This window comes from Amblyomma mixtum, chromosome 2, assembly GCF_055824585.1.
Source record: "Amblyomma mixtum isolate Tamu chromosome 2, ASM5582458v1, whole genome shotgun sequence".
NCBI classification, from domain to species: domain Eukaryota; kingdom Metazoa; phylum Arthropoda; class Arachnida; order Ixodida; family Ixodidae; genus Amblyomma; species Amblyomma mixtum.
Genome location: NC_143013.1, coordinates 52,241,549 through 52,313,637, shown reverse-complemented (window position 1 = coordinate 52,313,637; position 72,089 = coordinate 52,241,549). Strand labels below are relative to the sequence as shown.

Sequence of the window (72,089 nt, the reverse complement as noted above, 5' to 3'; positions counted from 1 at the left end):
ACGAAGAAGGCAGAACACCGACCACAATAAAAATGAACACTTAAACGACGTTTGGGCTCGCACACGGGCGCCTTGTTCACAAACAAGTACGGACGTGAAAAGACTGGCTATTTAAGCCTGAAAATGTGCCTTAGGCAGCGGGCGATGCACTACGATTCATACGGTGCCTAGTGCATAGCCCGCTGCCTAGGGCCCATTTTCAAATTTAAATAGGCATCCTATTAACGTCCGTACCTGTCTGTGAACAAGGCTCCCGTGTGGGAGCCGAAGCGTCGTTTAAGTGTCCGTTTTTGTTTTGGTCGGTGTTCTGCCTTCTTCTACATTAAATACGCTGCGCAACTGCGGTGCACCTACCATGCCAATGCCAGTCAATCCGAGGATTCCCAGCTCTGGTCGCTGCTTCCGAAGACCCCAGAAGTGAGGTGTAGCTCGGCAGACGTGTCTGGGAGCTCCAGCGCTCGTATGATCCTATCACGCCGCAAGCGGCTGAGCTGCCTTTCACGGCAAACTGCACAGGCAGTAGCGCCGACAGCGAGGCGCTGGAAGAGCGCAGGCAGGTCGTCGGAGTGGTCCTCGAGGCTATCCCGAAAACTCGGAGACGTCTCCCTGCTTGACTGCAGCAACTCATAGGCAGAATGAACGCCTTCCGCATCACCAGCGCTTGACGGGAACTCCTCGGAATCATCCTCTGTTTCCCGACGGCAGCGGGAAACACATTGCCCAACGGAGATTTCCTTTGGCCCCGACGGCGGAGAGAGAAGGGATCCGGAACCGGAGCTGCTCACTGAGGCGTCGCAAGAGTAATTGGAAGGAAGAGCCGAAGACGCCCACGGACTGGACGAACCTGACTCCTCCTTGGAACCGTGGTGGCTTTTCGGCAGCGGCGTAGACACCCGTGGTGTGTCCTGGAGCATCAGGTCGTCGACGCCGCTCTCCCATTTGCTGTATTCACCTGGGTCCTCCATGCTGTCACCTGCGAATCAAGAACAAGAATTGAGGCTCACAGTTTTTCATACGTGCACCCGGGAAATCGTTCACAGCTACTCCGTATCAGCAACGAATATAGAACTGTTGTACTTACTGAAGTGCACGTCAAATGCCTCTCCGTGGGGAGCGCAGTCCAACAGCGATCTACGATGGCACTCAGAGGGAAGGCACTCCCAAGACTGGGGACTTCTCTCCAAGGCGAGCCCTTTTATACCTCTTCCTCTTCTCCCCTTTCCTGCTTACCCTCTCTCTCCTTTTGTGCTCGGATTTCTGGAACGCAAGGGGGCTCCACACGAGGGGGCACCACTAGCGCCGGCGCATGAAGGCACCAAGCTTTCTCTCACGAAGACAACTAACTCGCAACGCCAAATTGATAACTTGTTTATTTTATTTTATGATTTGTTTCCCGCAGACTTGATTGCAGAATTTAGTTTATTGCTCTAGCGGTCAGATTATTACAGCCAGCAGCTAGGACTTTCAGGGATACGAAAATCGTTTCCGCTTTTCAGTTTTCAATATAGATTTGGCCACAGGCATAAACACCGCTAATTCTTTCCTGTTCGGACTAAGCGTTTACTGTAGCACGGCCGCTCGCTATCCGCTAGCAGCTACCCGCCGAAAGCGCCACGCCACCAGTGTTCCAGTTTGTGCCGCCGCGGCAGTCATGGCGCTGGCTATCGGTGACGAAGTTTGAAGCGCTTGTCAGAGTAGCGACCGCATATCCAACCTAATTATCGGCTTTGATTTCGCAGTATACACAGCCATTCCAAACATCGTTTGTTCTAGTCCGCGAAATCTCTTCTGTAACCCTGCCAAATCGATGCAAGTGATTAACATAGTTGGTGTGATAAAATGAAAGTACATTTCTACGCGGAATCCACTGGCTTGCGTGGGTCGACCTGTGCCCTGCGATTTTGCAAATAAAAAGCATTTTGTAACAATTTTGAATACAATGCAAGCCGATCATTTCATACTGTTCTAAGTGAAACAAAAAAAAATGAACACGAATACGTTCGCGGTTGATATTGGCAAGGGGAGCTAATTTTTACAGCACAAGAAGTTATACTCGAGATGTAATTTGACGAATTGAATTATTTATTGACGCTGTTAAAGTACGTTCGCCAATGGTTAGTCTTTTGTTTACTTTTGCATAGTACGCACATTTTCGTCTTTCGTTCTTTTTTTTTTTCGGGGACAAAAGTGCCTTACCAAATAATCCGACGTAAAATTGTTGAATATTACCAATGTCTGTAAAAGGTGGTGAGTACTAATTCAGCTTTGCGGAAATAATTTCAGCCAGATAAGCGCCTTTGTTCGGAAACAAGATCAGGTTGTTCTAATGAGCAACCTGATCCACTTGGTTCCGAACAAAGGCAGGAGTGCTTTCTATATCTTTTATTCCTTTTCTGTCTTTAAGCCGGCATACTTCGATAACGAAACACTCGTACGCAGCATGGCTTTCCGATTCATCCGGCAGCATTATGCGATGATGTTGACGTTCCCCGTTTTTCACAGTCGGGACTGTATGTATACGTTTCTCGTCAGCCGTCAGTGCATTCGACACACCTTGTTCTGATGCACCGCTCACGTGAGATGTGAGGGTGTCAGATAAGCGTTCTCTGGCTCCTTGAATGCAGCGGTTGTTTGTATGTTGGGTACAAACTGATACGGTCGGAAACGGCTTTGGCTTCAGCACCTTGTGCTTCATTCCTTTCCTGCGGTCTTCCTCGTCGAAACGTATCGGGCACATAACACCACAGGAGCGTTGCAGCTATTACCTGGCCTTGTATCTGCCTTGCCGCGAAATTTTGCGCCGCCACAAATTCTGGAAGTTTTTGGTGGATGCCAGTTCATGGTAAAAAATTTTGGGCTTTCTTGGAGCATCATAATTGCAGCCCGTACGGCACGCAACGGTTTCCGGGCAGTCTAGAAAATCCGTGGAGGGCATGGTAGAAACGCAGTTTACAGTGCTACGTGGATGCGCTGACAGGAGAACTTATCGCAGGGACGTTTTTCGTCCTTGATGACAACCTACAACAGCGCAGTACAAGTCCGGCTCAAGGGTTGAAATGCGGGCCAGTTGGAACATTGTAAATTAAAAACAATTGAAAATACAATGTATTAACTGCAGTCGTTGTGGTGTGAACACTCCTTCTCTTGTCCCTCGTCTTTTGTGACTGGTTATTTTCAATTTACAAGTCCGGCTGTTCGCGAGAGTGGTGCCCGATAGCATAGAATAGCACCACAAATTAGATGAAATTCTTTTAAAATACCGTTTACCGAATATACGTGTCCATTAATGAATTAGGCATAGACAAGATGTAAAAAGATGGTAACTACAGTGGGATGCAACTAAAGAACGAAACGAAATGTGCCCCTCGAAAAAGTCCCCCGGAAAACGGCGCTGACCGATCTTCATGACATCGCAGTTAATCCTATTGAGCGGTGTTTAATCCCCTATCAACTCCCATTCCCTGGAATGTAATGCTTATAGCCCGTTGTCCTTTAAGCGGTGCGGGCAGGGCACTATTATTTTTATTTCTTTTAATTGCCCACACTAAAGTTTGTAGGCACATGGGATTACCCGCGGTACTTTAGTGGAGCGGGAGAGGTCACTTTCAACCTCAATCTACTTTCTGTAAGTACATGGGAATTAATTACACAATGATGAGAACCGGTTGATGGGATCGGCTGGACGTGCTCTGCTGCACCATTCACGAGTTATTGTTTGTACGGGGCTTAGTCTTCGTGAAGATATTTCCAGAGAAAATGCAACGTCTTTCCTAGAAGAGCTCCGCTGTCTTCGCACGGTTCGAGGCTGGAAAGCATGCGAGGTTTTTTCCAATTCCTTTGTGCTTTTCTGTACCTCCATTTCATTTTCCTTTCCGTGAATTTTAGAAACCAACGTCGAGCAAAAAAGGCTTCTGAGCTATTGTCTGCTTTTCCGGGTATAATGTTCTGTTCTGGCCATGTGGACGAGGGAAGTTTACCAAGAAAATGTGCGTTCAGCTCTGGCTAGGCGGCCCGTCAGTATACTTTTTTTTTGTACTGCTGAGTTCGTGCTAAGATGAGTTCAGTGTGGATGTGGCACCGTGCATAATGAGCCACGTATCGGCCTGGAAGCACTAGGATGCTACATTCACTTCGCGAAGTTCGCATATTCCCCCGACTATAAGAACACCAACATCGTGTTCCGCCATAGTGATAAGATGACGCGAGAAGTTATTGAAGCTTTTCTTATACGTGAGAAGGGCGCAACGTGCATTAGTTGCCCATCGGTCGCCCTTTCCGAAGGAGAGATTGGGTATCTGGCGTCCCATATGGCATGAGTTGACTTTAGTGGAGATTAATCTTTCCTAACTCTGTCTATATATTTGTGTTTTTTTTTTCAATAAACCCAGTTGTTAGCGCCTGCTTGTCTTTACCCCTCAGTTTCCACGTCCCGTCTTTGTTGCGCTGTTTCAAAAATGAATACGTACCAACTTGCCCAAATTTCTGCTTTACTCAATGCCCTGATATAGACCTATGCATCCGGTTCCCGCCTTTTTTTCCCGCCAAGAAGCAAGTCTGGTGGGAGCGACCCTTGGACAGGGTCGATGACGCATTTGCCCAGACAAAAGTTGAGAAGCTTCCTTTGCTTGGAATTATCCGGTCGGTTCCTGGAACAGTCTAGCTTCAGGAGTGCCAGAAGCACGCTGGCCAAGAAGCACGGTTCCTCGAAGCCTCGACTGAAGGAAGTTGGGTGTGACTCACGCCGCACATTGTTCATTACCACGTGCGCTGCTTCTTGGAAGGGCTGGTCTAGGTTGGGCTCTTTTGTCTGGGTTCTGGTGAAGTTCCGTAAAAGTAGAAATTCGTGACGTGTTTCTTAGAACCAGTCCTTGTGACTCGCCAGTTGATGATGAAGTGGTTTACTAGTCTTTTTGAGCACCAACGCGACCCGAATGCAAGTAGAAAGAGTTCACTGGTATTTGAAGGAAGAAACAGCGCGACGAAACACGGAAACACGTAGAAAAGACACACACGAGCGCTGACTCACAACTGAAAGTTTATTCTGGTGGAAAGACCCTTAAATAGAAAACATGAGGGGGTGGGTAACAGGGCTGCTAAGCGAAAACCGGTAATCAGTGTGGTCGCGTCACAGGATGCCACAAAAACACAACAGGGAACAAAAGAAAGTTATAAGCGATAAAAGACGGTGTAAAGGGCCGCGTAACAGTGGTCAGGTAGGTAACATTAACAAAAACTATGAAAAGGTAGCCAAAAGGGCGGGGAAAGGTAAAACCTATGAAGGAACAGATGAAAATTATACAGGTGAAACCATAAAAATACAAAAAATACAAAAAAATAAAAAATACAAAAAAAGAAGCTTTTAGGCAACTCAACAACCCTTGTCATTATAGGAAATTAGATTCAGATCCCATTTCAGAGTTCTGCAAATTGATTCTGAACAAACTGGCAAACTTATTATCAAGGGAACTAATCACGCAGTCCGACTACCACTTCTTAAATCCGCTAAACAAACAGGCAGGACGCTTTTACCTACTTCCCAAAATCCATAAGGTTTCCGCAGAAGACTTGTTTACCGCAGATATCCCCGGCAGACCTATCGTTTCAAACAATAACACGCCCACAGAGAACTTATCAATTTTCCTGAACAACTATCTTGCAGATATTCCCATCCACCTCCCTTCCTTTGTCGAGGATACACGGCACTTTCTCCGCATAATAGAGTCTCTGAATGACGCTTCCATTATCCCAGCAGATAGCATACTTGTCACACTTGACGTCGCCGCTTTGTACACAAATATTCCCATAAATGAAGGTATCGACGCACACGAAACTGAAGTGTACCTCACGCTACTTGAATTGGTACTAACACTCAACTACTTTGAATTCGATTCTTCTTACTACCTTCAAGTATTTGGAACAAGCATGGGCACTCCCTTCGCACCCACTTATGCGAACATTTTTATGGGGCTACTAGAATCTAAACTTCTAAATTCATTTGTAAAAAAACCACTTATATACCTTCGTTACATAGACGACATTTTCATGATATGGCAGCATGGGGCTGAGACCCTGAAGACATTCGTCACACATTTCAATTCATGCCACTCCAGCATTAAATTCACCTTCAACTCCTCGAAAACGCAAGTCAATTTCCTTGACACCACTGTCCGTTTAGAAAATAGCAAGCTCAAAACCACACTTTACAGGAAGCCCACTGACCGACAACAATACTTAGATTTCACTAGCCATCATCCAAGACACTGCAAACAAGGTATATTCGTAGGACAGGCAACGAGACTAAGAAGAATATGTAGCGACGACGACGACTACCTGAAACACCTACACTCGCTAAAAAACACACTAATCACCAGAAACCATCCACAGACAACCCTCAATAATGCGTTCCAACGAGCAACCACTTTGAAACGAGATGTAGTTCTTAAAAAACGAGCAAAAGCTAACAGTCAACGACCTCCTGCACTTATAACGAAATACTCAAACGCGCTTCCAAACATAAACAATATCCTCCGGAAATACCACCCCATTTTAACTGGTAACGACCGTCTCAAGAAAATATTTCCCGACGCACCAAGGGTAACATACAGACGCAACACAAACCTGAAGGACATCCTGGTGCATGCTAGGCTCGGTAAGAAACCACCACCGACAGTAACTTCATGCTCTCGACCTAGATGCAAGACATGCAAACATTTACAAAGGGACACTACGGTTAAAAGTACGGCAAGCGATTTCAGTTTCGATATAAAGACTAGTTTTGACTGCACATCGTCCAATACTATCTACATGCTCCAGTGCTCCTTCTGCCAGAAACAATATATCGGAGAAACCGGGCAAACAATGAGTGCCAGATTAAACGGGCACCGGGCTGACACAACACTGAATGAACAGAAGGCAGTGTCGACCCATTTTAATCAACGCCATCACAAATTCGACGAACTCAAATTGTTCATTCTTCAGTCAGGCTTCAAATCGACTAGGGACAGAAAATACAGAGAAGCATTCCTAATCCACAAATTGAAAACACTGCAACCAACAGGGATTAACATGTCTAGAGGAAACCTGGAATCTCTCAGGTACATTCCAGGGTTAGCATAATTTTAAATTAACAAATGTCTTGCACGTGCTCAGACCATTTCCTAGAACCTCGCATAAGTATATTATCTTTTCGGGAGGACACTGGGGCGGGATGGGGGGCGCGGGCGTGGAGGTAGGCAGGGACAGGGGCTTGTCCCTGTCTGCTTCTATGTCCGTGTCTTTTGTTGCGCCCCTGTATCCTCCCGAAAAGTTATGAACCAACACGCCCAAATACAAGTACTTCTGAGTATACTATCGCTCTTGCACCCTCCCCACGTCATATCTTCCACCACATTTCCGGCCATCTCACCGTCTCCCTTTGACTCACCTTTTTTTTTTCTCCTACTCCCCTACTATCAGTTCTTGGAAACCATGACATTCCTGTTACCCCCTCCGCCCCACCTTTTTGGCTTTCTCTGAACTCGAGCCATTCCCCCCCCCCCCTGCCTTGTCCTCCCTTGGAAATGCCCCTCCTTCCGGAGCCAGCCTATGTTGTTTGCCTTCTTCTCATTTCCCTGTACCAAGCTGACTAAACCTCTTATCTGAGTTTTATGCGAAGCATACTAAAATAGCCCGACCCAGCTCCTCGAGCGCGGCGGTGTCGTTACCATTGACCTTTCGTGACCTCCATGTCATACCACGTGGTGCGTGACGTCACAGCAGATGAGAAACGGGGGCCCAGCTCGCGCCGTCGCGCGAGGCGTCGCGACCAAGGAGGACCACGTGATGCGTGACGTAACGACATAGGAGAAACGGGGCCCCAGCTCGCGCCGTCGCGCGAGGCGTCGCGACCAATGTGTTTCCTGCTTCTGCCGCTAGGTGCGCTGTAGTGAACACGTGATGCTGGAGCGGCGGTATACAAGAGGGTGCGCCTGCCTCTGCTAGGCGTACACGGGATAGAGATGCCTCCTGGAGACAGGGCTGCTCGTTGGAATGAGAAGCAAAAGTTGCGGCGTGCTACAGAGACAGCCAGACAGCCTCTACAAGCTAAAGTTGTGACGTCACCAGTGCCGATGGAACGAGGAGAATCTATGTGTGTGGAGATTTCAGCTTTGGACTTAGTTGTGTCTGGTGTATATATCGCGCCTCAGACGAACAATGAAGACGCAATCAACATCTTGGCAGACGGACTGCCACAACGAACTGATAAAAGGATGTTGGTCTGCACGGGAGACTTTAATAAGGACCCATTGAGGGATATAACATTTGTGGAGGCAGTGAGAGGAAGATATAACCTCAACCTGTGTGAACTACAGCCAAAGTCTACAACCCAATGGGGTAACAGTTTGGACTTGATTCTGTGTAGGAATGTCGGAAAAAAATATCGAATAAGTGATGTACAAACGAAGAGTCATAGCTTTACGGATCACAAGAGTGTGTTCATTGGTTTGCAAAAAATAAACGATGATGTACAGTGATGTTCTCAATCTTTGCCATGGTGTAATCCCGTATATAGTTGCTACAGCACTCCTTGCTACACTTCTAGTGGTTGCATGCAAATGACCAAGCATTGCCAAGTTTAACCAAGGAAAAAATCGTGCATTGCCAAGCCTAGCCATCAAATATGCTTCGCATCTGACTAGGCTTAACCTAAGCTAAGCCTCAGCCGTTTTTTTCAGGTCCTACAGCGCCTCCCCCCGTCGCAGCACCTTCAAAGCCTTTGTTCATTACACACCCCCCGGATATAAGTTTTTCCACTATTGCAGCTTAACGAATCAAGGTTCACCTCCCTCCCCTTCCTGACACGCATCCCCTCTCACACCACTTTCCTTCCCCACCCCCGGGGCCTTCCTCCTCGGAGCGAAGGCCCTATTTAATCCCTGCCAATGATGAACGCTTTGCCCAGACGAAGACAAGTCCCCTTGTCGAAACGTTGGCTCAAGCAACCTGAGGTTTTCCCCTCCCTTGTTCATTTTGTGATCGCAAAGGACCATCTACCACACCCTCTCTCTACCATAAAAATATAACAAATGTAAAAACGTGAGGAAGGTAAAAGTTTTAAAAAACGTGCCCAAAAAGGGGCACGCCCAAGGTTCTGGTGCGCCACACACAACTGATTAATTCACGGAATCCTTGTTGCTCCGCTTTTATCTTGCTTTTAGTTCCACACCCCCTTTTTGGGCACGTTTTTTTAAACTTTTACCTTCCTCACGTTTTTACATTTGTTATATTTTTTATGGTTTCATCTGTTTCCTTCATAGGTTTTACCTTTCCCCACCCTTTTGGCTACTTTTTCATAGTTTTTGTTAATGTTACCTACCTGACCACTGTTACGCGGCCCTTTACACCGTATTTTATCGCTTATAACTTTCTTTTGTTCCCTGTTGTGTTTTTGTGTCATCCTGTGACGCGACCACACTGATTACCGGTTATCGCTGAGCATCCCTGTTAACCACCCCCTCATGTTTTCTATTTAAGGGTCTTTCCACCAGAATAAACTTTCAGTTGTGAGTCAGCGCTCGTGTGTGCGTCTTTTCTACGTGTGTCCGTGTTTCGTCGCGCTGTTTCTTCCGTCAAATGCGTTACCAACTAGCCCGGAACCTTGCTCTTCTGATCTTCTTCACTGGTAATTGCTGTAATTGCAGGTCCATGCTCTTTCATAACAGCGTAGACGGCATCGTATACAGTCTCGCAGGATGCTAGCCACTCGTACAGTGCATGTCACCGCCAGCATCTTTTCGTCGTCCTACTGTGACCTGCAATGCCCGCAAGCACCAAAGAAAGCCAAGGTATACGCGCAAAAGTACCTTGAAAAGTGGGAAAAGGATAACGAGTACAGTGGCTGGCTGACGAAGAGCAAGAAATGACCGCCGCATTTCTACTGCAAGTCGTTTTGTGCTGACTATAAAGGTGGAAAATCTGAATTGGTCAAGCACGCAGCAAGCAAGTAGCACCAGGCAAGCTTCGCTGGCATGGTAAAGGCGTAAACGTTTTTTGGCATGCCCTGTTTGAGCGGAAACTCAAAAGTGGGAAACAAAGTCAAGGAAGGGAAATAAGGTTGGCTGCTTTCGCTGTTCAGCACACCTTTCCGCGTGCCATGAAGGACCCCTCGTACCGCTAATAAAAGCGGTGTGCTCAGATTCCGACATCGCGAAAAAAGTATTGTGGCAAAACCAAGTGCCCTCCGACAATCAAGGGAGTGCTCGGAACAGACGGCAGCGAAAATCTCATCGCTTTTGCTCAGAACATCATCGTTTTCAGTTATCGCAGACTAGTCTACGGACAGGGCCGGTATGAAGCAACTTTCTCTCGTGACAAGAGTTGCTAAGGAAGAAAGGCCGCGACTGACGCCTTCTAGCCTTGCTTCCTGTCCAGGACGGTACTGGTTTTGGTCAGCACAGGTTAGTGTGCGATTTCTTCACATTAGCAATGGTTGACTACGGCAAGAACGTGATTTGGTTTGCAACCGACGACGCTAACGTTATTTATTTATTTACCCTAAAGACCCAGAAGAGGGCGTTACATAGGGGGGGGGGGATGATTAAAAGAAAGCACACATAACAAATCAACTCATAACAAATGATAGTCAATATACAGAAGGCAGAGTTTGGGTAACATTTGGTTAAGTGCAGTATAACATATAAACAGCAAACTTCAGCACGTTCAGACAAGTGAGTAATAATTAGGGCAAAATAAGTAACTACAAATACAATGGCGCACAAAAGAGGCTCCAGAGCTGTTCAGTAGACAAGAAATGGCAAAGCAAAAAAAGGACCGCCAAAAAGTTGCGGTCGTCATAACACGGTAAGTCATCTAGCACTCTATGACGCATTTTCCGTGTTCAGAAATGTTAGTAAAGCTGTTTGAAAAGATGATAATTCAGTATGGCTGACAATGTTTTATGGCAATGAGTTCCATTCACTTATTGACAAAACCAGCGGTGACTGCTGGTATTTTAGTGTGCGAGCGAAAATTGGACGTACCTTATGCGCATGATCCAGGCGAGCTGAACAATGAGGTGCAGGAAAGATAAGATTTCGGGAAAATGGCGTTTCGTTATAGTATAAGATGTGAAATAATGACAACCGGGCAAACTTTCTACGTGTAGCTAGAGCTTGAAGATTCATGGCTTGCTTCAGTGCTGATACGCTTTGATGACTTGAGTAAGTTGACAGTATGAATCTGACGGCTTTATTTTGCACTGCTTCTAGAGCATTTGTAAGAATCGCGTGGGAGGGGTTCCATATAGCAGAAGCGTATTCAACAGATGACCTGATAAGCGTGGTATAAGCCCTGTGCCGTGTTTCAGCGTTCGCAAGGGGTAAACGTCGTTTCAAGAGACCAATTTTTTTTAAAGGCTTCATTAGTTTTGTATTCAATGTGAGCATCCCAGGTTAAGTTCTGACTGAAAAACACTCCCAGATATTTTATACACGACACGGAATCAATTCCACTATTATTTAACCGGTAATTATTCTGTGTAATTATGTAATAATTACCTATGATGGGGGCTAGGAGCTCCCTGGCTTCGCTCTTCCAGTGTGACATCCAAGGACTGTTTATAAAGAAGTGCGTGTGCCGTTCCTTTCGCCTGTGTGCATCTTATGCATGTCAGACGCTCCTCAGTGGCATCGAAGACTTGGCCAGAGACCTTTATACCTATTTCCTGTCGTATAAGTAAATGGTGGCTTATCAGCATGTCCAGGAGGTGATCCTAGCTGTGCAGCCTCACAAGCGCTTTTGCACCCCTAGCTCTCAGACACGTGGCTCTCCCTCCACGGTGTTGTGAAACGGCTTCTCGAGCAATACCCTGCTCTTGTCGCGTTTTTTAGAGCCGCAACAGTGAGGAGAGACATCTAGCTGCTGACTCCATCATGAACAAGCTGAAGGGCCCCTCGACAAAGCTGTGTCTCCAATTTCTCGACTATGCTCTTCCGCTCTACACCACACTAAACAAGGAAATGCAAGCCGAAGAGGCAAGACAGCACAAGCTTCATGGCTCCATATCAGCGGTATTGAAGACCATTCTCGAGGCGTACATAAAGCCGAACTGTTTGCGGGATGTACCGTTGGAGCGTGTACCGTACAGAGACCCAACGAACATTATACCCCTTGAGGAGATATACCTCGGCGGAAAAGTGATATCGGCACTGGCGGCGCCTCACGCCATAGACCGAACCATTACTCATAACCTCCGGCTCAGATGTTTGGAATTTTATATTGAATGGCAACCCAGGTATTAACCATATTCCCGTTGGACAACATCCAGATGACGAGACTGGAGGCAATCGACCCGCAAGTTGTCATCGAAAAGCGGACTTCTTCAATGGCCCCACCTGCCACCTCATTCTCTTCTCTGATGCCAGGAAGTGAAATGAACAAAATTGACGCCGAAGGGAGACTGCTCCGCAATACGAAAATGGAAGTGCCGGAAGATGTGAGCGTTCAACGCTTTTGGAAACGAGTGAGAGACGCCAGGCAAGAGGACGGAAGCCCAATGTTCCCTCTTTCTTGAGCGACTTTGCCTACAAGCTTCTCTGTTTACCGCACTCGAGTGCAACAGTGGAGAGAGTTTTCTCTCAGATCAACCTGATGGAAACAAAGCCTCGGAACAGCTTGGTGACGCAAACCCTGGCAGCTACTATTTACGCCAAGCGGGTTCTAGGAGGAGCCAACTGTTATCGCTTTGCAGGGAAGGAACGCATAATTGGCCTCATGGAAAAAGGACTTGTATATGCATGAGTAAAACACAGCCGGAATTCCACCCGAATGACTTGTCTTCTGTTTTAGCGTTTGTTGGTTCAAGCCCACATTCGTGCACAGAGTGGGTTTCCCTCGCTCTTTGACTGCAGTCGGTGAGCGTAAGTGTTCGCTGCGAGATTTTCATTCATTTCAGGGCTTACCCAGGATTTGTTAGCTTTTGATAACTCGAATGTTTTTCTTACTCGTGATCCTGGTACGCGAGTTTGCGTGGGAAATTAATGTGTTATTCTATTCAAAGTTGCTACCAAAGGTGGTAAAAAGGTCTCTGCGAAATAAAAGAGGTGGCAATTGCAAAGAGGTTGACCCTTTATTCCAGCATATATTTAGCGCACCTTTTCCCCCAGTCGCTTGAACACGCCACAATGCCGGCTGAATGGAAGGTAGCGAGGGTGGGTCCACTCTTCAAGCAGGGTAATCCGAATTCTCCCCTTAACTACAGACCAATTTCATTAACAAGCATTTCTTGCAAACTTCTAGAGCACATTATATATACTAACCTCGCTTCTTTTTTGGAAAGTAACTCTTTCTTGGGCTCCTGTCAGCACGGGTTCCGAAAAAATTTTTCTTGCGTGACTCAACTCTTATCTTTCACTAATATCCTAGCGTCATCTTTAGATACTGGTTTACTAACCGACTGCATCTTTCTTGACTTCGCTAAGGCTTTTGATAAGGTACCTCATCAATTACTCCTTCTTAAAATGAGTTTCCTAAATATTGACCCTAATCTTCTTAAATGGATTGAATGTTTCTTGACTAACCGCACCCAGTTTGTATCAGCTAACGACTCTCTATCATCCCCATGTGCTGTGACATCTGGTGTTCCCCAAGGCTCTGTTCTAGGTTCTTTACTTTTTTTGATATATATTAATGACCTTCCAATCGGCATTAACTCTTCCCATAAGCTTTTTGCTCATGACTGTGTTCTTTTTCGTGCAATACATAACATTAACGACAGTTTCCTCCTTCGGTCAGATCTTGATAAAGTCTTAATTTGGTGTCAGAGATGGTCTATGGTTCTCAATCTATCAAAGTGCAAAATTATGTCCATCTCACGCCAATCTAACCCGTCTAAAACATTCGATTACAAGATTAATGGAGTTTCATTAGAGAACGTTTCATCTTATAAATATCTGGGTGTTCACATCACTAACAACCTGTCCTGGTGCATGCACATAGAATATGTTATTAACAATGCAAACCGTGCCCTTGGCTACATACGCAGAAACTTCTCTCAGGCTCCATCCCATTTGAAGTTACTTTTATACGGCCAAAGCTAGAATACGCTTCATCAATATGGGACCCCGCACAACTAACTTTAATCGATGCTATAGAATCTGTTCACAATCAGTCAGCTCCCTTCATCCTTTCCAACTCTTTTCGCATGGCTAGTGTTCCTTTAATGAAAACTAATCTTGGTCTGACTAACCTCGCAGTTCGCCGAAATATTTCACGCCTCAGTCTTTTCCACAGCATTTTCTTTCATAACGAGACACTAAAACAGGAATTTTTTTCTTCTATACCATCATACGTGTCATCACGTGTTGATCATCCGCATAAAGTTTCCATCCCAACTTGTAAAACGAATATGCTTTTTAATTCTTTCTTACCAAAGACTAGCACTGAGTGGAACCACCTTCCACCCCATATCGCCTGCATTGAAGACGCGTTATCTTTCAAGGCACTTATCACCAAGAATGTCATCGAACAAGCGTCTGCATCATGATTTTTTTCTTTTGCCTGTACTGTTTACTGTGTTTTTTTTTTCTTTTTTCACCCACCCCCTCTATAACGCCCTGCGGGCCCTGAGGGTATTGTAATAAATAAATAAGTAAATTCAACTATGCACCTTTTTTCTATCCCTGAATATTATTTTTCGCATCTAGGGAAACCCAAGAAATTGTGAGTGAAAAATTGAGGGACAAGCGGCTTTCGAGGTTGCGAGCACTGGAGGCAAGTCCCCAGTTGTCTGCGAACGCGTGGGAGTGCCGCCAACCAGCGCATTTATAGTACGTCTTCGTTGGAATGAGCTGCTCACGAAGAAGATTTTGACGTGTGCTTCAGTAAGCATAATCAGTGCATATTCTTAGCTGACAAGCAGGAGCAGTGAAAGGTTTTCCGTGGGCGCGTCTCAAACACTATGTGCCTGAATTCTTGTTCCTTCATAGGCAGGTGACATCATGGAGGATCGAGTCGACTGCAGGTAGGAATGCGTCCTGCAGGACCACGGCCAATACAGCGAATGGGCAACCAGCGACCTAATGCTCCGACACACCTCCGGCGTCTACGCCACTCCCGCAAAGCCGTCATGATTCCAAGGGGCTGTCAGATTCGCCCAGTTCGTGGAGGTCTTCCGCAGTTCTTTGCACGTACTCTTACGACGCCTCAGTCAGCAGCTCCACGTCTGGTTCCGTTCTATCTCCTTCGTCGCGGCCAATGGCAAGCCCTGTTGCAGAATGTGTGCCTCACTGCCGTCGGAGGATACAATTCACCAAGTGCGATGATCTCGAGTGATTCCTTTTATGCGCAGATGCTGCAGAAGGCGCTCTTTTTGCAAATGAGATCCCACAGTCAAGCAGCGAGTTGTCTTCTTGTTCCCTGGAGAACCTGGCTGACGACTGCGACCAGCTGCCTGTGGTGTTCCAACGGATCGCTGTCAATAGTACTGCGTGTGCGGTTTGCCATGAACGGCAGCTCTTCCGTTTGGAACGCGATCGGATCATACGCGCGCTGGAGCTTCAAAACAACTCTGCGGAGTAGCACCTCACTTCTGAAATCTTGGGGAGCAGCGACCAGAGCTTGTAACCCTCGGATGTCGATAAGGGGCCGGTGATCGCTCTCTAGAATCACAGGGCGCCCGTAAACGAAGTGATGAAATCATTCACAGCCGAAAACAAGCGCGAGAGCTTCTTTTTCAATTTGAGAACAGCGCTGTTTTGTCTCAGCTAACAGTTTTGATGGATATGCTACTGGCTTCCATTCGTCATCATTCCTTTGCAGCAAAGCCGACCCAACGCCATATTGCGAGGCATCTGATGTAACTTATACGTCCAGGTTTGGGTCAAAAATTGCTAATAGCGGAATTGCGCTCAGCGCCTCACAAATTCCTCGCTATTCTGTTTCATGGTTAATTGGCAGTCCACTCGAACCGAACGTCTTGCTTGAAAAGAGACCTTATCAATAAAGCGCGTTGTGTCAAGCTTGGCACATATCTGCTAAAACAGTTGTCCCCAACAGTCTCTGTACTCCGTACTGCTTGCCTGTCTTTTGGCCTTGGCATCTCGTGAATGCTAGAAATTAATCCTCGATCCGGCCGATGGCTTTGCTGGAAATTATGCCACCCAGGAATGCGATCTTTTGTTCACCGAACTTTCACTTTGAAGCGTGAAAGGTAAGCGTTTCGGACTCAGCTGCTTTTACTGTACTTCGTAGGCGCTTGTCATGTTCATCTAGTGTTGCGCTCCAAAGCGACATGTCGTCTTCATACACGCGAACCCTGGAAGTCCGTCAAATACCTCGTTTAATGCTTTCTGAAACACTTCACTGGCTGATGCAATCACGAAAGGGAGACGCAAAAAACAGTAACGGCCAAAAGGTGCGGACAATGTGCACATTTTGGATGAAGTCTCAACCAGGGGAACTTGATGAAAACTGGCACTGGCGTCCAAACGCGAGAAAAATTTTGCGCCTGTTAGCTCTGGCTCAATCTCCTCTCGCCTTGGCAACTGGAAGTGTTCCCGTTTCAAACTGTCATTAAATTTTCTCGGGTCAAAGCATACTTTTTGCTTGCAGTCTTTTTAACGCACAATGACGAGTGGACTTACCCAGTCCGTCGGGTCGCTCATTTTGAGAATGGTTCCCTCTTGTTCCATTCGGTCCAGCTCGGCACGTAGTGGCTGCTGAAGAGACAGGGGCAGTCTTCGAGCCGGCTGGGCGATGGGCGTAGCATCCTCGCGAAGCACGATCTTGCATTCCCGCCGAAAGGCGGGAATGCAAGATCGGGAACTACAAGTGCGGGAACTGCCGGGCACTTTCCTCACAAGTGGTTGTGGCTACAGCGTCGATATTCCGCTTAACTAGACCAAAACGCTCGCTGGCCTCCAGTTCAAGAGTAGCCTGGTGTTCTTTTGTTTTTTACCACGAAGAACTCAGCACTTTCCTTTCGATTGCCAATGACGACGGGCGTCGAAAAGGTACCGCAGTGCTTGACAATGCCAACGTTGTACAAGCGCAGGGCTGCTCCGTTTGACCGAAGCGCAGCGACATTAAACTTTCGATAGGCTGATAACGGGACGAGGTTCGCTCGGGATCCGGTATCAACTTTGAATGTGACGTTCGTCGCTCCAATACTGGCTTCCACAAGCTAGTCGCGGCCAATCGAAATGCTATCGACCGCCACATCCAAAACTTTCAAGTCGTCGTCACCGTCTTGCTGTACCTCACCAACATTACTTGTCCCTCTGCAACTCGAGGCAAAATGGTTTGGCCTGTTGCACGAACGACGTTTTCCGTATGCCGGGCAGCGCCTTGGCAGATGTGTCCGGCCGCAAGTGGTGCACGTTGCAGGCTGATCCTCTAATCTTGAAGTTACTGCGTAGACTTCGGTCTTTGTCTTGGACCATCTCATTTTGGCGAGGGGTGGTTTCAGCTGCTTTGCATAAGATCATAGCTCTTTCGAGCGTTAAATACTTTTCTCTAAGCATTTGCTCTCGTAACTTGGGAGAGTTTAAGCCGAAAACCAAATGGTCACGAACGAGGTCAGTTAGGGCCCCGAAATTACAGAAACTCGCCCGTTTCTTCACCCCTCGCAAAAATTGTTCGAAAGGTTCTGATGGCTACTGCACGCGTGTACGAAACGCATACATTTCGAGCACTTCGTTCTCCTGTTCGGCGAAGTATTCCTAGAACTTGGCAACAACCACTTTGCAGTCCTGTTTGCCTTCTGTCTCCCAGAACGAGAACTTGTTGTAAATATCTATCGCATCTTCGCCTGCTACGCTGATTAAGACCGCTATTTTCGCCGTTTCAGTCCTTGGTTTTTCAGGTGACAGCTGTCAGCCTCTTCCGGCTTGTCCGGACAGGATCAGTGGTTCTGGAGGCTTGATGCTTTCCATGTCTGCAAAACTGCTGCGGGCCGTCCGTCTGCAGGTGAGCACGAGTGGAATCCGCGAACAGCAGGCTCGAAGACGCCATGTATCGTTTCACGACTGGCCGAAGTAAAACGTAGACGCAGCCACAGAACAGTGAACGAACTACTTTATTCAGCGAGTGTTTTTATAGCCCACTCGGTGCGTAAGAGGGCGAGCGGGTTATCGCGCATTACATAACGGCGTGCTCCCCAGAGCTTGGCCGGTGGTTAGTGCGCATGCGTGCGTCACTGACTGAAGATACAATGCACAAACGCGTAACCTTCGTGCACGCTGGTCAGCCTCAGAGCTCATTCCTTCTTTTCAGCTATTTTGTCATCGCGCTTGTGCCTGCGAGATTGGCCAGTGACAGCGATACCTGTATTTTAGTCCTCGCTCTTTTCTACCTTACAAGATTTTTATCTGCAGTAAGAGTGATCCTTTGTGATTTAGGAGGTGGTATTCTATCGATACAACTTCAATTCCTCCTGAGTCCTTATAAGGATATGCAGTTAAATTTTTAGTTCGCGGGATGTGATAAGATAAAATAGTTGAAGCATAGAACTTAAAAAATAACTAGCGTTCTCAGAACACAATGTCTCCAGGCTTCACGGTAAAGGATGCAAATGAATGCTCGTAACTTTGTGAATAAAGATAAGTATACTAAAAACGTGCTTTTACGAAATTCAGCAATTTGTCCAATATATGCCCTCTAAATGCTGCACAAAATGTACTGACAATATGAATGCGCAAAAAAAAAACGAAACCTAAACACCTACACCGATACAAGGAATTTGAGACGCCTCTTCAATTTTAAACGACAAAATCAGAGTGCCCAGTGAAAGCAATGAGCGGTGCCAGCAGGGTTCTTTTCAGAAAGTCGTGCACACCACTGTGGTGTCGGCATTCTTCGTCACCCAAGGGTGGGCCAGCACTTCATCCAGGGAAATGCGGTCCGCTGCACGTAACCGGACCAGCTGCGAAAATAAGATATTGCCACGTATCATTGTAGTGTTTGTTCGTTCACGCTCAAGGCTGCAGGAAAGGGCTGTTATCATTTTTGTTCGTGACGCGAGAAGCGACCAGTCTAATCTCGATTGATCGCAGCCATGAAAGGCTGCATCTAGGTTTTTCCAGATTACTGTAGATGATCTTGTCCTGCTATCTGGAAGTTTCCTTGCCGGCTTTAAATTGAGCGATGCCGCGAGCGGCGGACATTCGTAGTTCGACGACCGACGAGCACGTTTGTTGCTTACGCCGCCGCCGAGTGATTCAGTTACTTTGCGGGCGCAAGTCAGCCCAAATAAAGAGCTTCGTTTCCAAGACTGGCTGGTGTCTTCCTGACCACTGGACTGCCGTCACTACAACGTGACAATATGTTGCAGTCATTAGCATATTTGAAACTGAACAGCATGTCCATCTCCCTACCTGACACACCTACCTTCCCTTACCAGCCCTTGCGCACCGTACCCTAATCTAAATGCCCTCACGTATATTACCCACCCTTACCACCCCTTAACTACCCTAATTACCCTCATTAACCTGCCTACACTGCCACACCCTAACCTGTTAACCTACATACCTTACCAACCCTACCATACCCTACCCTGCCTACCTACCCTACATTACCTTACCTACCTGTCAGTTTATTGAACTTTCTCAACAAAAAACTCAAAATATTTCTATAAAGTAAGCGCATTTAAGACAAAGAAAACCAATTGCCAGATTCGCTGCTTTGGAAGAAAAAAACCGTATAGGCACAGGTCTCTTTCAGTGCAATACGCCAGCATTGCTAGACGAAAGGTGGGGCACAAATGTGAAGGGAACAGAACAGGGCTGTGGCGGCAGTGTATATCTGCAGTGCGCACAAGCACAACAAACGCAGCACGTATGCTTCACTGACAGACACGGATGCTACGTGTAGCCACATGCGGTACACTATTTCACGCAATGCGTGCTGCTAACCTTTCCGATGATGTCTCGAGCATCGGCACCGACATGATGCGGGAACACAAGCTTGGCCGCAATTATGCGTTCACGGGTCTTGTGATACGAATCCGACGCAAAGGGCGTGCTGCCCACCACCATCTCGTAGATGAGGATTCCCAGACACCAGTGGTCCACCTTCTCGTCGTATTCGAGGTGCATCAACATTTCCGGCGGGAGGTACTCCACTGTGCCGCACATTGTGCGTCGCCTGCAGGACATATTGCAAGCTTCAACATGCGTATATGTATTTGCCGCTTGCAATAAGAGGCAATCAGCCGCTCGCTATGGCTAGTTATGTGCCTACCACTCATTAAAAAAGAGTTACCTGTCTGCTGCTCTGAAGCGGTTTTGCAGCTTTCTCTTCGGCCACTGACTTTTGGTTTCTTGCTTCCGCATCGTGAGTCGTGACGCGATAGCTGCTTTGTCTAACTGCTGCAGTGAGACTAACCAAAGGGCGAAGCTACACTTAGTAGAAGCGGTTAATTTATGATGACACTCCTATAAACATCCCCTATGTCCCTTGGTTTCAGTGACTGTCGGCTTCCGTCATTTATGTCTTAACGAGCCCCTCTTTCCATTCCCTTGTCTGCTCTATAGCTAACGAAGGCCTCGATTTTGGCAGTCTTGATACCATAGGTAGCACAAGAGGGTTCTCGCACAGCTTCCGCCCTCATCGTTCGACCCCGCTCCTACGTGGTACTCGCGGTAGTACAGTACGTACTGCGTCCGCCGCTATGGACGAGGGTGGCGCTGGTGAACACTCTCAAGGTTCGGTTACGCTTAAAATAAATACCCCGAAAGCAGAAGATTGGACAGCCGTCGCCTTCGCTTAGTCGGTAGAGCCCCGGACGCGAAATTCAAAGTTCCTTGTTTCGGATCCCACTGGCGGTATGTCGTTTTTTCATTTGCTTTTTAATCCATTTTAATCAATTATCTTTAAAATATATTTTAATCTCAACTTGACGAGTACCAAAGGTTAAAAAAAACATCCCCTATCCTTCTTGGTCTGAGTGACTGTTTTCCGTCATGCTAGTCATAAAGAGCCCCATTTTTCCCTCCCCTTGTCTGCTCAACTCCTATAACAGGACAATTTTCATTTGCCGAACCCTTTGTTCATCAAACTTTCAATGGTTCCAAATCAAATCAGGTTGATTCTCAACGACAGTGCAATGTTCTCAACGACATGTCAATGGAAAAAAAAACGTCTTTTAAGCTTATTTGTAAGAAATGGTGCATAGTATGTTGTGTCAGAGGATTATTTCTGTTCGGCCGTGGCACAAACAATTCCTCAGATGACCAGGTTCGATGTGCGAGTTTGCAATCTAGGACTACACAATTTCTTTAAGAATTCTTGCTAACATACGCTCGAAAATTGTAGCAGTTATGGAAGAAAGTAATTGTATATGTGCTCTATACTAACTATGTTGGTTAATGGTTTATAAGGGTTTAACGTCAAAAAGACTCCGGCTCTGAGGGACGCCGTACTGAAGGGCTATGGAAATTTCGGCCTCCTAGAACGTGCACTGGCTTCGCACAGTACACGGTCCGCTAGAATTTCTCCTCCATCGAAATTCGACCGCCGCGGCCGGTATAGAGCCCGCGACTTAGGTGACAGCAGCCGAGAGCCATAAACACTGAGCCACTACGGCGGCACTACCTATCCTGAATAGAGCAAACTGCTCATGAGTGTGGTGGCAGTATGGAACATTAGCAATGGAGCGGACAGTTTTTTTTTTGAGCCTATGTAATACTGTTATTTTTTTTAATCGTGGCCCAAATTAATGTGCAATAGTTAATGTGAGACCGAAAGAGAGAGTGAAAGACTTGACTTGAAGGATAATTAATGTTGGTTGGAAAAATGTCTCAATGTCTTTGTGGTAAGCAAACAGTGGAAGAGAGCTTTTTGACCAGTTACTTAATATGTGCATCCCAAGTCATAAGGTTGGGATGCCAGCCCTAAAACTTCGAGCTCTTCCACTGTATCGAATGGAGAGCTGCAGAGGCGCAGTCCACAAACCAAGCTTACTGGTTTGTTTTTTGAAGCAAACCGTATAGCTTTCGATTTTTTGCCCTAAACGTCTGCTTTGGTACTTTGTTCATACAAAGGAACTGTATACAGGGCATTCCGTATTTATCAGTCCGGGTTGTGAAAATTTCTCCTGCTCAAACTACTGGCTTACTTGGTCTCAGGCACAGACCGCAGGGCAGCTTGTGATGGTCTGCGTTTTTCAATAAATAATTTAGCCCCGGAACTTACCTCTATTGACAGAAGTCGGCGAAGAACTGCAGTCGCCTGCGTAGAGCATTTTCGTCGAGTCGAGAGCAGTAGCCAATTTGCGAGGCTGCGCCATCTGGCGAACTGCGAGAAAACCAGTGACCATGCTTGGATTTAGGGCAGGCCTCACAGTGCCCCAGATGGTGCAGCCTCTCAAATCGGCTATTTCGCTCGCCCTCACTAAAATCCTCTGCGCCGACGACTGCAGTTGTTCGCCGATTCCAGTCAATCCAGGTACGCTCCGATCTTAAATTATTTATCGGAAAACGCAGACTATCATAAGCTACCTCGGGGTTTGTGCTTGAGCCCAAATAGTCCAGTAGTTTGTGCAGGATAATGTTTTGCAATCCGGACAGATAAATACGGTACACCCTGTGCACAGCATACTAGGCAGACATAACGAAAAAAGCACCACAGAACTGTCAACGAATATAGCGTCTGCTAATAATCGAGCCTGCCAAGTGAAAACTAGCCAGTGCGCCCACCTCGAAGAGGGCGCGTGCACGGACCAGCCGAAGTCGGCGATCTTGATCTCGCCGTTGATGCCGAGGAGTAAGTTCTCCGGCTTGATGTCCCGGTGGATCACCTTGTTGCTGTGGCAGAACTTGAGCGCCTGGCACAGCTGGTAGGTGTACTGCACGGGGGAAGGTGAGCGCGCTTTGTAAAAAAAGCAACGACATCGACCAGTTGTACAAAGGATCGATAAAAAGAAATTTAGAACGCAGTTTGACTGTCTAAAGTGCGTAGAAGCGAAAGCGTTTTCCGCACCATTTTAATTGCCCCTGTGACACTGGCGACGTCCCCACTGAATGGCGTAACACATAATTAATGACTAATTACTAAGGAATTACAGTTACTAATTAATGTCCAATTACTGATTAATGACTAAACACTAACTGCTAATCAATGTCGCTTAAGCTTCGCATTTAGGAGTGGAACCAGACAGCGTGTTCTAGCGCTGCCAAGGAGTCCGTGGAACGCCACCACCCCGTTCCCAGCTATGCCTTGCCCTGTGAACGCAACGCTTTTTGGGGAAAGCAAATGGCGCAGTAATTCTCTGTCACCTCGGTGGACACCCGGACCGCGGCGTACAGGAAGGAAGTGGGAGTGAAAGAAGAAAGAGAGAGAAAGAGGGGCCATAATGAAGGAAACGAAAATTGTATTTGAGGAAAGGAAATTACGCAGTAACTGTCTCATATATCTCGATAGACACCCGTCAAAAGAGTGACACATCTCCTGACAAGCTTCTGCTAACAGCCTTCTGTCGGCAACGATGAGGCATTAAAGGCTTTCGCCTTAATATACAACGGGATCGGTGAGTTCGGCAGTAGATACGGTAGCCATGTACAGAGCGATACTGTCATGAGTTGTGTAAGTACGAAGTAGGAGTTATTCTAGTCATTTACATGCTTACTTTCTTCAAGCTTCTATTCAGAAGTGCATTATCATTGAATAAAACTCCAAACTGGATTGCTAGCTTTTTCTTTTATCACGTAACTTGTAGTCTTCGAGCTTCTATTCAGAAGTGCATTATCATTGAATAAAACTCCAAACTGGATTGCCAGCTTTTTCTTTTATCACGTAACTTGTCGACGGTGATGGTGCCCATCTCTTCAGAGCAGTAGTTTCTGCCTGAAATACGAGCGTAACGAGTAGCGCAAGGCAAATTCCAGCTCTTTGGCCTTTGCTAATCTCTAATGGCAATGATTAATGAAAAAACCAAAAATGCAGCGGAAAATTCAGGAATTTTTCAAATCACTGCAAGGAATAAGAGCCGAAAGCACGAATGTTTTTGGTCCAAACTAGCAATTTTCAGTGTCTGCACAGAACATCACGGTCGACGACTGTTGCTGTGAACCCCACCCCCCGCAGCATGCTGTCGCTGATGGACAGCGCGGGATGGAAGCTTAAGAGCCGCGACGTGGTCAGTACGTCTGGCGGCGTTCATACTGCTCGTCAACATCATCATCAGCCTGACTGCGTCAACTACAGTTCAAAGGACCCTCCCACGTCCCCCCAATTAACCATGTCCTTTGCCCGCTCAGGTCATCGTACCCCCCTAGACTTCTTAATCTCATCCGCCCACCTAACTTTCTGCCGCCTCCTGCTACTCTTGCCTTCTCTTCGAATCCATTCCGTTACCCTTAAGAACTCGCAGTTATCTTGCCTTCGCATTACATGCCCTGCCTAAGCCCATTTCTCCCTCTTGATTTTAACTCGGATATCATTAACCCGCGTTTGTTCCCTCACCCACTTTGCGCGCTTCCAGTCTGTTAACGGTATACCTGTCCTTTCTCTTTCCATAGCACACTGCGTTCTCCTCAACTAAAGCTGAACCCTATTCGTTAGCCTCCGCGTTTCTCCCCCATAGGTGAGTACCGGTAAGAAACAGCTGTTGTGTTTGCCAATATCCCTCAAGAGAAAAGCGTACAACAGCTGCATCACATTCCTCATACATGGCCAACAAGACTGGAAAATGCGGCAGGACACAGGCAGTTTTAGCAGACCATGCCTTGATGCCGGATCCAGAAGGCCCTGTCTCATATAGCTTTCACCTCTCTCCTCGATTGAGATGCGGCGATAATTTAATCGCTTTCTTCATCAGCAGAACAGTAACTTTCTTATAACTATAACATGACCGCCACAGAGGCAGCAATTTTCCTGTAAGTATAACATGGCGGTCATAGAGTTATTACACAGACTTCGTGCTGCGTCCTCCTTTTGGAGATCAACCTTGCGTCTTTTGACAGCTGCAGCTGAAACTATTTGTAGCGCCGTTTCGCAGCACCGCCGCTAGCTGTTCGCTGTTTCGCACGGTTATCGGTCCTGTAAGGATGTTGACATCAGCACAGAATATTAGTAATAATTGTTTTTCGATTCGAATTCGGTTAGGGCGTGAGAAAATACCAAAGGCGCACCCCTGTAATCATTACTTTCTCTGAAGGTCCGCTCCACTCCAGAACAAAGGGGTTGTAAGAATTAGCTGCTTAAACGGGAAGCTGAATGTCCTCACCCTTCCTTATCCTGACCGTTTAACTTGGCCTATTTACGCGCTCGTCCTGGTCAACCTTTAAACATTTCATAACCTTTAACATTGTGGCTCCCGAAAACCCACATTGTTCAATACCCTACCCGCCGCGGTGGCTAAGTGGTTAAGACTCTCGTCTACCGAGCCAGAGTATCCCGGTTCGAACCCGACCGCGGCGGCCGCGTTTCAATGGACGCGAAACGCAAAGTCGCCCGTGTGCTGTGCGATGCCAGTGCACGATAAAGATCCCCAGGTGGTCGAACTTATTCCGGAGACCTCCACTATGCCATCTATTTCTCCCTTTTTTCTTTCACTCCCCCCTTTATCCCTTCCCTTACAGCACTGTTCGAATGTCCACCGAGATAACTGAGACAGTTTCAGCGTTATTTCCTTTAATAAAAAAACAGTTTTCATTTTCATTCTTCAATACCCCTTCCTTCACCTCTTCTTCAACGTACAACTAATTTCTCCATTGGAATCATCGGCCATCATTAATCATCCGCCATCAGAAACCAGCCCTGGAGATCATACTACTGGCTTGTGCCCAGAGGCACAGCGCTTTTGTCACAGCATCAGAGCAGGGCCTGTGGCATGACTGAAAGCTCTGGTGACGGCAGTCAGGGAAGAGAGACACGGGTAAGAAGAGGAGACAGCCCTCACCGTGGCTGCTCGCTGGTCGGTGAATCGCTCTGCGTCACGAAGACGGCGAAAGAGCTCCCCCTGAGGAGCATACTCCAGGATGAGGTAGACACGGGTATCATCATGGAACCAGTTGTACAGGCACAGGATGTTCGGGTGCCTACGAGGGAAGGCCCAAAGTGGCCGTTGGGGAAATGAACCAGTCTGGCAACGGTGGTGACTCGCAAAGCAAATGCTGTGTTTATCGCGCACTGAAAGAAGTAAGGCAAGGCAAACGCAAGTGAAGGGAAGGGAAGGGAAAGGAAGGAAAGGGAAGTATTCTGAACATAGGTTTGAACAGCCCCGTTTAATGTTTACACTATTATCAACCTGTTCAACAATTTCGAGTAATGTTGAAGGGCGTCCGAGTTAAATATCAACAAACTAGCACTCCCAACAGAGCAGACACAGAAAACGAAGAACAGATGGTGGCTTAAAAACCATTACGCATGAAAAGGCCTTGATAAATTTCAAGATTGTTTTATGCATGCATATCCTCTACTTTCACACGCAAAAAAAAGGAACTCCAATGCACTTATTTTGCCCGCCTAATAATATCCTTGTCACAAGGGCACACTTAAGCTCAGTTAAGATAACCACTTTTTTCGTTAAGTGTGGCGACCTTAACCAAGGTTAACAGTTAGCGTAACTCTGCCGTGTGAACAACAGCACCATACCGTGGTTACCTTAAAGGGCAACTCCGGCGATTTTTCAGCCATTTTAAGTTGATGGCTGTTTTGTGTTCCTAAGAATCTCCTGTAATGTGTACGATACAAGGTTTTCAAAAGCAACCCTAAAATAATTTTAAACAGCAAAGAACGCAAAACTCGAAACCGAAACCGCGAAACCGAAACCGGGGAGGTGCCTCCGTGCGATGATGATGATGATGATAACTTTTATTTCCACCGATGTAGGAGGCCCCCTACTCCCCGTCCCTGGCACGCAGGCCTAGGGGACGGGGGACGGGGGACGGGACCCCCGCGACTAAAGACTGGCGAAGATACGGTATTGACTGTGACGTCACTAGCGTGTTCGCCGCGCTGCGAAATTCGGAGCCGCGCTGTCGACGTGACTGAAGCACGGAGAACAGCTTTTCCGAGACCGGCGAGTCTTTTGAAGACGACTCATTCGACGATTTCGGACTGAACGAGTCGCCTTTCAGGTATGATCCATCACCGCGCTAGCTAGCCGAGTCACACCTCAAGCCGCGTCACCTGCAGCATAGAGACGGTCTGAACTCGAAGAAGTAAGTATTTGAGTCATTTCTCGTACATGCATTTGTGACACAGTCGTCAGAACAAAAGTTAATGTGATGCTCGTGTGGCGAGTGCCGGCCGACCCAGCCTGATGAAAGAATCTGCTGCCGGAACGTTGCCGCGGTGCACAACGTCCTTACAGGGGAATACATCACCAACAGTCCTCTCTTTGCGAAGCTTTGTCTCTATGGCAAGCTTTTGGGAGTGAATTCACGCCAGCTACAGTTATACAGTCCAACATACTTTGAGCACGCTCACTGTGGCCCCTTGACGGCCGCGCTTCGTTCAGCTGGCCGCTGCGATGGGCGGTTGTACTTTAATAACGTTGGCACAGAATCTGCCTTCAAGCGCCGGTTGAACGAAGCCTTAGCGAGTCCAAAGCTCCCTCTGAGGTACACGCTGTCTTCATAGTAATCTGGCGCGAAATGTTCCGAGCACAATCGGGAATGATTCCTCCGAGACCAGTTGACACCGCGGACAGCTCTCACCCAGTTGTCGAGAAGGTTCTTATCGCTAGGAAACCTACAGTAGATCACGCCCGTTGTCACAAATGGAGAATTAAAGCAGCCCACAGCCCATGAGAAGTTGACGTGACCCACCACTCTGGCGTACACATCACATCACTATGACGTCCATGCACTATGTAGACGTCCATGGCTGTTTTGATGTTTAAGTGTATTTTTTGCGGTTTTTCACGTATAAATAACTAATTACACCTCATCAACCAAATTATTCCCACGGCAACATTTTATCACTCACAATGTGTCAGAATCCCACTTTCACACATTTATCTTCAGAGGACGACGCAATCGTGCGGGCAAAATTGCGGACACTTTTTGCTGCCGCGACAGAGCCATATAAAGCTCTCGCAGTAAAAAAACTTTAAAGATGAGTACACAACTGCAGTTAATGAGCGCGCTCAGGCCATAACTACATCTACACAAAAAAAACAAAGAGGGATAACCTTCAAGCAAGAATGTAGCACAACGCAGTGTTCTCCAAGGTGGACCCGTGACAACGCAGATCTCAAAGCAAGCAAGCTCACCTTAGGTGCGACTGGATCTCAATTTCTCTTTGCAACTGACGCTCCATATTGCAGCGCTGCAGCTCGGACTTGAACAGAACCTGCACGCACAACGTTGACGATGAAGTTTGTTGGCAGCTTTTACGGGAAGCTTTGGCCAAAAAGCGCCATGGTAAACGCTATTCTCATCTGCTCAAGGTGGGGTCAAAGACCCGTTTTCCAAGAATTTCATCCCAGAGAAGTCGACACCAGGAAAGGGGAAGCTTGCACCAACTGGAAACTGATGGTGATACCTACCTGTCGGCACTAGGGACTGAATTCCGCACGTCCCCCTTACGGGGCGGATGCCCACACCGCTAGGCCACTGCTGCTGTATCACGCACAACGTTTACACACCATTTCTTTGTGTGATTAGGGCGTGTCTTGCTAAACACCTTATTTGAAGGTCTTTTTAACAGAAGGCGCGAGAATACCATAGTAGCAAAAAATGCCAGAAACCTCCCAACTTAGATGATGAGCAGTTCTGACAGTTTGGTTTGGTTTAGGGGGTTTAACGTCTTAAAGCGACTGAGGCTATGAGAGACGCCGTAGTGAAGGGCTCCGGAAATTTCGACCACCTGGGGTTCTTTTAACGTGCACTGACATCGCACAATACACGGGCCTCTAGAATTTCGCCTCTATCGAAATTCGACCGCCGCGGCCAGGATCGAACCGCGAGTTCTGACTGGGCTCAATAAATTTCAAGTATTTCGGTTGGCAGTGTTATTACAGCCCTCAAGCACTGCTCCCTTTGGTTGTGCATACAGAAACATTAAGGCGAAAGCCTTCAATGGCTCATTGTTGTCCGTCCGTCCCCGAAAACTTTCACATTACAGCTATCAGTCATCCTGATGACGTCATCAGTGGTGTAGTATGCCATAAACAAAAATCATTGAAATCATCGTAAAATAAAATTAACAAAATGAGGTAACTAAAATTAAAGTAAGAAGAATAAGAAAAGTAATAATAAATAAACGTGTAAGTAAAGCGAGTTAGAAATAAATCTTTGAAATTATTACTTTATTGTAATTATATTTATAGCAATTGTAATAATTACAATTATTATTTTTATTTTTATAAAAATAAAAATAATACAAATAAAAGAGAAACAAAATTAAACCTAAATATGAAAAATAATAAAAAAAATAACCAAATAAAACAAAATATCACGACAAAATTAATACAAATTAATAACGTCATCAAAACAGCGCAGTATGTCATAACCGGAAATGCACTGCGCATACGCGTGATGTCACCTATCACGTCATCCCCACTTTCTATAGGTGAAGCGCCGACCGCCAATCCGACTCCTCCGCGGCAGCTGCCAGAGCATACGGGTGACGTCACCTATGGCGCCATCACCACAGTAACAGGCGCAGCAACAGAGGCGGAAGTGGCTTTCGCCTCATCGCACTTTAGTATGAGCAAAGTGCCCCCAGAACTTTTATCGCTGGCTGCCGTATGTGCAGCCTTACAATGAATTTACAAACAATATAGCGCAACGATATGAGAATCTTCCAATCAGCCTAAGCTGTCAAAGTATGGTCACGTATGGCATCCGGAGGCAGTCAAGTATATTTTATCGGCAGGCGGTCGACAAGGAAGACTGGCAGAACTGCCTGAAACTTGAACGCTGTTTATTGCGCGATATTGTTCCCGGAAATGAGTACAACTCAGCGACGGCCATATCAGCAGGTGTACCAGCTGGTCGACGAAGAACAGGATCACCGTCGCCCTCACACAGCGCCCAGTTTAATGGTGACGAGGAAGTTTAGAGATAAGGCACGAAATGCAACTCCTACAGCCTCCAACATCGTAGAAGCCATTGCGAACGGCTACAATACTTCCATAAATATCGGGTCGCCTCTTGCGTCACAGTGGTAAGACCACATCCCGTTGCATTCGAGCATTCACAAACATTACAAAGTTTCGCGATGATACCGCAGCGCCTTAAGCCTGTAGACGCAATAGTTCTTTGCATTTTGTCAGTTTTCACTTCAAGGAGTTTGTTTATGCACACAAAAATAGTTTTTAGAGCTCTTAAAAGATGTCTTGGCACAAAGCAACAGCAGGTGTCGGAATAGGTGCTTAGCTTTGTTAAATTTTGATAAGCCGTGGGCGTCTGTGCATGAATGAAGTATGCACACAATCACAATGTTGCCGTTTTATATAAAACGCTTCAGAATGGCGGAGCAGCAAGGCTAGACAGTTGCCGAAAATCAGATTTCAGAGACGTCGTACAGTTTGGTGCATTATTACAGATTAACACCTGGCCAAGAATGCAACGAAAAAGAAATACGAAGGAAAGCAACAAATCCCTATCTAGAAATACAATATAAAATTTTCTGTCGTCGCCGAGATTTTCTGCAATGTTCCTGCTCATGATCTTGTTGTAAGAACAGAATGTTTTGCAGCAACGACAGAATTTTGTATCATTACGGCAGTAAAGTACTGCAGAACCACAGACTAGAGATCAGTACTATAAAAAAAAGACTACAGTAGTACAGAAAAAACCTACAAAACAAAAGAAAAATCTGTGGTTACGACAAAACAGCAGAATATCGCATTTCTGGCATGGGTCGGCCTTTTTTTTTGTGTGTGTGTCTGTGGACTGGGTTAGGATTAGCGCTGAGTTCGGTGCGCTTTATACAGACAGATAACTGATATCTAACTGTGCAATTAAGATTTCTTTATCGGACAAGGCGACTGTAACTGACTCACACACATTGGCGAAGCTTCGATGATATGATAGGCCTCTGCGATCTCACACGTGTGCCGTAATGGTGGCTAAAAAAACGTTCGTGTTTAAACTGCGCCATGCATTAAGCATTTGCGTGGAAAAGAGGACAGGCGGGTGGCACAGCCTCCGTTTTGGGCTTACTGGTGCGCCATTAGGCGTGTGTTTTAAAAAACCCACGCCTTGCTGTATTAAGCTGCTAGTGTTAGGCCACAGCGCCGAGGACAACTTCGTTTTCGAAGTTCTAATTACTGATATGGATATTACTTAAGGCGAAGCTACACCCCTCGAAGTTAGGAGACAAAAAGTAATAGTTAAAAAGTTATATTTCGTATTAGTCAAACAGTCCACTAGTTAAAACGCCTTAGGTGTATTCTGATGCGCTATACCACAAACCGTGTTACATGTTCTAACTCAAAAAGCCTATTTTTTTAAATTACAGAACACCTTATGCGCATCACCCGGTATATTAAGGAGGAAATCGAGCCGCCGCTGATAGCACATGTAAACTGCTATCGGACAGCAAAATGGAGGTCATGCGGGAGCAATCACGTGCTGTAAGAAACGATTTCTCGCTCAACGAATGCAGTGCTGTGACACCAACTCTGCATTGCATTAAATGATCTCAATGCGTACTGGCTACCCACCTTGAGAGCAACAAGATACTGCCTCGTTTTTTCTCGGGCAAGGAAGACTTTGCCGAACCTGCCCTTCCCCAGCGGCCGGCCGATCTCGAAGTCGCTGAGGCACCAGATTTTAACTCCTTCCTCGGGGCTGCAATCAAATACAAATTTTTATAACATGGACGACGCAGCGCAAGTAGTAATTTCACCTAATGAACGAGTGGAAGGCCACATAGTCTCAAGCAATATGACAGCATGAGTGCTACGTCTCCTCTCAGGTTTGCTTAAAATGAACCACATGGCCAGGAAAAAAATGACGCCATCCTGGCTGATGGCTTAATGCACATGTGTCGTTCTGACCTGTTTTTTAAAAGATTCCCCAGTAAAAGAAAAAAACGGCATTACAGGGAAGCTTCGTTGGTTCCCAGGTAATAGGCGCCAAAATCCTACGCTATGTTCCTTAAAGTTGCATTATATGGATACATTTCTATACGTTCCACAATACGGCTTCCAGGTAAATGCATCCGTAACTCTGTCAAATTTTTATCGTGCGGTTAGTTTAGGCACTGATAAAAGGCGCGCTAGCGTACAAGCGGGTCGAGCATGGCCACAAGCGCAGAGGAAGTTCTCCGCAATGCATAAGTGCAAGTGGGCAAGCATAGATGATGTCACTGCTCTTATCGCTGCACGCGCAGCCTCAGGACCCAGAGGCAGAGGGGCATAAGTAATGTCACTGCTTTTATCGCAGCACGCGAAGCCTCAGAGACTAGAGGCAGAGGGGACGAGAAGAGCAGGAGAGGTGAGGCTGTCAGCTGTTAGGGTGCGTTCTCCGCAATGCATAAGTGCACGTGGGGAGCCATGAAAACATGGCAATGTTTGTCTACAAGCACGCGGAGCCTAAGTGCTTGGAGGTAGGGTATGCGAAGAGCAGAAAGGCAGAGGCAGTCAGCAGCCAAGGTGGATTCTCCGCAATGCAGCAATGCACGTGCGGAAACAATAAAAAAAATTTCTCCGCCAACAGCCTCTCAGTGTTCGACCTCAGAGCGTTAGCAACGGGAGCTTCAAATGTTTACATCGATGTGCTCGGCAAACGTGGAAAAGACGAAATCCAAACAGCCGCGTATGCTTCCTTTCCGGAAAGATCCCTTCTAAGATACAAGCTGCGCCATCTACCTCATATTTTGCACTATATACTTTTGCGATATACAGCCACCTTCGCTACATCCGGTATATTTTCTCGTTATATCAGTTAATAAATTTAAAATGTGCATCACAACCAGACGATTTGTTTGACACCATTCGGAACCCCCTGCGACAAACAGTTCAGCCGTAATGGCCCTCTGAAAGTCCTCGGAATGCGCGGTTTGGGGCGGAAAGGTCGTCCTTGCGAATCCCAGAAATAATTTAGGCTTCATCTCAATTAGAAAGTCTGTCCTCACGAGCATGAAAAGTTTGGTTTGGTTTGATTTATAGGGGTTTAACGTCGCAAACCTACTCAGGCTATGAGAGACGCCGTAGTGGAGGGCTCCGGAAATTTCGACCACCTGGGGTTTTTTTAACGTGCACTGATATCGCGCAGTACACGGGCCTCTAGAATTTCGCCGCCATCGTAATTCGACCGCCGTGGCCGGATCGAACCCGCGTCTTTCAGGTCATCAGCCGAACAACTGTAATCGCTGTACGTAGACAAGTCCCTGGCCGTCGATATTCGGTTGAAGGTTGTTTTTTGTTTTGTTGTTGTTTTGTTGACCGCGGCTCTCCAGGCAAAGGCGCATGCTGTATAAGCAGTTCTATGAAACGGGAACAGACGCGACTCTGCTAATGTCTTAACACGGTGTGTGCTCGGAGTGATCATTATTTTTAACATATCAGGAGCGTCTCAGAATCAAAAAGGCAATGGCGCACACAACACGAAAGCAAGAAAACACTGGCTAAAAGTAGCCCGAGCGCTTACGATTCTTCCATGGATTCTTGCGAGCTGCTCGTGGAAGCCTGCTGCTCGTCGATGGCACTGCTAGTCGTGCTCACAGGTTCCTTGATGTCAAGACCGCTGCGAATTGTAACGTTGCAGGAATAAGCTGGCATAAATGAAAAGCTGTCAAATGCGTATTGCCGCCCTTCTTCTAGCCTTCCTGCCCTGTTATTCCCGCTAGCCGCAGCTCAGGTGCTTCAGGTTTCGATGGTAGATGCCGCGGCTAGCCACTAACAACAACTACAACATGCACGCGCTATCGCACTATGTACCAAAAGCGAATTTAAGGAAAAGAGCTGCAGTCACCCATTTCCACCCTCAAGGAAGAAAGTTAGGACTTAAAGGGGAGGGGCGGGGGGGAGGGCGCATCTCTCAGCAAGGACTTTTCTGTGGAGTGTTTAAGAAAAAATCTATTTTCCTTGGCGAAGTCTACGAAGTACACCGCTTTAATAGGCAGCCCTTCCCCCCCCCCCCTCCCACGAACCATCTAAACCACCCGTGAACCACCCTCCTGAACACCTGAACAACGCCGTAATGGAAGGGAGGAAGGTGGGAGTGAAAGAAGAAAGAAAGAAAGAGGTGCCGTAGTCTCTTCAGAAACTTCTTGCGGTTAGATCTCGCTCTTTATTACAAACGCTAGCGCCATTTCCTTGTTCAGTTACGTTCATAGCGAATGGCGGAGCAGTTGCGGCTTCAGAGGAGGTTTTTCCAAATAGCCGGGAAGGAAGTTGCTCGCGCTTTCCTTCCCCTGGCAAGGTCCGCTCCCAAGCTTTTCTTCCCCCAAGAACCAACCATGCGGAGCCTGAGGGCCTCGAGGCAGGCGACGCCAAGCGCAAAGTGCAGAGGCAATAGGAGGCCGCGGCGGTTTCATCGCAGCACAGATGCGGAAGGGGGCTAAGCATTCGACAACGAGGACTGTGGGAAGGACGAAACCCCGCCTATTTTATTTGCTGTTCGCCGGAGTGAATGCGTTAGAATAATGTTTCCCGCCAAGGACAATACATATCCGAAATAACCAACGAGGTTCTATTTCATACGTTGGAAAGCAACCTGCGTGATGGTTCAAGTGTCCGCCGAAATATGTGAGGCAGATACCGCGCCATTTCCTTTCCTGAAAAGCCAATTACCAACCTATATGTGGTCTCCTTGAAACCATGTAACGACTTCAATGCTCCGATACCTGCCACGGTGGCTTAGTAGTTAGGGCGCTCGGTTACTGAGCCGGAGTGCCCGGGTTCAATCCCGACCACGGCGGCAACATTTGAATGGGGGCGAAACGCAAAAGGCGCCCGTGTGCTGTGCGATGTCAGTGCACGTTAAAGATCCCCAGGTGGTCGAAATTATCCGGAGCCCTCCACTACGGCGTCTCTTTCTTTCTTCTTTCACTCCCTCCGTTATCCCTTCCCTTACGGGCGCGGTTCCGGTGTCCACCGAGATACGTGAGACAGTTACTGAGCCATTTGCTTTCCTCAAAAACCAATTCCAATGTTTGTGCTACGATCCCAAAGGTTTCAGTCACCGTGATTTCAGTGCATGAATGCATTCGGTGTGGTGTCAGGAGCAGTAAAGGGCGAAAATGGTCATTTTAAGCCGTAGAATACAGAAAACAAGTATTAGCAAAAGAATGGAAAGAAAAGATGCAGCAACTGGCTCCCTCTCGTCGGACCGCTCAACCACGCCGTCGGGGAACGTACGTAGTAAACGAGGAAAGAGAGAAAGGGGTGCCGTAGAATATGACTCCGGATTAACATCAACAACCTAACGTCCGGTAACTGATATGCAGTGACATCGTACACAGAACATGAGACTTTTGCACTCTGTCTCCATAAAAATGCGGCCACTGCACTGACTAGAGATGCGAAGTGCTGAAAAAAACGGGAAAATTCCGGAAAAAAACTCGTTTTTTCCCGTTTTTTTCAGAGCAGTTCGAAAAATTAGTCAAAATTTCCGCGGGGAAAAAATGTACAGAAATAAAGTTTACGCAACACGCAGTGCTGAATGCGAAACCGAAACACCGAACGTGAAACCGAAATGCCGATCGACGGCTGAGCAATCGCCATCGTGACCACGTAATGTCAGCTCCGCCGTCGGCGAAGCTTCGTCGGCTGGATACAGTTTCTCTTGTTTTAGTGCTGGTTTTGTACTCTTTTGGCTTTTCTTCGCACCCCTGTGCAAATTTGTGTTGCGGAAATACTCATTTATATCCGTGTTGGAGCGAATTCTGCAATGGTGCGGCCACTTTCCAACGTGTGGATGCACTTCACGGTCGGGGAGACCGTTGGCGGGAAACGGGGACCCGCAGTCTGTAAGTACTGCAACAGCAGCTATGCTTTTCTCAATGCCATTCGCCTTTCTGGGCACATCGCTCAGTGCGTGAAATTCCCAAGAGAGGAAGTAACACCACGAAGCCGCTCTCGCAGCCCTTCATGTAGCAGTCGTAGTTCAAGCGAAGCTCATGGCGTAGTAAACAGCAGAGCGAGCAGCGCAGCGTCAGCGAGTGGAAGGGTGACTCAGTTCGTCGACACGATGACACCTCAAGCGCAGAAGAACGCCGATAAAGCGCTGGCAAAGCCAATATATGCTTCCAACTCTCCCTTCACCTTGGTTACAAATGACTATTGGATGGCTGCATTTAAAGCACTCAGACCTTCTTACAAGCCCCCAAGCCGGCACAGCTTGGCTGGACCATTGCTCGACGCAGAATACGAGGCCGCTACCGTATCAGTGAAAAATTCCATTGAAAAGGCTTCATGCATCACCCTTGTCACTGACGGCTGGACAAACGTCGAAGGAGAATCGGTTATAAACTTTGTGCTGTGCACACCATCGCCACTGTTTTTCAAGTCAATCAACACCGGCACAAACAGGCATACCGCGGCCTACCTGAAAGAAGAAATCTGTGCAGTTATGGAATCGGTCGGTAGCTCAAAGGTAAAGGCGCTGGTAACCGACAATGCCAGTAATATGAAAGCAGCATGGGCTCTCGTTATCGAGCGGTTTCCTCACGTTACAGCGATTGGTTGCGCCGCACACTCTCTGAACCTGCTGATGAATGATCTACTTGCACTTGGCACAATCCAAGATGTGCATAAGCAGGCGAAAGATATCATCAAATACATTAAGAAAACTCACTTGGTGTTGGCCACATTCAAGGAAAGGCAGGCAACAAAGTACGGCAAAGGTGTGAGCTGCAGCCTGAAGCTTCCGAGCAAGACGAGATGGAGTGGTGTCTGTCTCTCCTTTGAAAGCCTTTTGCGAAACAAGGAGGTTTTGCAGGAAATTGCTATAATGGAGAACGTTAAGTTCGACAAGGCTCTTAGGGTTGTCGTCCTGGACGAAGAAGAGTTCTGGGTTGCATTGAAATCATGCCATACTTTGCTAGAACCCATCGCAAAGGCTATCAAAGCCGTAGAAAGTGACCAAGCCCTGTTGTCGGATGTCAAAAATTTGTTTCACAGTCTAGCAGAGGAGATTCAAACGAATCTGCAGTGCTCTGTTCTTCTGCAGAATGAACGGGATCTCGCCGAAAAAGCCTTAAATACACGCAAGGCGTTTACAGTTCGTCCCATACACTGTGCAGCAAACCTTCTTGACCCAAGGTACAAGGGGAAAAACTTGACTGACGAGGAAGTCTTGGCAGCGTTTGACTGGATCTCTGAGCACAGTAAGCACATGAACCTCGAAGTCGGAAAAGTGTACTCCGACGTTGCAGAATACAGGACCAATGAAGGCATATTATGGTCAAGGTCCGGAATATGGGCCTCTGCTAACCACATGCGGCCTTCAACGTGGTGGGAGGGAATCTGCACCACTAAAACGGTGATGCCTCTGGCTCGAAACGTTTTACAAATTCCACCATCATCAGCTGCTTGTGAGCGAAACTGGTCCGACTTCGCCAACATTCATACTCTGCGTCGGAACAGGCTAAGTAATGACAAGGTGCAAAAGCTTGTTTTTGTGCACGCACATCTCAACATGATGAAGAAGGCTACAGATGAAGCCAGTGATACTGACTCCGAATAAGTTGTATAAGTTCACCTTTTCACCGCCTTGGTCAATGTATCCAAAGTTGAAGCAATGACGAAGTAGCAGCCGCAGAAGAGGCATTAGAGTGTTTTTTGTTATAACTGCCATAACAGTTCCACAATGTCATGCCTATTTACAGAGAACAGACCGATTTTGCTGGATGTTCTATAATTCCTTCAATCTGTGAAATCCTTGCACTTGTTTGTGAAAAGGCAGAAAGAATTTCTTTTCTGTTATTTGCATTATGAGGGTTACGGCTCTTGACAATGACAATAAACCGTTGTCATGCGCAAAAGAAATTTTGTTTTTTTTTTTCCATTTTTTCCAAATTTTCGGAAAAAAACATGAAAAAAACCGTTTTTTTCCCGATTGTTCAAAATTTCTTGAAATTTTGCATCTCTAGCACTGACACCGCACAGTACATGGGCCTCCAGTTTCGCCTCCAACGGCGCACACAACATAAAAGCAACAGAAACACTGGCTAAAAGTAGCCCGAGCGCTTACGATTCTACGAAGGATTCTTCCAAGCTGCTCATGGAAGCTTGCTGCTCGTCCATGCAGTTGCCAGCTGCGCTCACGGGTTCCTTCGAGCCAAGAGCGCTGCGAATCGTAACGTTGCAGGGTGAGGAATAAGGAGACAAAATAATGAAAAGATGTAATGCACGCGCAATCGCACAAGGCATCACGGGCGGAATTAAGGAAAAGAGGCGCAGTCCTCCCTTTCCACTCTCAAACAAGTAATTTAGTTTAACCATTGGCCAACTGGCGGCCATAGGGGTAGGGGGGGGGGGGACGCATCTCTCAGGGAGGACTTTTCTTCGCTATTTATCTTTGGCGGAGTCCACGATGCACACTGCGTTAATACGCATGCCCCCCCCCCCCCCCCCCCCCCCCCCAATTTTCTTTTCTTCGAAGATAAGTCAAGTGATGAAATGTGCCAATAAACGCCCCCCCCCCCCCCAAGAGTGGCCCACAAATGAAAATTCATCTTCAAGAAAAGTAAATGGCGTAGTAGCTATCTCACTTCTCTGTGGGCACCTCAACAGTGCCATAAGGAAGGGAGGAAGGTGGGAGTGAAAGAAGAAAAAATACTGCGCCGACACTGCCTCAGTGTTCGACTTAAAAGCGTTACTTACGGGAGCTTCAAGTGTTTACATCGGTGTGCTCAGCCAGAAGAACACCAAAACGAAACATCCGCGGATGTTTCCTTTCCGGAAACATCTCTTCTAAGACACAAGCAATGCCATCTACCTCATGGATTTTTTATTGCGATTTGCAGCCGCCTTCATTATGTCCGGTATATTTCCTTGTAATATCAGATAATTAATTTCAAAGACATGTGCATCACAACATGACAAATCGTTTGACACCATCCGGAACCCCCTGTGACAACTGATTCAGCCGTAACGGCCGTCTGAAGGTCCTCGGAATGAAAAGCTTGGGGGCGGGAAAGGTTGTAGTTGCCAATCCCGCACATATTTCGAGCTTCATCTCAATTACTGATATTATCCTCAGGAACGCGCCAAGTCATTTGCCACCGCTTGAAACATTCTGCTTCAAACGCGCGGCCCCCAAACTTTATGCAATTGGTCGCTATACTGGCACATATATAACGGATCGAAACTATAGGTACAAATTAGAGGAGCACAGAAGAGGAATCTGAACTCGTATTTCTGCCGCTGGAACTGGATCTACACGTTCCGAGCGTTCTTGGAAACTTCGAATTATTGCCCTGGCGGCCGATTTCTCTCATTTAAACCGAATTAACGTCGGGCTATCGCCTTTTTATTAATTCCCTTAACGCTATAAAGATCCTGCGCAGGCTGTCATCGGCGATCAGAAATTGACATCCTGTCCAGTGAATCGGTCTGTGTGCCAATCCAGCCCAGTAGTTGATACGCATGGTATAAATATCCTTGAAGTGGCTATGTTGCCAGCAGCCGGCAGAATACCCGAAAAAGAGGATGCCGGCCGCGTCGTCTTGTGGGCTCGCTGGTTGCGCAGCAAATGTAAGGAGCACGAATACAGTGTTACGTTCCTTAAGGCCAAAGACTTTAACAGCTCATACTCGCGGCCATGACTGTCCGTCCGTCCGTTACATATTGAAGTGAAAGTCATAGCTAGTCGTTACTAGTCCAAGTCATGACTATCTAGTCATTAACCAGTCATTATTAGTTAGTCATTAACCGGGCATGACTATTTAGTCATCAGATGCATAAACAGTAGCAGCCAAAGTTGCGTGGAAAGGCTTCCGCCTCGCGCACTTTAGATCGTCAATGTGCATGGAGCCCTTAACGAAGGCACCATCTCCATTGTTCGTTCACCTTCTTCTCACCCTTCCCCTCACGGCGCGGTTGATGTATCCGCCAAGAAGTGGGGCAGTACGCATTTCCCTTTCCTGAAGAATGGTTGTGGTTTACCTCGGTTAAGCGTGGTTTAGCGAAAAATTTCCTCTTGACAGGGGCTGCGAATTTCTGTCTTCTGCGTCCCCAAAAGCCGTGCTGATCCACTGTCACAGAACCGATGGAACGTAGCACTGTGTTCATCTCCTTACCTTTGCTGCGCACGTCTCGTGACACCAGCAATCCAATAAGACGACGTGGCCGGCATCCTCTTCGGCTATTATGCCAGCTACTGGCAACATAGCCACTTCTTTGTACTGACATCGCACAGTACACGAGCCTCTAGAATTTCGGCTCCATCGGCACACACAACACGCAAGCAACGAGAACACAGGTTAAATGTAGCCCGAGCGCTTACGATTCTTCGACGACTCCTTCCGACCTGCTCGTGGAAGCCTGCTGCTTGTCCATGTTGCTGCGAGTCGCGCTCACGGGTTCCTTCGTGCCAAGAGCGCTGCGAAATGTAACGTTGCAGGGTGAGGAATAAGGAGACAAAATAATGAAACGATGTAATGCACGCGATGTAATGCACAAGGCCCCAAGGGCGGATTTAAGGAAAAGAGCTGCAGTCAAAAGTGGAAAATCGCTGAATGATTGCGATAAAAGTTACTGCGAAATGTGAGTGCATTTGTCGAGGTATTTGAACGATACGCGATAGCATAAGGAACATGAAATGCCAGGCGGTGCCGGCGGCGTTTGGCCTCGGAAAAAATTGAGAATGCAGAAGGGGAAAACCCCGGCCTCTCTCCGCTGGCGCTGATCAGCAGCAACGTAGTTGGCCAGGAGGGTCTCTCAGTATGATTCCGCCGTGGTTGGGTATGAAAGGTGTGGGAACGTAATGCACGTTAGGAGGACGTGAAGAAAGTCTCCCGGTTTCCCGCAGAAGTTACAGGAGCAAAGGAACTGATCGGGACAGCGGGAATGAGGGAGAATAGGGTAGGGAGCAGAACGGGTATGGAGTCAGCACCAATGGGAGGCCTGGGTTAGGGTTACGGAGGGACCCCTGCGGTGCGTAAACGCGCAGGGTATCTCGCGAGTGGCTAAAGATATCTCTGAAGGTAAGCCGACGCTCCTGGGATGGCGGACGGCATCCAACTCCGGCCCGCAAAGGGAGACCTCGGGCGAGGGAGTGGACCACCTCGTTTCCCGGGAGGCCTGCGTGTGCGTGCCTCAAGCAGCGCTCTCGCCGTAACTGGATCCTCCTCCTCTTTCCTCCTCGCGCTCTCTTCGCTACCGCCGTACTTTCATCCGCTGCTGTGCTACTCGTACGCGCTGCCGCTTACGCCGACGCAGCTCAAGTCGGGAAGAAGTAGCGCTCTAAAAGATTCCCGGATAACCTACGCGGTTGCCTTGACCGTGTCATCAGATCTTATATTCCTCAGAGCCTCGAGCCCAGCCCCTGGCGTTACGACATGACGCAGCACAGTTCAGGCTGCTGAAAACCCCTCGTAAACCCCAAAACCAAAGGCTGAGGAACGAGTCCTGCACCACGAAAGAGGCAAAAGCGTGCCTGCAGCTTTAGCCTTACGGGCATCTAAGCTACGGGCTGCCGCTACTGCCAGCCATTGCGCACTGCCGCCGACTTACGTGTCACTTCCAGCCAGTTGCCGCCAGTGCGCCTGGACCGAGCCGTCGAGCGAGGTTCGGTTCACCGCGAGCACCGCGTCGTTCGTCGCGAGCACTGGCGCGCGTGCAGGAGGCGAAATCACGAGAGGGCTGTATTTGACGAAGACAAAGAACAAAGCACAAGGTCTTGCTCTCAGTCGAAGACAAAAAGAATCAACCTAGATCTACAGCCAAAGGCAGCATTTTGGATCAGGCGGTCTCCGCTGCGGCCCTTTCGGCGACATAGGGTCGTTGAAGGTGTTGCAGTGGAACTGCCGGTCTATTCTTTCTTCTTCAACAGATTTAATTTGTTTAATCAGTAAATTAAGTCCAGATTAAATCTCTTCAGGAAACGTGGCTCGCTAAAGATTCTAGGTACAATTTACAAAATTATCGTTCTTTCAGGCTTGACCGGCCCTCAAGAGGTGGTGGGTTGCTATTGTTCGTATCCACAAAATTTTGCCACTGGGCAACTGTGTCATTTGATTATATGGACAGGCAGTGCGAAATTCAGACTCTTGATCTCAATATTCCTGGATATCAGCGACTCACTCTGGCTAATGTATATTTTCCAACAGGTGTGCATGACATTCGGCCTCTTGACTCGTTTTTATCTAGTTGCAGGAAACAGGTTTTAATTGTTGGAGACTTCAACTCGCATCATGTTTCGTGGGGGTTTCGAACAGATCGCTGCGGTACGCTCTTATGGGACTGGGCTTGTGTAAATAACCTCATCTGTTTTAATTCGGGTCTCCCCACATTTGTCCGTGGTCAGTCTCGCTCAGCGTTAGACTTGTCATTTTCTTCCCCCGGAATAACTGTGTCCTCTGGGGCGCCAGTTGACCTTGCCTCCAATAGTGATCACCTTCCGATCAGCTTCCAAGTTATGTGCCCTGTTGACCTCTCCTAACAGCACACGGCGCACATTCATAAATTACGGAAGTTTTAAAAATGCCCTCAAAGCAGACCTTCAGGAATTATCTCATTCCAACAGTGGAGATAATGCCATCCGCATTTGTTCAATTTTGGATGGAGCTCGTAAAAAATCGGAGTTCTTGGTTCAGGCACATAAGGGAACATCTCCGTGCCTTTGGTGGAACGCAGAGTGCGCTCGAGATTATAGGCGCTGAAAGGCTGCTTGGAAGAAACTTCTCCACAATCAGTGTCCCAAAAACTGGATCGATTATAAGTTCGTTGCAGCTACGTTCAAGCGCACCGTATCTCGTGCAAAGGAGTTGCACGATACTGAACGCTACGAATTCCTTTCAAAATCTGGAAATAGGCGCGCTTTATTCAATTACCTAAAATTCAGGAAACTAATCTCGCCCACCATGAACGCTGTCTCCCTAGTTCAGTCACCGGCTGAACTTGCACAGTCCCTGGAAGAGATAGGCAGAGGCCTTGAGCGCCGGTTTATGGCTCTTCTTCCTTCTCCTCAGAGATTTCTTGCCACTTTGGACGATTTCGAGGAGGTCACCCTCACTGAGCTCTCGAACACTGTATCCCGCCTTCCAACCGCGGCCCCTGGCCCTGATGGTGTGACTTCTTCTATGATTAAAATTTTGTTCGAGGAATCTCCCACCGACTTACTGGCACTTATAAATTACTCTCTTAAAAGGCCATGGGTTCAAAATGAGTGGCGTCTAGCAAAGATTATCCCGTTGCTTAAAAAGCAGAGAGATGGTTATGTGTTAGACAATATAAGGCCAATTTCTATAACTTCGAATCTCGTTAAGTTAATTGAGAGGGTGTTGCATGGCAGAATAATGTCTGTTATTTCAGAGACTGGGTTGTTGAACCCTTGCCAGATTGGTTTCAGACCAGGATGCTCTATATGGTGTGCCCATACCGATCTGGAGAGCCGCATACAGTTAGCTCGTCGCCGAAACCAATACGCAGCGCTTGTTACTTTAGATATATCTAAAGCTTATGACAGCGTTGAGCACAGGACGCTCTTGCAAAGACTACAGGCAGTAGGACTTCCGAGATACTTTGTGGCTTGGGTGCTGAATTCCTTGCTGACAGGGAATTTTACTGCTTCCAGAACGGTGTTTCATCAAGCAAATTTCGACAAGCGAGAGGAGTGCCCCAAGGGGAGGTCCTCTCCGCTGTACTTTTCAACATCTTACACAGCAGTATTCCCTGCAGTCCTCAGGTGTCCACCCATGTGTATGCTGATGACATCGCCTTTTTTGCTTCAGAGAACGACATTTCCTCTTTGTACCAGTCTTTACAGTCCTGCCTGAATGTCCTAGACCAATGGTTAAGAGACATTAATCTGTCCCTTATTGTCAATAAATGTGCTTTAATAGTTTTTCCGCTCTCTCGCCCAGTTAATATCTCTATTCTTTACAGGAGCCATGTAATTCCTCAAGTGCAAAGTGTCAAATACCTCGGAGTAATTAATGATCCTTCTCTTTCCTGGGGTGCCCATATCGAGCAGATCACTGCGAAAGGAGTCCGAGCAGTCGGTATGCTGCGCAGGCTGAGCAGTGTTCGTTCTGGCCTGAGAAGGCACTCACTTCTTATGATTTATAGAATGTACGTCCGTCCAGTCTTAGAGTTCGGCTGTGTTTTATTCTCTGGTGCGCCAGCGTATAAACTTCGCCCCTTGATTCTCTTGGAGCGGAGGCGTTGCGCCTTTGTTTGGGCCTTCCAAAATTTGTGGCGAATTCCGTTTTGTACCTGGAAGCGCGTATTCCATCATTGACTTCTATATTTCGGCTCTTAACGGTGCAGACGTTCGTAAGAATGTGCGATTCTTCGCTTTATGCCTCCAATTTGATCTTCCTTCGTCAGCCTCGGCTATTTTTCAACGAATCCTGGTCTCGTTTCCGTACCCCTCAGATATGTTTTGTGCAATCCCTCCTTGACCCCGTAAACGTCCGCATTTCGGACATCCGTCCGGTATGCGCCTACTCTTCATCTATTCAGATTGTCTTCGATGACATCTTTCCAAAACATGCAAAGTTAATGCCTTTTCATTTGCTCAGCGGTTTATTGCAGGATTACCTGCTGTGCTTTAAATCTCATGTGCTCATAGCGACAGACGCCTCACAATGTGAAGAAAAGGCTGGTGTTGGCATTTTCTCCATCTCCCTTGACTGGTCATTCTCTCTACGCCTTCCCGATTACACCCCTATTTATTTGGCCGAATTTCTAGCAGTAGTCTTAGCGTTGCGCAAATTAAACAGCTCCTTGTCTTCTGTCATAATTATGACAGATTCATTATCGTTGTGTTCCTCTCTCACCGCGCCTACAACATCTCAGGCACTTCGGTTACTCAAATGCTTGGTTCCACCCCACGTGTGTTCATTACGGTTGGTCTGGGTGCCTGGGCACAGAGGAATCCATTTGAATGAGGTAGCCGATACCCTGGCGAAGGCATCTCTTCAAGGCCCAGTCGTATCTGTGCTTCCACCCAGCGCATATATTACGGCGGCCAGGTTTCGCAGGTATCTGCTCTTGAAAGAATTTGCAGCATCAGCTCTGACCTCCTCTCCCGAATTCCGGCATCTCCTTTACCCGTGGTGCAGTAAAGGATGGCGATCACGCAAGCTTGAGGTTTCCTTCACGCGTCTACGTTGTCGCGTGCCTCACTTAAACTTCTACCTTTATAGATCTGGTCTGGCGGTCTCCACATTGTGCCCGTTCTGCGGAGAACCCGAAACGATAGATCATTTCTTGTTGACCTGCCGCCGTTTCTCAAATTTACGGAGCCGCCTGCTGGAGCTTCCGTTACGACAGCTTGGTCTAAGTCTGTCAGCCGGGATTGCTCTGTCTCTTGGCGCTTCCTCCCTTGGGCACAGCAACTGGGGTGTGCTCTCCGCCATGCAAAACTTCCTTACAGACACTAAACGGCTGCCGTCTTAAGCTCTGCTCTTTCTCATGATCAATATTTCTCTGGAACGAAAGCTTTCTAAAACGTGGAATATTTAGCCCCGTTCTCTATTTCAGTCACCGATCTCACAGCATTTGTTTAGCCTATTTCAATTACACATCTGAGAACCTTTCATTTATTTCCTAATTGATATTATTATCACAATTATTTTATTTTTCCCCACCATTATTTTCTTGTTTAACATTTTGTCCACCTATCAGTTGCCGCCTGTGTCTTGGCCAATCCCCCGCAGCGGGTACGCGCCATTATCTAGAGGACAACAACAACAACAAAACGGTACGAGTTAGAAAATGGAGTGATGCGGTTGAGGAGAGCGAAATATAAATACCTGAATCGCAAGCCGCTAGGATAACTAAAAACTTCAAAGCGTGAGCAGCGATGCCGCCCTCCGCTCGTTATCGGATCTGCGAAGGCCACTGGCAATGTGAGCCGGTCTAATCGATTCTGCTTCTCTCTGCCTCCGAGCAGCTGCAGCTCGGAAGCTGGGTGCTCAGCGTGAGGGAGCTCAGCCAAGATTCCCTCCACTGGCGGATGGAGAAACAAGATAACAAGCCAAAGAACCAGCGAGCGTCGACGGCGCAGCAGCTGCCTTGCCGTAGTGCTACGGGTGGTAGGGAAGGCGCTCGTGGCGCTCGCAAGGCGCGCCGTCGACACGCTCAATACCCAGTTGCGCTCACCGCTGAGAGAGCGGTCAGTCGACGGCGCAGCCAGACCAAGGAGCGGCGAGCGACAAAGACCTCGCAGCAGTGAGAGGAGCAAGAAAAGAACTGTAGCGCAGCCACGGCCTATGTGGTCCAAACAGGGCGGTGCATCAATGAAAGGTCAGGTGAGCACAACCGGTCAGTAAGAGACGTAAGTGGTGCACACCATTCTCAGCACTGTGCTGAGTGTTATGAATGCCCTCGAGCAGCAGAACATTTGCGACGGGCTAGATGCAAGTACTGCAAAAAAGTGTCAACCACGGTTTCACGAGATAAAGATTTTAGGTAAAAGCAAAGATACGAGTGCAAAGGAACTATTGGAAGCATTTCATATAAAAAAGAGAGGTGTATATATTTTGTGTTAGCGATACGTCGGTGAGCCTCTTCAAATCGGAAACGGCGTATCTTGAACGGTTATGTAGATAGTGTTGTGTGGGAACTGGTATCTCTCTGCACGTGTCCTGGTTTTTCCTTATAGTTGCTGCTCTGTTTGTGATTAAAGTTAGGTGAAGTTTAGCGCTACACTGTAAAAAATTTCACACCTTTAAAGGGAACAAACTGACTAACACACCCTCGCACCCGACAAAATAGGAGTTTCTGTTACTCGTGCACCCGTCCTGCACCCGTCTGCAACCTAGCATTTCAGGGGCGGGTGCATATGGTCAAAATACCCGCCAGTGCAGGCAAGGGTGTTCCTTTAAAAAATGTAAAGCTGGCTTCACCTCAGTTAAGCATGCCGGACTAATTGGGGAAGGGAACTGTAAAAAACATAAAATATAGCTGTAGCTCGTGCGATTTATGGGACAAAATGTGTTGGCGTGGTTACTGTGACAACAACACGTGCACGTGTGAAGCAGTAACATGCGTTTTCGGCATTTTATCCACGTTTCACTGATGCATCGACGCGATTGTTAAGGCAACATTCCACATGGCGATCCCAACTTAACTAATTATGAAGGCAGTACAAACGCTCTGACGGGGGCGATAGTATGCGCTTTTGAGGATTGCACTTTGAGCATGGTTTACATCTTTCGCACCCGAGAACATACATGCAGCGGCGAGAAAAATATTGGTTCACTCGCAGCTGAAAAAAAAAAAAAAGTTATTGATTTTATTACGGCCGCCGCGCCGCTGCGGAAAGTGCTGACGCACTGTCAAGCCGCTGCTAAGAGCGGCGGCCGTTCACTTCGCCACGGTCAGCGGGCACACTCAGTTTCCATGCTCAGTTTGCTCGAGAACGCCGTTGAGAGCGTTGCAATTTGGTAGCGCACGAGCGTAGTCACGTGGTATCTTTTCATATTTCGCGGGCTTTCTTTAGATGCCGGAAAAAAGGACCCCGTAGGAGATACGATGCTACAATAAACTGTATTCGTTGTTTATAAACCTGCTCTACAACCTAACGTAATGGTCTTGGCACTAAAGTGAATATATGAAAAATTGCATAATTCATCTTAGTTAATTAATTAAGCGCAATACAAAATATTCTGAGGAGCGCCACATGATGGCGAACAATGCATCGTTTGTTTCAGCTGGCTGCGGTGTACCGCTTTTTTTAAATCCTTGGTTCAAGTTACGTGAAACACCCTGCATATTTTTCAAACGGAGTACTATCAGCGCGAAATCATTCTACTTTACGCACGAAACTACGCGCAAAAAACAAGACCAAAATTAGCAATTTCTTGAAGTAACCTCTGTGTCAACTGGAAGAAAGGTAATGATGGAGACCTGAAGTTAATTAGGGTCCCAGAAGAGCTTGAGAAGCTCAAAGAGCAAAGGGAAGAAAACAAAAATTTTATTTTGCCCCGACGTACGTAGCTCTCCAAAACTGAGCGAGTAGCAGAAGGTACCTGTGCAAACCCATTATACAAAAAAGTTAAGTGCTGCGGTATACAGCGTTTAATGTCTGAAAGCTAAACCTGAGCTATCGGAGACACCGTAGTGGAGGACTCCATACCATTTTCGGTAATCGTGGGTCCTTTAACGTGCACTGACATTCGCACAACACACGGACAATTTAGGCATTTAGTGCTTCCAGTTTCCGTTCTGGACAAACGAGCGAACATCGTCTACGCACAGCAGCGCACAGGACAGAGAACATGAGCTAGAACGTTTAGAACCTTAAGCGAACATTTCGATCCTTCCGCTGATCTCGTAACAGGCGCGCCGCGAGTGGCAGCACGCTGTGCGGGTCCATGAGAGCGCCAAGGGAGCTGAAGGTCTACTGGACCGCAGAAAAATCTGTCGCGATCAGACCTTGCAGTCGGCATTCGGCCTTATGTGTTGCTCTCAATCACCGCTGCGTTTTGTTAATTAATTTAAGTTTATGAAGAGCAATGCCACAGGCCTTGGAGCATTATGCCTATCCATCATAACATAGCGCCCTCCCGCTCATCTTCTACCTCTCTGAGCCTCCTCACCACGAATTCCCTGGCACCGTCCCTGTGCGGCCCTTCGAAGGTGTCGCTTGACGGTGGGGGTGCCGTCCCAAAATATGCTACGCCGTGACTGCCATACATTTCATGCTCCCTCCACTTTCGACGACGATATAGGCTACACTTTTTTATATATATTTCGCCACCATCGAAATGCAGCCGCTGGAGTGAACGTAAAAAGAAAGAAACGGCAAGGGGGCCAATTCATGGTAACTTTTGAATACGAAGAAATATATCTAATTTAATCACTTCGCATTTTCCATAACTGGTAACGGTTGGCAATCGTTGCGTATGCTGTTCCGATGATGCAAATACATTCTAGCTTCCGTACGCACTGTAAAAAACCCAATAAACTGAATTCAGAACTGAAAGTGAAACTGAAAGTGAAACTACATTTCCGCCGCTAGGCGGCCATTGGTACCGTCGGGCCTTTGTTGATTTTTTCCTGCCTGTTGTGTACGGTGTGGCGTCGGTCGTGGTGTGCGGATTTCAGCAGTTGACGTGAACTGCGCTTTCGACCGCGTTTTTCGAGGTACCGTGTTGAACTGAAGTGTTTTTTGTGCATATATAACTGGAGTAGTGCGTAGGTTCGTTCACTGCTGTCCAAGTACTCGTATCTCACGTATCGGAACAGAAGCAGCCTTTGGAGGCTCTGCCGAATGCGTTTCTTTGTTCTAGATTGGCAGAAAGGCCGGCGCTCGCTCACGGTTTAAAGGTTTGATATCAGAAATCACGGGCGAAGTTATAATGTGCGCTGTTTATGCACCAGAATGCATTTTGTAATGTAGAAACGTCCTGAAGTCGGCGTTAATGAAAAACTAGCGTTGCCGTGACTTGGAGACGCACTTCATCAGCTCGGCACGACTACACACCTGCCTCGAATGGTAAGCAATACTATGTCTTCATGCATGCTGGTTTGCATTATTCAAAGCATATTTTATGGAAGAGCGGCCTCAAGACTTGCCGCTTCTAGTACCAAAGTGCCAAGATCTGCAGACAGGCAGCTCTTTCCATGTATCCAGGAAGAGAAGCAGCACTGAACAGAGTTCGCCGAGAATGATTCTACTCAGAGCTGTTTTTGTTTTGACGAAACGAATGTTACAGAGTACTGCCTCATGCTACTTAAGAGCTCTAGCATGTGTGTTCTGTCCAATTTAAAGCCGTTTAACGCTATTTCGTCAAATTCCTTGTCCTACGGTTTATCTGCACGTGGTAATTTTTCCGCCCGTGCGTAAGGTCTATTCCGTATCTGTGCGTAAAATGCGTTGCGTCAGCGTGACGTCTGAGATAAGCTTTCAATTTTGTGTGCTGCAGGCGCTGACCACGGATCGTTTGTGCATCAGGCCATGCTTTTGTATAAATTTGTTGACGCTGCTATCTATTTTGGTTTTTAATTGTTTTTAGAACGGCATCCAGATTAAAGAATCCAGTGCTGTGCCAGCTAGGTATATTTAGCTTGCTTTTTCAAGTTTTTAAAAGCTTCATTGTTTGGCCGTAGTGACCTAATTTCTGAATTTTGGCGGCCTCTAATCGTGATGGTATTAAATGGATGTCTGCAGGGGAAACATCTACATCCACATGGGAGTCCACAGCCACAGCTTGCACCTTGTTGCCGCTGGGAAATATTCACGAGCAGTATGGAAGCAAAGGTGTGTTCTAGTTCTTGCTGCAAGCTTCTTTTTATGTTGTATGCTAGGTTCTTTTTTGGGCCATTTTCCCTTCTTTCCTTCATCAGGCTGCTTCATGAAACAGGGTACATAGCCTAACCATGCCCTCATTTATTTGTACATCCTTGCTAGTTCGTTGTCAGCATGGGGTTATTGCAAACCAGTTTGAGTGTCGTTAAACGTAGTTTTCTCGTCATCATCATCATCCTGATTACACCCACTGCAGGGCAAAGGCAGTCCTTTGCCAGCTGCGGCTACCATATCCCTGCGAACTTGGTACTAGCATTTGGTGATAAAAAGTGCGCTACCACATAATGTCTTAATCTCCTCCTCTCAAAAAGTATGTGTTCACAAGCAGGAGAAGTACACAGTCCTGTGTACTTCTGCTTGTGAACGCGTCCTTTCCACGAGTGTCTCACAATTTGAAAAGAATAGGAGCTAGGCCTGGTGTGCGAGTAGTATTCTCTGCTCCAAGCAAATTGCAATATCTCCGCAAGAGTGTCAACCGTGAAGGGTTGCCACCTGCAGAATGCGAAAAGAACCGAGAATTCTCTTATGTACAAGTGCCCCAAAAATGTGGCGCACAGAAGTGAGCTATCCCGCGGAACGTGCTCTATCAGTCAAACAGGACATGCCTAAACGACTGTCTGAGCGAACACAAGAGCCCCTTAAAACCACCTCCTGAAAGCAATATGGTCAAATATTGGCTGTCGTGTGAAAACTGCACCTCTGCTTTCAGCCGTACAACCATACTGTACACGCATAAGGACCAGCACACGCGGGAGATTGTTGTTGATGCGTTTTATCCGTCAGGAGCAAGACAAATGCATCTGCAAACATTCTGTTGTGCTCAGATGCAAAGAACTATACTTCGTCTCACAAGATGTTTGCAGCACTACGGAAGGTAGAGCTCTCTTGTCCAATCAGGACTGCAGAAACGCGGAAAATAGTCCCTTGAATATTTGAGGAGCGTATGACTATTAATCAAAACAATAAGCATTGCAACTAAAAACATGGTTTGGACAGGTATATTTAAATGGTAGGGAGTGTTTCAATCACTGGTGATATTACCAGACAAAGCCCGTACGGACACAGCTCTGCGGAGTCCTGCTGCGAGGTAGTGATGCGTTGCCACTTTCCAACATGGCGTCGGTCGAGTCTGTTGTGTCTCCTGTGTACTCTACATCGACAGTGCGCTATTTCCCCAAGCAGGCGAAGCAGGTGGCTTCGCGACAACAGAGGAACTGATCAGAACAGGTTGCGACAAAAAAAAAAAAGTGGGGCTAGTCCCTTTGGAACGGGCATCCGCCTGTCCAAAAACAAACCAAAATAGAATAAAAAGACATCAAGTGCCACCTGCTAGAGGTAGAAAGAAGCCACCTGGACATCAGGTGGATTGAGCCACAGGCGCGTAGGAACACACTAATTTAGTGCGCGCCATCCTGATTGGACGAGAGAGCTCTACCTTTCGTAGTGCTGCAAACATCTTGTGAGACGGAGTATAGGCTACCTCAGCAGCTTAGACGGCAGGGTAACAGTTTCTTCTACATTTTTAAACATTTTTTTTTTGTTTTTATTCGCCAGCATTTTTGCCTTTCGCAGTCAATCTTTAATGCAGTGCCACATGTTTTGCAAGCTGGCAAACTGTCGCGAAAAAAAATGTTGTTTATACTCTTTTTTCACCTGTTTATTGTGTGGCAGCAATTAAGATCGTCAGTCTTGAGTCAGCGCCTAGTCTGTCTTGTTCTTTCATACCATTATAGTCATGCTGTGCCCTTCATGCTGACGAACATGTACCGACTAGCTCAAGAAAGTAACCTTTTACATTGTGGAGCCATTTTACCCATTGCATTCGCATGGTTTGAATGAATGACCATTCAGGTTGCTATTGCATATCTTTGGAACCGAACAAGCTTAAATTTTGCAAGCTTACCAAGCTCTTAGGATGCTTATGTTTGTTATTACCTGCATTAAGTCTCCTTTCCTGCTCACGTCTACAGAGGGCAAAATGCTAGACTCATTATATTGCGGGGACTATATTTGGTAGACTGGCAGGAACAATACCACCATCCAAGTACGTAGGGGAGTGGGAGTTCTCAGTGTCACGGTTATACATCTGCACAATGTAAAGATTCAGATTGGTGTCCTCGTTGTAACTTGTAATTGTAATTTTTCTAGTGTTACAGAAGCCTCTTACAGCCCAGCCAATTTATTGACCTATATGGAAGCTGCTATATGCCTGGTGATAAGTAGGCTGTGTATTGTGTTGCTGTGCAATACTGAATAAGGTGATTCCACGCCACGTTATCCAGACTTTTGTACTCGACTGCACTTGATTTCCTACAGAAACAAAAAAATCATGGCTTATTTTATTACCATGACAAAGATTTTTAAAGCATGTTCTTGGCAGAAAAAAAGAAGTTTCGTGTCGTGGCCACAGTCTTATGTTTACAAGCAATACCAAAGCTAAGTCTTACAAAAAACTTGTTAAAAATAAACGCTTTATGCATGACTGAAACTTTTTCATATAAATAAAGGACGTGCTTTTATATCCAATAAATTGGACTCATGTATAAAACATGAAAGAAGGTACAAAAATATTGGAAATTGATATTTTTTATTCAATTTATGTTCTCATAACAGTCATTTCAACTATTTTTCTGGGTTATCCAAAAGGCAAAGAATGTGATAAAAGTGTTTCAGAGATGAAAAAAATGCAAGGCATGTCAGTCAGCTGAAAAAAAATATTTTTGAGGCATATTCAGCCGCCAGTGGCTCAGTGAGGTTGGCCTCATTTATTTTCTAATGGCTGTGACATTTCTAAAATTTTAATTGGAGCAATTTTCGTTTTAGGCGTGAAAATAATTTCGCAATTTGAGTCTACCTTCAACCCCAGCATTGCTGGCTGCTTGCTCGACACTGCGGTGCACACTAGAGCCGGCATCAAGGAGACACAAAGCTTCGCTGCACGGTGCTCCATGTGGATGCTCCTCAAATTTTGGTTTTGACATGTCTGCTGGCATGTTCGCTCACATTTTGTCAGTTTGAACTCGAGCATGACTTAAGTCCAGCGTGCACCATTGAGAGAGATAAAAAAGGCTTGATGTGGTGAAAAATGCTTATTTTAATGGTAGCACTCTTGTAAACCGCCTAGTGAGTTCACCTTTGTTTTCTTGAATCATTTGTTGGAGCACCCAGATAGCTACGACACTCTTAATGGTTTTCTCCGCCCATGTAAACAGCTTATAGAGGATCAGTATTTAACCTTTCAATGGCCTCTGAATGCTTTCTGTTGCTGCAGGGGGCCTCACACTTCCACCAATGCCGTCACAAGCGCTCTTCCCATGTGATCAGGTGAAAAAGTCCATTCCACTGAAAAGTTTAAATAATTTTCATGGTAGTAGAGGTTTTAACTCTGATTGGTCATACCACAAACAGTGCTTCCCTGTGTCGAGGAACGAGAGCCGTTCTGCCATGTGGCCCCTTCCTTCATTTTTACTTTTTGTAAATCTATCCTTCAGCAGATTTCTTTATTGCCGAAGCTGGTGGCATCGAAGACCAGCACACCATTGTATTCGTGCAGCGGAGTGCTGGTTTTGTGTAATTTACAGCTGGTGGAAAAGTGTGCTGGAGTGAAAAGGAAGCACTGAGCAGTGTCGATGTTGAACGCAGGGACTCAACTTGTAAGATTATTTTCTCGCTTAAAACAAAAAAAGAGCCCCAAATAAACTAAAAATAAATGCCATTAAATGGTACTGTTTAAATTTCTATCTTTCATAATTTAATTAAGATCACCTCATTATGTAGTAGACTACTGAATATGTCACAAAAAGCAAATTCTCTCGACTTTAGAATCCTTTCGCTGTCTTGCCTTACATGTTTTGCTCTCTGAAACATTTTTATCACCTTTGCCTTCTCGACAGCTTAGAAAATAGAATAACTACTCTGAGAACATGAAATTTGATAAAAGATTTCAAATTTTTATATTTTGTACTTATTACATGTTTTATTTAAAACAAAATAAGTTCAATTTACTGCATTGGATATGGAATACCTTTAATTTATATAACAGAAACTTCATAGTCCTGCGTAAGAACGTTTCTTTTTATAAATTTTTTTGCAAGGTTAGGTTTGGCTATCACTTTCAAACATGAAATGGCGGCCACGACGGGAAAAAATTACTCCGCCTAAAACAAGCTGGGATAATGTTTGCCTAGGTAATGCAATAAGCCATGAATTTTTTTAAAGAAATAGAAGATTCAGTGCTAAGCCTGGAACAGTTGGCATGGAATGACCCAATGGCATATAAATGCCAACTGTGCGCTGATTTGAAGAAGCCTTTATAATATTTTTGTAGCTCAATTAATATTGCAGTGTAGGTTGAATGCAATTTTTTCTGCTTGCATAATTGGAATGGTTCCATATCATGCCGTTTATTTCGCATCTTGTATGCAAACTTGTATTGCATTGCCAATATTTTTTGCTGCTAGCATTCACCCCATGTGAATACTGCTGCTCCTGAGCAGTATACTCAACTGATCCACTGGAATGGTATCACTGTGTGTACCTTTGGTAAATTTCTGGGAAAAATGTATTCATTCACCTGGCTGCTTCGTAGTTTCATGTTTCATATGTAATGACAGATGAAATGCGGATCTGTCCTAAGGATGAATGTGGCCATTTGTTAACACCATTTTACAGTAGTGATATTTGCAAGATGATCAATTCTATTTATCTACTTTGTACTTTTGTTCACTACATGGTGCATGTATGCCTCTAAGAAAGGAAACGCGAACCAGAAAGGAAACAGCTTGGAACCCCTTGTGGTCTTTTTCCAGATGTAGACTTCATCTCTTAATGTGTGATAGTATATTAGTCTAGGCAAAGCAGCGTGCAGGGTAACAGGGCACTGACAGGAACACACAGGTACTGCGCTGACTAACAATTCAGGAATTTATCGCTTTGCTCACTATAAATACAGGAAATATGATCCAAAATACAAAAGAAGGAAAGTCATGGAATCATCATTTGGTCAAATCTGTTGGGCTTATTTATCCAGATAGTCAATTTCTTTTTTCGTTGGCGTTAGTGATGATGTGCTTCCATAGGTTGAACAATTCTTATGTGTCATGCACGTCTCTTATATCTCGGCATGAGCTGTTAATTATATTTCCTAAGAATTTTACATCATCGAAAGTGGGGGGTGCACTCACAGTTCGACACATGTCTTGCTAGTTTGCTACTGTATCCTGTCTCAGTATTGCCGACTTGTTCTATTAGACAAATGTTGACACGCTGACCTTATTTCCCAACATACGACGCTCCGCATGAGAGAGGGATCTCGTAAGCGAAGCCACAGTCGCATGTTGTGAATTTGTTTCGGTGCTTCATCTTGTGTTGGCCCGTTGCATACTACGTTCAGCTACTTTCTGCAAAAAAAGCAAATGAATCCATCGCAAAGAACTTCCGCAAGCTGCAAAAGAAGGTTAAGCGCCAAACAGTGAAGAACGAAACCTAAAAACTTGTGTCAAGCCAACAACTTGTCCAAATTAGTGCTGGCTATGACGAAAAGTGATGGCCTATGCCTGAATGCCTTCGCTATTGCAAAAACACGCAACAATAACTGGCATTTCAGAGTAATTGTCGCTGAACAAGGATCAAGGCAGCAACCCTTAGGGCAGTATCAGCAAGAATTGCTCTCCTTGTTCACCGTGGGAGACCTCTTCCTGGTGAAGAAGCCAGAAGTGTCCGCATTCCTCTCAAACAGCTGTACAGAAGAATTGTCATCTCATTCTGATCAAGGACTTAGACTGCACGCTGCTAAATGCTGCCTTGTTTGAGACGATAAGAGAAGGCATTAATTCAATGGGAGCAGTACAATTCCAGAACCCGTGCAGAATTAATGCGGATAGATTCCTCGAATTGCTAACCATCTACTTCCGTTCTACCTATGTAAAGTTTAATGATGTGTGCATACAGTGGCAGGGAGTATGCACCAGTTCCAGCGTTGCACTAATTCTCATTGTGCAGCTAGCCTGTCAAGATAGCCAACTATTAAAAAGCTGTGCATGGCGCCAGTTTGATAATGACCTTCCGATTTGTGGACGACTTCTTAGTAACCCACAAGCTTCATTACCAAGGGTAACACAAAGTCATTGTTGACATCTTCAAGACCTTCTCCAAAGTTCTTGCTAACTTTGAGCTGACCAAAGAAATACCACTGGAGGTACAGCTTCCCGATCTATGGCTGTACTTTGTAGAGACCCATATGTGCTTGCGTTACTTCCCAAGGTCGAAAAAAAGGCTGTTGCTACTGGCGCACTGAAAAATATCCTAAATAGCTCGTGTATTGACCGTCAGCAAGAATTCCTTGAGGCCCACCTGACATGGCTACCTGAAGCTGATTTCCCAGATGACCTCATCTGCAGCCTTGGCTTCAGGATAAAGAAATTTGCCTGTCTACCTGTAAAAGGCTTCAGAAAGAATGGAACGTAGCTGTCATAGCATATTACTATGGGGTTTAGCTCAGCAGCAGGCGCGACGGGTTGCACTCAGAAGGCACCCCAAACCAAGTCACTCCGAGCGCTAGCTGCAGCGTGCCTGTTGTCGTCAACTGCCCAGTGTCAAAACAACGTCCTCTTCGCCTTGCAACTTGCACTGTAGCACTACCCCCTCCGCCTCGCGGAAGGAAGCACAGCCCCTGGGCGCCCTAAGGTGGTGTGAATGGTAGGGCTTAAGACAGGTGACGTGCACGAGCTTTGTGGAGTGGGCCGGGGGAACAGTGCGGGAGTGCAGGGACGTGATTTCATAGGTCACATTGCTCAGTTGCCTGAAGAGAAGACGCGGTAAGGACCCGCGTAACGAGGCAGCAGCTTCTCACCCAGGCCCACATGGTACGCAGGGAGCCAGGGGAGTACGTGGAAGCCGGGAGGGTAGTGGGCAACACGGTGATTAAGGTCATAGGTGCATGGTATCAGCCACGCACTAAAGAAAGTGGTCAGGCAGGCTGGTGTGAACTTAGTATGCAACACGCCCAGCTAGGGTGCTTCAAAGACAGCCTGGTATAAAAGAAGGCTGTCAAATCCACAGCATGCGACAGTGACTTAGGCACCTTGTTTACTAAGTTCACACCAGCTCGCCTGACCACTTTCTCTTGCGCGTGGCTGATACCATGCACATATGCCGTCACAGCTAACTTCCGTTCTTTCTGAAGCCTCGTTGGGGTGGATCAGCAAATTTTTTTCATTATCTTCAAGCCAAGGCTGCAGACGAGGTCATCCGGGAAACCAGCTTCAGGTAACTATGTTAGTTGGGCCTCAATGCTTTCCTGCTGACAGTCAATAACAATCTGTTTGAGACATTTTTTAGTGTGCCAGTAGCAACAGTCTTTTTTTCGACTGTGGGACATAACACCAGTACATATGGGCCTCTGATGTGCAGCCATAGATCGAGAAGCTGTACCTCCGGCAAGGACTTCGGAGAAGGTCTTGAATATGTGAACAATGCCGTTGTGTTGCCCTTGTTTATGAAGCTTGTGGATTACTAGGAAGTCGTCCAAAAATCGGGAGGTCATTATCAAATTGGTGATAAGCAAAGCTTTTAATAGTTCGCTATCTTGACAGGCTAGCAGGACAATGAGAATTAGTGCAACGCAGGAACTGGTGCATAATCCTTGCCATTGTATGTGCAGATAATTAAACTAAAATAACAGACGGCTAGCAACTCGAGGAATCTATCAGCATTAATTCTGCATTGGTTCTGGAATCATGCTGCTCCCATTGAATCAATGCCTTCTCTTACCGTCTCAAACAAGGTGGAATGTGGCAGCGTGTAATGTTAGTCCTTGATGATAATGAGAAGACACTCCTTCTGGACGGCTGTTCAAGAGGAATGTGGACACTTCTGGCTTCTTTACCAGGAAAAGGTCTTCTATGGTGAGCTAGGAGAGCAATTCTTGCAGATACTGCCCTAAGGGTTGCTGCCACGATCCTTGTTCAGAGACAATTACTCTGAAAGGCCAGTTATCGTTCCGTGTTTTTGCCATAAAGAAGGCATTCAGGCATAGGCCCTCACTCTTCTTCACAACCAGCCCTAGTTTGGTCAAGTTGTTGGCTTGACCTTCTTTTGCAGCTTGTGGAAGTTCTTTTCAGTGGCTTCATTTACTTTTTCATAGAAAGTAGCTGAATGTATTACGCAATGCTCCTAGCAAAGGTTCTTCAAAAACAGCCCAGCGTAAGACGAAGCACAGAAACAAATTCACGACATGCGACAGTGGCTTAGTTTACAAGATCTATCCGCCACGCGGAGCGTCCTGTGTTGGGAAATAAGGTCAGCGTGTTAACATTTATCTAATGCAACATATCGGCAATACTGAGAAAGGATATCGTAGCAAGCTACCAAGACACATATCGGACTGTGAGTGTCTATCACACTTTCGACAATGTAAAATTCTGAGGAAATGCAAGAGATGTGTATGGTACATAAGAATTGTTCAACCTGTTTAAGCACATCATCACTAACTCTAAGGAAAAAGAAATTGACTACCCGGATAAATAATCACGACAGATTTGACAAAATGACGATTCCATGACTTTCCTTCTTTGTAATTTGGATGATGCTTTCTGTATTCATTGCAAACTAAACAATGAATTCCTCAGTTATCACTGCACCTGTCTTGTCTGTGTCGTGTTATCCTGCGTGGTTTTGCAAAGATTCATGCACCAACTGGCCCAGCTCCTTTTCTTGTAGTAGTTTAGTGGCCTTGTGCAAATCTTTCTTGATGGATTTTTGAGTTTACTGGCTGCAGACATGGGAGATATGTTAACTTAGCACTGTTGCCTGCCTTTCAAGATGTCACTTGCTTGATATAATAATGAATGCATGCTTTGCATTAGTTGCAGCTGACCACTCTCATGGAAGGGGTTGTGTTGCTGACTTTGATCAGATACTGTGCTTTCTGTTGTTACAGTGAATTTTGCACATTACTTGTTGTTCGGTTTATTTTAAAGCATTTTCAAGTGCGCTATTTTCGTCTTTGTTGTCATGGTGTTTTGTGCCTTTTATAGTCAGTTTACCCTCCAGACAGGCCAGTGGTTTGCACTAGCTTGTAGCAGTTCGTGCAGAATTAATTGCATAACCTGACCACCTTCGTTCCATTTCATAACATCTAGCTTTTTAGCTAAAACATTGTTTGTATAATGCCGTTTAGAGCAATTTTCTCTAAACCACAGTGGCCTCTTTGGAATGTTTCAAAAAATAACAGCTGGTGCTTGCTCGCCACATGGGCAGATTTTCTTCTTTCTGTTAGCGTTAGCATGCATAATAAAACACATTGTTAATGAGCAATATGTTGGAATTTATCAGCAACATTGAACAGTGTAAACTGGTATGAAATATTTTACTGTTTTTGTCTAAAATGCAGACTCGCACCATGTATGCTATTCACCGAAGACAATCCCGAGGTGGCTGAGAACCTGTTCGTCGAGGGAGGATGGCTACTCAGCAGGCTTACCACTGCGGCTCACTCCACAACTGCGCCATAATGTTAGGAATATGGGTGTTCAGCATAAGTTGCCTTTAGTTTGATTTTTGCTTATTCCTGGGAGTTAGCGTCACAGTTCAAGCCTTCTTCAGGCTGGTATATAAGGCTGCACAAGCATGAATTTTTCATTGTTTGCTCTGAAAAAATTGGGAGGTAGAGTAAGTGCTATGGAACCTTATTCTTGCAGCACCATAAACCCAATAAAAGCAGGTATGGTGCTGTTGTACCTTAAAATTTTTAGTTCTTTGGATGGCAGTAAGGAATTCATTGGAGAAGCTTCTTGTGCCTTGTTTTATGGATGTGTTTTGTTCATAATAAAAATTTTCCACATTTCTGCAGTTTTGTGATTTGTTTGTCAATAAACGTTTTAGGTGCAGACCACCTGTTTACTGCTATGAAGAGCTCCACTAATACAGGTATATTGCATTACTTAGGCAGTATAATGGTAAATTTAAAGAACGCTTAAGAAAAGTAATAAAAGTGGGAACAAATTATGAACCCATTGCATGCTTTTTTCCTGAAGGGTGTAGGGGTGTAAGAAGCGTAAAACGCCTGTGGCTCGGTGGTAAAGTGTGTGATACACCTCAACACCTTTGGGTCAAGTTTTATCATTTTCGGGCTGGTTCTTTCCTGAAACACCCCACCTTTAAGATGTATTGAAGTCACAAAACTCCTTTCTGGGCCGGGTGCAAGGGTGCGAGTTATAGACACCTGGAAACTCTTTTAAAGGTGTTTTATTTTTTACAGTGTAGTCCTGTGTGGTCCTCTCTTGTGTACGTCTTGGTTGTGCTACAGTTCTTTTCTTACATCTAGCCCAACAAAAAGTTCTTCTAACCGAGAGGAGCGTCTCCGGGAACAAGGTGTAGAGAGCGAACCATCCACATCCTGAACTGCAGTCTCGGACAAGGCTCGTACTAGAACGGCCGTGCTGGGGCTAGAGAGCGCGAAGCACTCGCCGCCACCCAGCCGTGGGTTAACGCTTATTGTTCAACTGCGCTGTAGCATAGTGCCGCCAATTCTTTTACTTGCTTCTAGATACTCTATAAAACACGCCCCGATAGGCGTCCAGCGAAAGTGATTTTTTGATGCGAACACTCCTCGTGGGTGAGATGCGAAGAAGTCTGCAGAGAGCATTGAACGGCCGCGCCGTGGCGCATGACATTGCTTCCCATATTGATAAAGATGTTACAGTGAGACTTTTCGCTGACTACTGCCTGCTCTACTGTGGTATAAATAATACAGATAATCAAAAAGCGCTTCATGATGCTCTCGTAGCTGTCGAAAAATGGTGCCAATGCTGGAAAATGAATATCAATGAAGAGAAAACAGTAGTTTTGCGCGTCACGAACAGGACCAAACATGCCCATGACTACTGTTATATGCTAGGATCTACCGCACTTACCACAGTGGAAACACTTAAATACCTGGGAGTCCTCATTTCTAGAGATCTAAGCTGGAAAAACCATGTACAAAAAATCTGTTCAGCCACTGAAAAGAAACTCTGGTTTTTGCGCCGAAGATTGAAACTGGCCTCACAGTCTGCCAAGCTAGCTGCCTATTTAACTTATGTACGACCAACATTAGAATATGACTGCATTATATGGGATCCTGTAGAAAGTGGCTTAAAAAAAATTTGAAAGTGTGCAAAGAAGAGCAGCTCGATTCATAATGTCCAGATATGCGCGTACTGATTCTGTAACAGAGATGTTGTGTCTTCTCAATTTGCCACCTCTAGCCGAACGTCGCCGAGTAACCAGACTAAAATTTTTATTTCAGCTCTCAAGAAATTCCTTCAATATCAATAGCTCCCATTACTTGGTCCGAAAACAACTTACACATCTCAGAGCAAGCAATGAGTACTGTTACCAAACCCCGAACCCACGCAATAATGTGTACGCTAATTCTTATTTTCCGAGGACGATAACAGAATGGAATAATTTACCAGCATCTCTCTTACAGTCCAGTACATTAACAACTTTCGAAAAATCTATATCCATTTCGCACTAAAAAAGTTTTTTTTATGTTATACGCCTAATCAACTCGCCTAAGGTGCAGGCCGGGATTGTAGAATTTTTTTTGTTATTTTTCCTTTTCTGTGTGAAATAACTGTTTTTCAAGTGAATATTTACTAACACTGCTTCTGTATAAAAAGTGAAACATTACGCGGTAAGAAATGATTGTATAGATGAAGATTCACTTCGTATTTTTCTATAATCGACAAAACCATTTTGCTTTTCAAGTGTCACGCCCCACCACTGTAACGGCCCCACGGCCAACAGTATTTTCAAATAAATAAAAAATAAATGACCGGGCGTAGAAAACATTTGATTGTATGGCATGGTGGCACTTTTCATGCGTATGCAGTCTCTTCCAAGAAACTACGAACGCTTTCGCGGGTTGCTACACGGCCGGAGCTGTGACGGCATGTCTGAGGGTGAGTTCTAAAAAGCACCTTGTATAATGCCTCGTGCATCGGTATTACGTCAGGAACATAGCGAGGTAGATACTCCGGCACAGAACAAGACGAAGTTCCTTAAACTGCTATGTCCAGGTTCTTTTCTCGTGCGTAAGCCTATTTGTGCAGCCAGCAAGGTTGATTCTTTGGCAAAAGCAGTAGACCACATAAATCACAGGACAAGCGTTCTTACTTCGGTTTTTATTTCTTCGATGCCGTCCTCCTTGTCTTTGCTCTGCCATTTTCCATGATAAATGGCTAGCTCACACAGAAATATTAATCGATGCACATTTTCGAACGGCTCTGGCTGTACGAAGAAAGGCTGCCGGGAAGGCTTGATTTCACACAGCGGTACTCACACGGTGCAATAAAGCTTTTCTCTCTCACACACACAGCCAGCGGCCACAACACCGCCAGTGACAGACGTGCAAGAGTCAGTGGAATTGAGCTGAGTGTCTTATGACTAGAAAGGGGGTAAAAGAGGATGGCACACTTAAAATGCATGTTTGCGCGTGAAGCTTGCCTGTACTGCTTGTTTTGATCGACGACAATGAAACGTGTGTCTCCTTTTGATGTCAAATGCAGCAGCTCGTGCGTTGTTGCCAATGTCCTTTTTCTGTAAGAAGATCTAGAGTCCCCTTTCTGCGAACTTCGCAAATGTACACAATTTACTATCTTTCTTGCAGGCCTTTTGTATTGATTGTAAGCAATATTCATTTCAATATGACTCCATACCAGGCAGAAGAGGTCACTCATTAGAGGTAAATTAAATAGAGAACAGGAGTATTCGGGATATCTGAACGCCCAAAAATCATCGAAGAATGAAAATGGCGGCCCAGCAGGTAGTGTACACAATTTTGTTCTGAAAGCAACACTACGCTAGTCGCCGAGCCATTTCGCGGAGCCGAGGAAGGGCATACTGCGCATGCACGAGGAACAGTGACGTCACATGGCGCATAGCTGGCGCGCCGCCGCCGCGCTCGCCACTTGTGCAGGCGCAGCAGCGGCGCATAGCTAGCGTGCCGGGGCCGCCGCCGCTGCCACACGCTTTCCATCGCCTCTCTCTCTCTACTCTCCGATGCGCAGGAGCGGCGCACAGCTAGCGTGCCGGGGGCCGCCGGAACGCCAGCTGTGAGTAGTGACGTCACTTGCTCCTCGCGCATGCGCAGTATGGTCGTGCAAGAGCACGCGAAACGGCGAGACTGCGGGCAATGTAGCTCACGCAACACTATATGGCTACGCGCAGATGTTGCGTTCGCAATCCTCCAGGTTTAACCAGAGCTAAACTACAGCCAATTTTAACGAATGTTTTGCTTTATCTTAGTTGTATTCAGATTTTGTTGCTTCTTACAATAAACTGAAGTAACTGTCATTTTAAATGTCATCCTGATTTGTTTGTTGGGTTTATCTAAATCCAGTTGTGTTTTAATTTTCCAGCCCCCCCCCCCCTTTCGGAACGCAAGTCTGGCGTTGTGGGTTAATTGATAAAATACTACACTCTGCGGACATGCATCCATGATATCAAATGCGTTTGTGGAAAAATAAAAAGAAATAATAAAAAATCAATGACGGCGCAGGCGCCCTTCATGCTTTGCTAATGTGAACTGCGGAAGTTCAGTGGCAGCTACAGAAGAGGGAAACGCTTTGCGCGATCCAAATTCTCCAGTGTTTTGGTCCACTTATGCTACCTTGGACGACGATAAGCTGGTCGCCCCACTGCAGCTATACTGTGCATTGTGTCGTGCGCGTGTGTTTGTACTCTACTCAAATTAGATCATCACGCGCGTCCGACCTGTATATATGTTAATATGTCAATATGTTTGGTTTGGTTTATTGGGGTTTAACGTCGCAAAGCAACTAAGGCTATGAGGGACGCCGTAGTGAAGGGCTCCGGAAACTTCGACCACCTGGGGTTCGTTAACGTGCACTGACATCGCACAGTACACGGGCCTCTAGAATTTCGGCTTCATCAAAATTCGGCCGCCGCGGCCGGGATCGAACCCACGTCTTTCGGGCCAGTAGCCGAGCGCCGTCACCACTAAGCTACCGCGGCGGGTGCTGTCTTATGTAAATAGATTTCTTGTATGGTGTGCCTCTCCCCCCTACCCTTTCTAACTGTCCCCTCACCTCTTTCATTTCATTTCTGCCTGCTCTCCTTTCATTATTTCCGCTGCCCCAGCTCGGGAGCTTCCCGTAGCAATGGCAGATGCCCGGGCTAGCAAAAATCTTTTCCTTCCTTGTACTATGTTTATTAAAACAACTACTACTACTACTACTACTACTACTACTACTTTGGTCCACTCTCTGACATGAAATAAACTCATTATCATCATCATTGGCAGCCTGACGACGCTTACTGCAGGGCAAAGACCACTGTCATGTCCCTCCAATTTTTCCAGCTGTAGCCACCGAATCCCCGCAAGCTCCTTAAAGGGCAACTCCGGCGATTTTTCGATGTGCATCGATTGAAATGAAATTTTAAGCCTGCATTCTTTATGATAGTCTGATGCCTCATGTAAAATTTCGCACCTGAAACCGGCGTAGTTTTTTCGCAAGCGAATTTTGAAGACAAGCGCTCCTCGACGCGAGCGACACCCACTGATCGAGCAACTTCTACAGGCCACCCTGTTCTGTGACGTCACCGGCGGGGCGGCGTGTCAAGCTGGTTGGGCGCGCGCTGGCGCTGGCAGTGCAAGGGAAAACTGAAAATTGGTTTTGAGGAAAGTAAATGACGCAGTAATGGACACCCGAACCGGGACGTAAGGGGAGAGTGAAAGAAGAAAGGAAGAAAGAGGTCCGTAGTGGAGCTCTCCGGAATTATTTCGACCACCTGTGCAATTTCGCGCCATCTCAACGTGCCTGATGTGATGTGTACTCCAGAGTGATGGGTCACGGCAACTTCTGTTGTGCTGTGGGGTGCACAAATTCTTCATCTGTGACAACGGGCGTGATCTAGCGTAGGTTTCCTAGCGATAAGAACCTTCGCGACAAGTTGGTGAGAGCTATCCGCCGTGTAAACTGGTCTCCGAGGAAGCATTCCCGCTTGTGCTCGGAACATTTCGCGCCAGATTGCTATGAAGACAGTGTGTACTTCAAATAGAACTTTGGACTCGCTAAGGCTTCGTTCAACTGGCGCTTGAAGGCATATTCTGTGCCAACGTTATTCTAGTACAACCGTCTATCGCAGCGGCCAGCTGAGCGAAGCGCGACCGTCAAGAAGAAGCGGTATGTTGGATTGTAGAACTGTAGCTGGCGTGAACTCACTTCCAAAAGCTCGCCGTCGAGATAAACCTTCGCAGAGAGGACTGTTGGTGATGCATGCCCTTGTAAGGACGTTGTGCACCGCGGCAACGTTCCGGCATCAGATTCCTTCATCAGGCTGGGTCGGCCGGCACTGGCCACACGAACAGCTGCCGTCAGGAGCATCTCATTAACTTTTGTTCTGACGACTCTGTCACAAATGCATGCACGAGAAATGACTCAAGTAATCACTTCTCCGAGTTCAGACCGTCTTCGTGCTGCAGGTGACGCGGCCTGTGGTGTGACTCGGCTGGCTCGCGCGGCGGTGGATCACACCTAAAAGGCGACTCGTCCAGTCTAAAATCGTCGAATGAGTCGTCTTCTAAAGACTCGCTGGTCTCGGAACAGCTGTCCTCCGCGCTTTCAGTCATGTCGACAGCGCGGCTCAGGGTAGTTGTGATATCTTCGGGGACTTCACAGCGCGGCGAACCCGCTCGTGACGTCACAGTCAATACCGCACGAAGGCACCTCCCCAGTTTTGGTTCTGCGGTTTCGGTTTCGAGTTTAGCGTTTTTTGCTGTTTAAAAATTATTCTACGGTTGCTTTTGAAAACCTTGCATCGTACACATTACAGGAGGTTCTTAGGAACACAAAACAGCCATTAACTTAAAATGGCTGAAAAATCGCCGGAGTTGCCCTTTAAGGTATGTCACCACCTTTTTCAAGAATATTTTTAAATTTTGACTATTAAATTTTTATTTCACATTTGCCTTATAAAGCACCGTTTTATATGATATTCAAAAGCAAGAAGGAGTGAAAAAAGCCATGCTCGCATTTATTATTCACAAAAAAAATGCCCAAACTTGGCTGTTTTGCAAATATTCATAACTAGCGATTGGAGAGCAGGAATTGTAAACTTTTTGGCACAGACTAAGCCAACTAACTATACTGTGCAACCAACTAGGATCTTTGCCATCCGATAATTGGGAAAAACGTTATAGGAAAAATTCCAAAGAAAACAAAAAAATGTCATTTTTGCCTGCATTCCTTGGCATAAAACATGATTATATCAAACCTCACGATTCGATTTCATTTATCTATAGTTCATTGCACAGGCTAATAACAAAGGAAAGAGCGTGCAAAGTTTCATTGAAAAATAATTATTCATTTCGAAGTTATCACTGTTTGCGCAACACGAAAGTGCAAGAAATAAAGTTTTGAGAAAAACAAGATTAAAGTTTTTCCATCCTTGTAGAAACAAGATCATCATGCTCTATAAAGTTAAAATCCTCCAGGTTCATAGCTAGGGCCCCCCTTAGCTGACATGAGCTCTCTTTTGGCATTTGTTGTAGCCCGTCCTTTTTTGCGGAGATGTTTTGCCTCACCCGTTGATTGACGCTGGGCCTTCATCACACGGTAATGGTGACTGGTGCAACATGCTAGGAGAGTGTGGTGGCCAGATTCGACGCCTGCTTCCCTCAAAATGTCTGCTGTACTTCTGTTGCCATCACTACAGTGCTCAAGAAGAACACTGTAGCCATCACTGACGGACGAATTCGGTAGCATTCAAAGCGATAGCGCGAAGCGCGCGCAAAGTCAACTGAGAAGCTTCTAGCGTCATGCATCCCCCTTGCGGAAATTTAAAGCAATGTTTAAAAAGAAAGGAAGCCTTAAAAATTGCCTTTGAATAATCTTTTACATATCAAACTAAATCAAAAAAAAAATTTCAATATACGCCGTTGATTATCGCCGAGTTATCATTTTCTGTTACCAAACCACATCAGTTTCGGTTTCAGAACTGTTCACCACCTGTTCGAAACTTGGCTATAACTTTTTAATACAATCAGATACCAACATTATTCTTGCTGCAAAACATTTTTGAATGTTTGGGGATTCCCAGAATATAAAGAAGAAAAAATGTCATTTTTACAAAAAAAAAACGCCTTTAGATCTAACTTTCTGCCGCCCGCCACTACGCCTGCCTTCCCTTCGAATCCCTCTTTCTGATATTCCCTAACCAATTTCTTCCTACTGATTTCAACTAGCATGTCTTTAACCGCGAAATAAACTAAGCACAACTAACTGCGACGCGAGTCAGTAACTGCGAATGCTAGTCTTAAACAGACGATTTAAAGAAAGTTCTTAGATGTGTCAGGATACGTGAGATCTTTCGAGCATGATTCACGTCATGCTTTTGTAGTATTCGACACTATGTCCCTGGTTTTATCGGTGAGCTCTCTGCTTGCAAAGAAGCGCTTTGTGCGTGCAGCAACTGCAATTCAATTTAGGGTTGCTTAAATAAGGGACGTTAAATACAAGACGTATGCTCGGTGTAGGCATGGAGTACCGAGACGTATGGGCGTTTACCGTATTACAACCCGCGTGTCTCTCCACTTTGAGGGTTAGAATTCAAATTGAAGACAAGGGTAAAGAGGGAGAGCATTTGAATTTCTGGTACGGTGCCTTCTGTGTATATTTTCATCAAGACAGGTCACACAATTTCTACTGCGCAGGAAAGACTTGTTCCACTAGGCGACAGATCAAGAAGCAGTTTCGCCGTAAGCATATGCTCCTTTTCAAAGTGAGTAAAAACACAAAGATGACCCACGCTAAATGCGCTTCCCATCATCTCTTCCTCCATCGGAAACATCCGTTCATTCACAAAACATTTCCACCCAGAGGCAAGAAAGTTCCCGTTATACGGAAACGATACCTTGAATTATGGTGGAAGTTCACACTAGAAATACGTTACAGCCGATGAACGCCAAAAAATTAGGATATCATCGATTACTCCATAAACTACGCAACAAGGTGATGTCGCACGGTATCAAAGCTGTCGTTTGTATCACTCCCTGCGAGTGTTGCAGGAATAGCGGGAGGCTTCCTGCATCAACACATCGCGCAGAAGGCCATGATATGTACTGAGAGCCATCTTATACTGACATTTTCACGAGCAAGGTGTACTGTACTCCACCGGTCCACATGATGAACGCTGGCACCACATCTGCCTATACTAGTGAGGACTAACATGGAGCAAATGCAAGACCCATCAGTGTACACATACGCAAATTATGTTTGTTACAACTAGAACAAAAGAAGTTTGGCGATTAAGGAAATAAGCTTAACTGCATGTCTACCTTCGTCACGAATTCTGAATGACCGAAAATAATAGAAAACAAAAGCACTGGCTACGCCTTCAGTCGGAAATAGTTCACAGATAATTATCGAGCTGCTTGCGTTGAAATTTGCAATCCTCAGCGGTAACAAACTGAAGGCGCTCAGATGTGCACGAAAAAATGATAAAGTGGCAGCAAGCCGAGCGTTCTTGGCGCTCTTTGCTCGTCGCGGCAGATGAAAATGTGATATCTTTGTCAGAGCGTCGGGCGTTACTATAGCACACTGTTCAATCCGAAAAAATGGCGACGTCCATGACACCGCGAACGGTGCTCCCGTTCGGCGAACATCACGGTAAAACGTACAGTCGCAATGCAGGATGCAGATTTCGGCAAGAGCGCGCTGCACGGCATATTGTACTTCGCAGTGACGAGCATTTCGTTCACCACACTGAGCACTTTGCAGCTTCCGATGTCGGCGTGGTCCGCGGACAGGCGAAGGCTTCCTGGAACTGAGCCGCCTGGCCGGCTGGCATGTCGCAGCGCCGCGAGTCGTCAGCGGTACACATGAAGAGGCAGCTGTCGACGAGCAGCAGGCGCTGCTGGTCGTCGATCTCATACTGGCCATCCTGCTGCAGCTCCAACGCTCTCAGCACCGCACCGATGGCCATGACGTCAGCCAGCCGCGAGGAATAAAATTTCGTAGAGCGATTGAGTTGCAGGCACTGGCTGAGGATGTCGATGTGCCCTGCCGTCTCCACGTCTTCGGGGTCCGGCAGGGACTGCATGCCAGTCATTCCGAGGCTATGCAAAACGGCTCGCACGAGCGCCACGCCAAGGAAGTTGTAGTTTAGCGACTCGACGTCGCCATAGTTGAACAGCGGCGGAACCAGAGCCACGGCGGGAATGTAGACCACGTTGTTCATGGTGAGCACGTTGGGGAACGCGGAAAGCAAAGGGGATGACACTTCGGCGCGCTTCAGGGACCATCTCCAGGCGGCTTGCACAGCGGCCTTGTAATCGTTAGCAAAGCTGCCGGTAATCTTTGGAAGGTAAGAATAGTAATCGTTGATCTTCTTCATGCCAGACGCGACCGCCGGTAGGCCACGCACGAACTTGAATCTCTGGAGGCGGTCCATCATCTGAGCACGTTGTTTGGCTGGCAGCCACTTCGCCTCTCGCACAAAAGTCCCCATGAAGTTTCTCATGTGCTGGAGGAAGAAGGTTTGCTTGGCCTGGGACTCGACGTCGCGGCTGGAGCGTAGGAATGGAGCATGCGCCGCCAGTCCAGCCACGCGTTCGATGCAGTCGAAACAGCCGTTTGTCAGCGTCTTCTCTTCAAGGTGAGACGGAGAAGTACATGATAGCCTGTGTCGAAGGAACTCCCATGCCAGGTATTCTTTAATGTTCTCGGTCTGTAGAACCACCATCAGGAACGGAAGAAGCGCCGTGTTGGCTACTTCGATCGTATCGCGTTCGTTGTACGTGTCGTTTCCGACCTGGTTGAGTTCCTTAACAAGGATTGCCGAGCTGAGTCCGTAGTTGTCGAGCTCGTTTAGGTCCGTGAGCCTGGGCTCGTAAACGCGCAGGTTTCCTGCCTTCTTCCACAGCGTGTGGACATGGTCCAGGGCTCTCAAGATGTTCTGCCCGATGTTTGAACGCGGTGTTGACTCCCCGGAACCATGTAAAGGGGAGCTACGTTTTCGCTGCTGGCTCGACGCTTCCCGGGTTTCGGCGTTCAGCAAAAACTGCTTGTTTACCTTAAGTTGAACGCGGCGCTTGGTCTCACCGCGTATCGGAACCGCGTCGAGCCAGAAAAACGCACCGTCCTGATAGCGGGCTGCCAGCCGCGTCGCAAGCTCCCCTGCAGTATCTTTCGAGTCCGTTAAAGATTTTAGTTCGTCAGCGTCTACATTGTCTCGGCTACTCGCCAAGTCGACTTCGCGTGATGTGCGCTCGCGGCATTCTTCGTACAGGGCTGCGGCGTTGTCCACGGCGGACGGCTGCGCACTGCTCCGTTGTCTCCAGGCGCCCAATTCGTCTGCAGCGAGTGAACGCAGGAGACCCCTGAAAAGGCTTTCCATGGGCCGTCCATAGCAGACTCCCTCGCCACACACGAAGTCGGAGAGACCGGCGCACGGCGATTTGCCCCCGCTGCCCATACAAGAGGAGATCAGCCCCTTGTAACGCTTGCAGATCGTAGAGTTGCAGGACACGGAGCCAAGCACATCGGCGCCGGGGCTCAGGGGCGGTTTGGGGTCGTTGCCGCGTCGCGAGCCCCACATGCTCTCCATCAGGAAAGCCAGGCCTGTGATTGAGACGATGATGACAACGGCGATCGCCGTGGCTAATAACCAGCGCTGGAACTCAACGTTGGCAGCGAAGTCGAAGCTCTGCCCTGTCGACGCCGGTGTCAGCGCCGTCCCGCTAGGCTGGAGGCAAGCAGATGTGTAAAATTCAATCCAAAGATTGCCTAAAGGAAGCAATTTGTTTACCACATCACAGCACTTAGAAGTACAGAGCATAAGTTTGAATAAGTTTGAATATTTGAATCCTCAGTAGAATATTAAGAACCTTACCAATTGGTTCGCATTTTTTTCCGTTTTTATTGTACTTATTTCTACTTTGCTCTCATTTGTGCTCAGTTTGCATTGGTATGAGTGGTTTCTGGTGCATTTACGTTATTTTGTAGACCGGTATACTTACGTACCTCAGCTCGGATTTTCTGTCCCTCTTTTATGAGCATACGTGTAAAATCCCTAATTGCCAACGAAACATTTTACGTTCTCAAACATTTCTATGCTTTTTTTTTTTGAATGACGTCACTGATCGGTGTGGAAGCGACATTATAGATCGTAATCTATATAGATCGATGCTTTCGTTTCATTTTATTTTTGGCTCAGCATGCTCTTCGCATCTTAGCTCTCGCTCCGATCATTCTATCCCGATGTCTTGAATGCAGCGGAAGACGAAAAAGCCATAACACTCAAATATCAGTACTAACTGAAGAATCTCGGGAGCTCAAAAAAATCTTGAGCTCTGCAACACACTGTGCTTTTTTGAGATTTGTCGGCTTTAACGTTTCGAAGCGAGACTACGGGCTAGGAGGAACGCCGTAGTAGAGGTCTCTGGATTAACTTAAACCTCGTGGAGTTCTTTAAGGCTGGCTACCATTGCACAGCGCTCGCGTGTTCTTGCATTTAGCGCCCATCGAAGTGCGCCTGCCGTGGCCGGGATTCGAAACCGCCGCATAAGGAACCGCAGCCGACCGCCAAAGCCACTGTGCCACCGAGGCGGTTCGCATACCATCATTTGGAATAGCTACTGCAGCTAATTACGAGCGTCCTCTCGATTTGTGCACTTAGTGCAATCAAACATTGTCTTAAGGTATAATGTAGGGGCAGGACCGCTTTATATCTTTAGCCGTCATGGTGGCTCGGGAATTATGGCGCTCGGCTGCTGAC

General features: G+C 46.6%; 1 protein-coding gene and 1 long non-coding RNA gene across 3 annotated transcripts; one reads left to right on the top strand and one right to left on the bottom strand.

Annotated features, from left to right (window-relative positions):
* Positions 1-18,793: 18,793 nt before the first annotated feature.
* LOC149359345 (aurora kinase C-like) lies at positions 18,794-40,381 on the bottom strand. The gene is made up of 9 exons (XM_089567642.1): positions 40,329-40,381; positions 38,073-38,168; positions 33,525-33,620; positions 31,595-31,721; positions 28,193-28,272; positions 25,874-26,012; positions 22,671-22,819; positions 19,887-20,118; positions 18,794-18,898 (listed from the first exon to the last, which is right to left on the bottom strand). The coding sequence occupies exons 1-9, from the start codon at positions 40,379-40,381 to the stop codon at positions 18,794-18,796; spliced, it is 1,077 nt and encodes a 358-aa protein (XP_089423768.1).
* An 8,674-nt stretch (positions 40,382-49,055) lies between these two features.
* On the top strand, positions 49,056-60,155 carry LOC149359344 (uncharacterized). Of its 2 annotated transcripts, XR_016288771.1 has the most exons (4): positions 49,056-49,493; positions 50,169-50,258; positions 53,578-53,630; positions 59,698-60,155. It is a non-coding gene; the product is annotated as an uncharacterized LOC149359344 (long non-coding RNA). The 2 variants fall into 2 exon arrangements; XR_016288772.1 differs by lacking the exon at positions 53,578-53,630.
* The last annotated feature ends 11,934 nt before the right edge of the window (positions 60,156-72,089 follow it).

Excerpts from the sequence above, each read along its gene's own strand:
- LOC149359345 (XM_089567642.1), bottom strand. The coding sequence starts at position 40,381 with ATGGACAAGCAGCAGGCTTCCACGAGCAGGTCGGAAGGAGTCGTCGAA. Across the intron at positions 38,169-40,328 it reads GAAGGAGTCGTCGAAGAATC|CGCTCTTGGCTCGAAGGAAC; the intron begins GTAAGCGCTCGG and ends TACGATTCGCAG. Across the intron at positions 18,899-19,886 it reads CTCGAGACATCATCGGAAAG|CTGGTCCGGTTACGTGCAGC; the intron begins GTTAGCAGCACG and ends TTATTTTCGCAG.